Source organism: Aethalodelphis obliquidens, unplaced genomic scaffold (assembly GCF_003676395.1).
Source record: "Aethalodelphis obliquidens isolate GAN/ISIS:26980383/991018 unplaced genomic scaffold, ASM367639v1 scaffold1, whole genome shotgun sequence".
Classification (NCBI taxonomy): Eukaryota; Metazoa; Chordata; class Mammalia; order Artiodactyla; family Delphinidae; genus Aethalodelphis; species Aethalodelphis obliquidens.
Window position 1 is genome coordinate 66,147,557 of NW_020837945.1, and position 72,089 is coordinate 66,219,645.

The following is a 72,089-nucleotide window of genomic DNA, read 5'->3' on the forward strand; positions in this document are numbered from 1 at the left end:
AATGTAAAAACTCAGGGCAAGATTTCTGCTAGCCTGATCCTCTTGGGGCTGGAATTAAAAAAGGAACTAATTGTTTTGTTATTTTTTCCAACCAGACTCTGAAACGCCCCAGGTGCGGTTTGATAAGATTAATGATGAGGATGTGGCCATGTGCGTCTCCAGGGGCTGGTACCTCACGCCCAGTGTGACCTAGCTGGATCGGGCAGAGAGGGACCTGAGCAACCACAGTACCGTGGAGGTCCTGGAGGAGCAGATGAATGGCTTCTACCGGGTGTTCTCTGTCCTGAAATACCCGGTCAAGTTAAATGAGAAATATGTCTGCCACATAACAGAGACAGATGTGAACAACCAGCCCTTCAGAATCATCTGCAAGTACCCAAGTAAGTGAGTTAAAGCAGGGTGTATTCCCCCACAAAGAAGTCATTATTCAGTAATATTTACCAAATGCCAAATGTATCAGGCACTTCTGGGCACTTTGGAGATTTAAAGAAACTCAGGAAGAGAAGGTTGTAGCTTGGGGCAAGAGAAGGTGGGGAGGTGGGAGTTTCTCTGTGTTTGAAAAAAGACCACACTTCAGGAACTTACAGCTTTCATCCCAATCGATGTGTCTGTTCCTATTGGTAAGGCTTCTCTCCCTCTGCTACGGGCGTCAGCTTTATGATGTGACAGGCTGAATAAGCATAGCTGCCCTTTATCAGTCTCTTACCATGTGCCTGGCACTTTACATACGTCATATTAAGTCCTTGCCTGAACCCTGCAAGGTAGTTGTTATTGCTGTCCCCCTCCTGTGTGAGGGAAGCAAGACGGCAAAGAATTTGACCAAGGACGTGGCTAATAAGCACGTGAGTTAGAATTCAAATCCGTTCTTTCTGAATCCAAAGCTCATATACTTTATTTTCTTACACCACCCAGCATTTATGTATCTAAGATTATACACTCCATGAACAGATTTAAGTCATCTAAGTCTTGTCCCAAGACTGCGAATCCCTCACAGGCAGGAGCCATGTTCCTCTATCCCTCTTTTCTGGCTCCTGATACACAGTAGGCTCTTGGAATAGGTGGTGCTAGCTCTTAGTTTTTGAGTTTCATCGTCATGGCCCCAGAGATGCAAAATAACCTTGAATCTTGAAATGGAAACGCACAACTCTTGTTCCTTTTCTCAGGACACATCAGGAGCATCTTCCTCCCTCCTCCCCCTGCAGGCTCAGATCTAATAAGCAGACTCTGCAGTCATTCCTTGGCCTGGGATGTATTCTTTCCGGTGTATACTGGAATGCGGTGGGATCTGGTGACTGATGGTATCAGTTCCTGACATGTATCTCAGTCCCACAAACCTAACAGACACAGTAGTATAGTATATTCCGAAGCCCTGGGCCTATTTTGCTTCTGTATCTCCCCTCTCTCTGAAAGCTGGTGGGAAATATCCCATTCACTTCCCTTTTCTCTTTTTGCTTCTGTCATTGTTCCCCTAACAATAGTGTTGAATTAATGAATGAGTAAACCAGGATTTTGCCTTAAAAATGAAGGAGAGTTACTAACGGTGAATGAGTTATTTGAGGGCTACTGCTCTTAGGAGGAACAGAGAGAACTCATTTTTCACGACTGTTCCTTCCTGTGTGACTTTCAGGAATGCATTGTAGCTGAATGCAGGGTTTGCCTCTAATATAAAACTCCAGCCTTCCATGCTTGCTTTCTTTTTTACAGGGAGAAAGTATCCCCGTACATATGACTACTATTAAGAGATTTGAATAACATCTGCCCGAGGACCAAACTGTCTTGCCTTTAGCCACTGGAGCTCCTGGTTTTCTCTTGTGGACTATATTCTCTTTGTCCTAGGCACCTACCTGTCATAAACCTAAAAGATAAGGAGGTAACAGGTCCAGTGTACTGGATGTTGACTAAAACTATAGGACCGCCCCTATTTTGTCTCTCTTAGGTCTGTATATTTATAAAGTCTTGTTTCTTTATCTCTAATTCTCTTATTTATAAGATTTACTTTTATTTGACCTCATGCCTCTCATATGTTAAGTTCTCTGAATAAAATTTTAAAATCTTTACTGTGAGATGAAAGATGACCAAAAACCTGATGAACTTTCTACTCTGTGTATGTTTCATTGATGTGGTGCTGCAGTGACAGACGATTTGTTGGAGACTTCAGGGCAGAGCAGGATTTCTCTAAGCCAGATTTTTTGGGTTTTGGTATCGATATTATTACATGGGCACTTTGCTGATACGAAGTTGAGAGAGACATCTTCCTAAAACTGATTATGAATGGGAATCACTATATCTGTAAAAGCCTTCTTTTACATAGCATAACTGAGCAAAGGCTATGGAAATCTTGGAAAGTCAAAGAAGGTGAGACTCACTCTTGAACGTTTCTGATTTGCCCAACTGATTTCAGAGTCTTTATTATTCCTAAAACTCACCTTCCAAATCTCTCCTATCTCTATACTTTCTGTACAGAATCTCCTCCTTTGTTCCTTTTGGAAGGGGGTGGGGGTGATATCTGTCCCGGGCCTTGTAGGAATCAAGCTTAGGTTATGGGAGAGAGGAGAAAAAGGCATGTAAGAGAAAAGGGAATTCAGAAAATCATCCAGGAACCAGAGATTTTAATTGGGTTAAACCCCCAATTTTTTGAATTACTGGACTCAGGTGATAAAATAATTTTGATGGAGATAAGACATATATCTGCTTCTAAAACGTCCACATAGAATGTCACAAAAAGAAGGCATCTCAGAGAGGTTTACTGGGCCAAACCTCTGAGGTGTATGCTGGAGTTTGCTGGGGTCCCACACTGGCTGGCATGACTCCTGGATGCATCGTTTCTGGGGAAACCAAGTTGGATTGTGGATCACGCCTCGGGGAACTTCAGAGGCCCGGCCTGATCCGCACTCACTTAAGAGTGAGAAGACGTGCAGACAGTTATTAGAACTAAATGAAAAAACTTATTAATTGCTTATACGTGCTCAGCAGTTACATAATTAGAGAACACGAATGAGGAATTAATGGCTCATGTGGATGTAATAATTTTTAAAATAAAGGGAAAGACGGTGGCAAAGTAGAATGAGTATGAGAGGGACCCGGGTTTGAATCCTCACTCTGTTCTTTGCAAATTGTGTGGTATTACATAAATTCCTTAAACTTTACAAACTTTCTGTTCCTTATCTGTAAAATATCTTTTTCACCAAGTCATTGTGAGTTATAAGAATGTATAATAGAAAATAATTGGTGATAATTTGACATTTACACAGCACTTTCTATGTGCCAGAGACTATTTGAAAAAATTATATACATTAGCTCATTGAATCCTCGAAAGAAGAACAAAATGAGGTAGGTACTCTTGTTATGCCACTTTAAAGAGGAAACTGAGGGACTTCCCTGGTGGTCCAGTGGTAAAGAATCTGCCTTCTAATGCAGGGGAGGTGGGTTTGATCCCTGGTCAGGGAACTAAGATCCCACATGCCACGGGGCAACTAAGCCCATGCGCCACAACTACTGAGCCCACGCTCCTCAACTAGAGAGCCCGTGTGCCGCAAACTACAGAGCCCGCACACCACAACTAGAGAGAGAAAACCCGCACGCCACAACTACAGAGAGAAAACCCGCACGCCACAACTACAGAGAGAAAAGCCTCACGCCACAACTCGAAAGAGAAAAGCCACACGCCACAACTCGAGAGAGAAAAGCCGCACGCCACAACTCGAGAGAAGAGTGTGTGCCACAATGAAGAACCTGTGTGCCACAACAAAAGATCCCGCATGCCTCAACGAATATCCCACGTGCCGCAACTAAGACCCGATGAAGCCAAAAAAATTTAAAAAAAAAAAAAAGGAAACTGAGACACAGAGAGATTAAATAACTCCTGGAATATAAAGGGCAGAGGCAGAACGAGGATATAAACTCAGGAAGCCTGGTTGTTAAACATTACATGATATCGTCTCTCAGTAAGTTATCAGTCACAATAAGAACAATGTTATGATACAGATAAATTAGAAAGAAGTTGAAACATGAAACTAAGAATGGCATTTATGAAAGACAAAGAATATATAAAGTTATAAATATTACTGGCTGCCAGCTTTAACTATGGAGTCTAGTGGAAGGATTTTGGAGCAAGCATTTTGAGTTGTCACTGCTCCTTGGAAAATGACAAATTCTGCTAACTTATATAATTTAAAATGAGGCAAGGCACTAGAAGGATAAAGTCCCTTCTCTTTTGGCGGCAGAAATTTCCTTTCATCATCCTCTTGACAATTTTATACAGGTTTCCTGGTTAAATATTTTATTCTTATCCATTAACAATCTTGCCTCTTATTTTCCTGGCAATATATTATTTTTACAGACCCTAACACGGTCAAGTTTCCTAAGTTTCTTATCTGACCACATCAGGTCAGTTGAGACCTGTGCATTCCAGTGATCAGATCAGAGTGCATTTCCTGTTCCTTTCTCCTAAATTCATTTAACCCGTTTTCCAGCAAGTTGTGTTACTCCATTCCATACATTCATGGTGTTTCCTTCTCAGTTTTGACCTCTCTATAGAATCCATGGTACCATTTCCCATCTGAACTCTCTACATGCTATGTTTTCATCTATGAATCCAACCCATTGTACCATTTTTCTAACTGTGTACACTGTTTGTTAACGATGCCACAAGGAAGCAGGAGAAATACACGTACCCAGAGTTTCTCAAAAGGGTTCTGTCTTTATTATGGACCTTCCCAACTCAACATTTTCTTTTTTTTCTCACTTGATATATTCTCCATAGGCCATCTTGTCTACACAAAGGAACACTATCTCCATACTGTCTATTCCAAGATCTTTATCTCCAGCCCAGATCTCTTCCAAAACCTTCCTATCCAACTACTCATACCTCCAAACTCAGATTCAACCTGTGAAAAACTGAATTCATCATCTCCCATTCCTTCCTCCTTTCCCCAGCCAACTGGTTTCTCCTGCTCTCTTACCAACGCTAGAAAATGGCACCATTATCTACCAAGTCATCCAAGCTGGAACCTTAGGGTCATTCATGACCATTACCTCCTCCTTAACTCCCATAGCTAGTCATTAGCCAGCTCTTGACAATGTTACCTCATTAACCTTCTATTAATCCCCACTGCCATTATCTTAAAATTCAAGTCACCATTATTTCTCACCTCATTCCTGAAGTAGCCTTCTAGCTGGTCCACTACTGCCAGATCTTGCCACCCTCATGACAAAGGGCTAATAATAATACATGAAGAACTATTATAAACCAGTAAGCAAAGGCCAGCAACCAACAGAAAATGAACAAAGGTAATGGAAGAAAAGAACAAGGACCAATAATTCACGAAAAGATGCTCAATCTCACATAAGGAATAATAAAATAATTAAAAATAAGTCAATGAGTTACCATTTTTCCTCTGTTAGACACCCCAAAGTTTGAAGACACAGTGCTTGCAAAAATTTGGGAAAATAGATATGTTCAGTGTATGTATTTTTGGTGCAATTGTAGGTAAATGCATGCAATCTCTTTGAAGGACAAGTGGCAATTATAAGCAAATTTATAAGTGTACACACCCTCTAAGAGGATGAATTTTTTTCACTGTATTTTCTTTGATACAATTTGAATTTTTTCTTTTACCATGTGCATGTATTAGTTTATCAATAAGAAATGTGTTAAATAATTTTTAAAAGTGAACTCCTATTGACAGGAAGACCTCTCATTCAGACAGCAACATGATACTTCCTAGTTACTTCATGAATCAGCCTTCAGCAGCAGTAGCCCAGGGTTTACGTTCTTCATGTCTTCCACCTATGCTACATTTACTCCAGGGCTCTGAGGGCATCTGCTTAGATCTACTCGTTCAATAGACATTTTTTACTCCCTCCTCCCTCTTATTTCAGAAGTAATTTAAGAGGACTGTTGGGGACTTGACACAGGTACTCCAAAACTAAAGTTAATCACAGTAATTTGTTCTAATTTACAGAGCTCATAATGTTACATTTTGATTATAGGAAACTTACCTTCTAAATTATGTTTCTTTCAGGCTCTTTTAATTCATTTTCATTTCCTGAACACATGCATACTGTAATAGCAGGAGAAGTGCTCCCAGAGCATGGTAGAAGGTTGGGAGAGGCCAGCCAGCATTTAAAAGTGGTTGTGGACAAGGTACCCTTCAAATTGGGTTTAAGAATTCTGAGAATGAAAGTTTAAAGAATCAAACGGTGATTAATGAGATCAGTAATTTGTAGCAATAACACAACCAGAGATGACATTTTAATATCTGATTAGCATTTGAATAATACTCCAAATCCAATCAAGGTGACCTGGCTATAATTTGAGAGAAGCAAGACTTCTATACATTATGACTAAAATTAAGAAAGCTTAAACCAACTGTAATGAGTTCTCTTGGAAGACAGAATTAATTATTGCTGGTGGGGAGTACATGATATCTGTAAGAATCACTTGGACAGGGAGATGGAGAACTAGTATTGGTCATGTGTCTCCAAGATAGAGCAAAGCAGAGGGTCTTAACTAGCCAACATTCAGTCCACTTGGAAATGCTTATCCCTATGGTATACACGTGTACCTGGTAAACAGCCACTAAGATTATCCTACCAGATCTTCACATGCTCCCTGTGCCACCTTCCCAGGTTTGTTTGGCTTCTCATACAGGTTTACCTGCAGCCAGCCTCACCCGATGCCATTCAGTCTCATAAGGTCCATGGCAGTTTTTGGAGTCATTTAGTTTAACCTCTACCCAATACTGTTCCCTGACTTCTCATTACTTCCTACCCAGACCCACCATGGGTGATTCTTTTAAATAAACTTGTTCTATCAGTCCTTGAGTAAACCTTTCCCCCTGCAGCTGCAGTCCCCAGATTAGGAGAAACTTTTCAGGCCTCTTTTAAGCCTCCTGAAACTCAAATCTACTTTTATGAGGTAAATGGTTGATGTTCTTGCAACTTTATTTGGCCTTAATTTGGGGGAAAGAAAACAATACAACTATTATTTTTATTTCTTTATTTATCAATAGTATCCAAAAAAAAAAAATCAAGAGTTAACAAAAAACAAGTTAAATGCAATAAGGAAGCCTACTAAATACAAATACATTTCACAAATACACAGGCAACAGAAACCTGTCCAAATTGCTTCTTGGAATTTGACTGTTTAAAAACACAAGTATAAAGGGAAGACATTCAGACTGGTCCACATGGGCTTATTAGCAGGTGGAGGAGCCCTGCTTTCCAAAAGCAGTGATGGAGTCCAGAGTCATGGCATGTGAGAAGGTTTCCATGGACACTGAATCTTAACAGATGCTGTAATATGTTTATAAAAACCATGCACACACAGAGAAAGCCCAAGGAAGCTTGCAGTCTGAGCCCTGTGCTTTTAGAGAGCTGGAAGAACTGAACCCAATTGAATCCTGTTTATTTGCTCCATGCAAAGCTTCACGCAAGACTCCCCAGACTAGGCTATTTAGCAGCTTTCCGTGAATGATTGTCAGATCACATGATCCTGTGGTGCAGACAGTAGCTTCCCTATTTACAGAAGGAATGCAGATTTTGCTCTTGGGAATTCAATGTTGCAGGGGAGGGTCGTCTTGGATAGCAACCACTGACCTAAATGTAACTGGTGAGGAGACACTCTGCCTTCTTGCTTTAAACAGACTGGTACTCCTGCCCTCTCTTCCATAGTGTCCAAGGGCTGGCAAATCTTGATCAAGGCGTGCTGTTGGGAGTTCTCCAAGGCACTTTGACAGGGAGGTACATTTCAGACCACACAAGTTGGGTTGGAAGACAGCTTTTAAGTGGGATGATTTACAAAAGCTCAGAATTCTAAACAAAGTGGAATGTTTTCAAAGGAGAGAAAGGAAACCTGTTTAGAAGGAATTCCATTTTCAGCACAACTGTCTCAGAGTTGCCTGTGCAGTACAGTCTACATCATTTCCCTTTGGTGGTCTGTAATCTGCTTTCTGAAAATGAGATCTTATGTCAAGTTTTCAATTTTGTTATTCCAAATGCATCCTAAACATTGTATTGAGTGGAGTTAATTATCACAGAGGCCGAAAGACACAGGAATGACTGACTTCTCCCCAGTCACAGTTTTAAGATTCAATGTCCATTTTTTTCCCTCTCAAAATGTGAAACCTTCTTTCATCCTCATCTCTAAAGGGAAAGCCATTTCTGTTCCCACGAAGGTTAAAGATGACATGCAAAAGTGAAGACAAAGTGAAGTGGTTCTCTTTCCCACTCTCTTCCTGGGCAGGCTTTACCAGAAGGCTCTGCATCACAGCACAACCCGTGGGGCCATTCAGGCCGAGGTCAGATTTGGTCAGCTTGTTTTTGGCTGTCTGACTCTTATATAACGACAAGGTTTCATTTATCTTAAGCAGAAGGAGGAAAATCACATTGTCTCCTTCTGGACCAATTATCAGAACCACAGAATTTACAATTTCTCAAGTCAAAAGTTTAATGCATTCCTACCTGCTGAGGAAACTGAGGCCCAGAAATAGGAAGAGACAGGGACAGAGTCACTCTCCTAGTTAGTGGAGGATCAGTGAGCATATTGATAGGCTGGGACATCTAAGCCTTGCTTAGCTGCACTGGTCTCAATCCTTTGGAATACTGATTTGCATGGATCTATGAGAATGAATGAAAACAAATTAGCTTTTTGGATCTTAAAAGCTTTGTATGGAGACACTTCTCCTGGCTGCTGTCTGAGGTACTCCCTGCTCTGACAGACTGCTGACCCACTGGAAGCCAGGGGGCAAACTCTGGGCTGCATCTAGTATGTGGCAGGGCTGGGGGGAGTCCGGGTGATAGCAGTCCCTGCACAAGGAAGAACCCCAAACTCTCCCACCTCTGAAATGGCAGGACTAATGAAAAATAATTACAAAAGCTTAATTTCTAGTCAAGAAAATAAAATATTAAACAACAACAACAATAATATAATGATAATAACTGAAGAATGAAATCAACTTGCCAAAAAAGTTTACAGAAAAATAGCACCTTTGGTAAAAAGTATTTTAAAAATTTGGTTAGGTCTCTAAGGGGCTCAAAGTCTACAAGTATCTGCATCATTTGGGTGCACCCTCCCAGACACTGGGTAACTAGGAGGATGGCCGTGTATCTAGAGCCAGTGGCTGGGGCCATGAGGAGAAGCACAGATGCTAGAGGTCTGTTATGCTGATGGCAGCAGGAAGGGCTGGAAGCCGAATGCAGTCTTCTCCACTGAGCTTCCCAAATCCCTCCTCTGGGGACAGCCTGCTAAGCTCTTTCTCACTGCCTGCACCCCCTGCAGCATGTTCACAGCTGTGGTAGACTCAGAAGTGTTCCAGATCTGGGTACACTCTCCCAACACCGATGCAGTTTCCCTCCAGCCCCCGAGCACCATTTACAGTTTCTCTCAAAGTACTCCTAGAAATGAAGGCTATGGCCCTTCCCCTCCTAGCCAGCCACCCCCATTTCCTTTACTGCAAAACAAATAGACAAAATAAAACTCATTGCTATACAAGCAAATACTGGTGATTTGGCGATTGTAGCAGACACTTGCGTATACTGGACTCAGCGCTGAAGTGGAAGAGAAGGTGCCAGGCTCTGGACACCTTTCCCAGATGCCTCCTCATTAGATCTCTTTGGTGCTCACTCTCTTGGTCTTTTCAGCTGTTTCCTTTGAGAAGCAAGAGAAAATAAGCGTTATGGTATAAAAAAAAATATTGGCATTTATCTAGTCTTCAAGACTTTACATAGCATGACAGATACATGCTTATGCCGAGTTCTGTTTGCTTGTCTATCTCCTCTGTGGATGATGAACAACTTGAGGACAAGGATCATGTCTTACTCGTGACACGGCTGTATAGGGACTGTTGCTAAATTAAGAGCTGACCCCATTTAAACTCCTATGAAACAATAACGTCAGACATTATTATATTCACGAAGAAATGAAGAAAATGAAGAAAAGGACGCTAAATGGAGGTGCTACAAAATGTTCTGAATCCAAGTTGGGAGAAGCATTAAGAGTAACAGGCTCGGGACTTCCCTGGTGGCGCAGTGGTTAAGAATCCATCTGCCAACTCAGGGGACATGGGTTTGAGCCCTGGTCCGGCAAGATCCCACATGCTGCGGAGCAACTAAGCCCATGAGCCACTACTAAGCCCACGTGCCACAACTACTGAAGCCCATGCTCTGCAACAAGAGAATCCACTGCGATGAGAAGCCCTGAGAAGCCTGCGCACCGCAATGAAGAGTAACCCTCGCTCACTGCAACTAGAGAAAGCCCGCAGGCAGCAACGAAGACCTAATGCAGCCCAAAAAACAAACACACACACACACACAAAAAGAGCAACAGGCTCTGGAGGCAGATTGCCTGAGCTTGAATCATGGCTGTGTGACTTTCTGGGGGACTTTGGGCATATTATGAAATCCTCTGTCTCAATGTCTTCAACTACAAAATGAGTACTACCTCTTATACCAGTAGCCCATTTCTCCAAAGAAGACATTCTTACTTATAGCCAAAAAGCACATGAGAAGATGCTCAACATCTTTAGTCATTAGGGAGATGAAAATCAAAACTACAATGAGATGCCACTTCACACCCACTAGGATGGCTAATAAAAAATAACGACCATGACAAATGTTGGTGAGTTTGTGGAGGAATTGGAATAGTGCTGGTGAGGATATAAAATAGTACAGTCACTTTGGAAAACGGTCTGGAAGTTCCTCAAAAGATTAAACACAAAGTTTCCATATGATCCAGCAAATCTCACTCCTAGGTATATACCCAATAGAACTGAAAACATAAGTCCACACAGAAACCTGTAGAAGAATGTTCATAGCAGTATTGTTTATCATAGCCAAAAAGTAGAAACAACCTAAATATACATCAACTGATGAATGGATATATAAAATGTGGTATATCCACACCATGAAATGTTATTTCGCCATAAAAAGGAATGAAGTCCTGATTCATGCTACAACAAGGATAAACCTTGAAAACGTTACACTAAATGAAAAAAGTCAGACAGAAAATGCCATATATCATATGATTCCATTTATATGTGTCCATAATAGGCAAATCTATAGAAATAGAAAGTAGATTAGTGGCTGCCAGGGGCTGAGGGAGGGGAGAATGTAAGTGACTTCAAATGGGTATGGGGTTTCTTTTAGGGAAGATGAAAATGCTCTGGAATTAGACAGTGGTGATGGTTGACAATCTTGTGAATATATTAAAAACCATTGGATTGTATACTTTAAAAGGGTGAGTTTTATGGTATGTGAATTACATCTCAATAAAAAAATTAAATAGGGAATAAAAAACAAGTGTCTGGCATCTAGTACACACTGTCGGTGCCCCATCCATAGCCCGTGCCTTTAACGTTTCAGTACACTGGCCTGGCTTCTTACTGCCAGCAGCTGCATCTCTTTGCCTGAGGCTTTCTCTGGCTGCTGGAGCCTGCTCTGCCCACACATGCCGACAGGGCAGAAATGCCAGGGAATTCATGTTTGCCGGTGGCTGCTCTCAGCCATTGGCTGATGGGAGTTCATACAGGCATAGCCCAGCTCCCTGCTCTGTTGCGCACAGTAACTATTCCTGGAGTTCTGCAACAGGACTAAGCTCCACTTGCTCCCAGTGGTAACATGCCTGGATACGCACTCTTTATTGTTTCCTTCCCTTCATGGGCTCTCTTCCCAACTCCCCTTCTGGTGTTTCCTGGGACTGCCTCCCAAATAAACTATTTGTACTTGAGTCCTTGCCTTGGCGTCTGCTTCCGAGGCAACTCACATAAAACAGAGACGCTAAAAAATGTTAGCTATTATCATTCACTCCCCACTGTCTACTCTGATCATTTCTCCACCCTAGAGATGAAAGGAATTCCTATTAAGTTCTTTTTGCTTTTAAGGGTTTATACTCATCTGGAGGCTCAAGGCTGCTGAAATATGGAAAAACAAAGGGCTAGGAGCTTCTGCATTTGTTTTAAAAAATGACATGAGGTTTCTACACTATCAGTGACAATAATGACAATAATGATATTTCAGCAGTGACAAGGCTGCTGAAATATGGAAAAACAAAGGGCTAGGAGGTTCTGCATTTGTTTAAAAAAAAGACATGAGGTTTCTACACTATCAGTGACAATAATGACAATGCATATGAAAAAGCATCAATAAATATGAGAATTTATTATTAATACTAATAATTCTTGATTTTCAATTCAAATATTTCATGTCAATAGTTCTTGTGACCATTATATTCCTTAAAAACTTATATGTCAGAGAGAAGGCCCATATTACCAGACCCAGTTTACAGACAGATGATTCAAGGAGCAACATCCTCTGTTAAAACTACAGGTAAACCAGTGGAAAGACAGGCCCAGAAGTCCAGCATATCCATGTTTTCTCCCTAGGCCCTCAGAAAAATATGTCAGTGGATCACTATTCTGCTAAGAACCTTTTCCCCAAGAAGGCCTTCAACTTAATGACATAGAATACTGATTTATTATTTTCTCAAGTCTCTAGGAAGCAGAATCTCTAAGTTTCCAGGCTATGTTCTAGCTAGCTTGGCATTTAACTTAAATCCTTTCTGCTGTGGCCCAAATCCACTAATTTCATGCTCATTGAGAGCCAACTATACACCAGACCCTGTGCTAAATGCAGGGCTACAATGGTGAGCAAGTCATAGAGCCTGCCCTCAAGAGGCTCACAGTCTTTGGGTCTGGGCACTGGTGGTGAAAAGAAATAGGAGGTTTTTTAGACTATGCTCATTTGCAAACCACTTCCAACACATTTGCAAACCACCACTCAGCTGATTCTAACTTATAAAGCAATTTACCAAGTTGTAACCTACATCTGTTGGGGCATACTGGCCCCACGAGGACTCCGTCAGGGAGCTGTATGTATCATGGTTTGCGTAATACAGGTATACAGGTATATCGTTCGGGACCTAATGTATGGGACAGAGCACATCTCCTTGGTCACCTGGGGAGTTAGGCAGTGTCTGAGTGGTGGAAGGGCCTGGTGGCAACAGGGATACCTGAACCAGCGTGGAGGCTGCAACTCACCTGGTGCTTTTGGAGCTCCTCCACATATCTGGTCATTTCCTCCTCTGTATGGGTCTGGGCCCCCTTCTGATTCTTTCCTGTAAGAAGAACCAAGGCTCAGAGCAGTGGTGGCTGAGGGAGGCCAGTTAGGGATCCCCACTAATATCTACCTTTTAGGCTCTCAATTTCATTTCCCATTTACCATATGGAAGGCGAGGTGAATTACCCACATTTCTCTAACTATAAAGTGTCCCAGTGCAATGGACACCTCCAAAGTAATGTGCGTGGGTAGTAAGTGACTGGGCCAGGGCCCAAATCCAGGCCAAGGGGAGACGGATGGAGCTGGGGTTCTAGAAAACTTTTCTGAAACATCTCTTTGTAGAAGGGTGATAGTGGTGATGCTGGCTTGTGCACGGTCCCCTCCTCCCCAAACTCTCCCTGACATCTCTATCTCCCAACCCACCCTGTCCATGTCTCAACTATCTCAACTTTCTCTTTTTTGGGGGACCCAATGCTGTTAATTCAAACATGTGTATGAACATGCCTCCTTTTCCTGCTTGGCATGGATGGCAAGCAAGAGTCATTTTGTCTTCCAACCACCTAAGTCTTTGACATATAGGATTTCCTAAGCTGTCATAAGGATTAAGTGGGTTAATATGTAAAGTGCTTAGAAGAAATGCATGTAGTTCTCACTCTTATGCATTTGCTTTCTTTATTATTATTACCATTCTAATCTCTTATCAACATTTGATCTTGTCCTGGGTCTCGAACCTCTCTTGTTCCAAACCTCTGGAGTGACTTTCCAACATAATGCATCTGGCATAAGTGCTTTGCCCTCAATGCTGCCCCCTGAGAGCTCTGACATTACAAGTATGAGCCAGTCTCTTGCTCCCCAGTTTCCTTGCTGGGACCCAGCCACTGCACTCTTCCCCACCATCCCCACCCTGACTTCTCTCATGGTGATTTCACGACGGAAGTTGTCTCCGTGCCGTCCCTTCTTTCTGCGTGAGGTGCACAGCTCACCGTCACAGGTCATGGCTGTGCAGACCCAGTTTCCACAGGCACACACACAGCGGTTACAGTCCACCTCGGTCTCAGCTCCATCAGCATATGTTTCGTCCTCCAGAGCACACTCTGTGGGACCAGAAATAAGAGGCAAGAGTTTAGGGCGAGGGTGGAACAGGACGTCTTGGCTATAGTCTGTGCATGTTACCCCTTTCCCAGACAAGACCTGCTTGTCCCTCAGAGGCACCATATCTGAGCAAACGCCACCAACAACCTGAAGATTTTTGGACCTGAATCTCAGCTCGGAGATGCTGGGCTGGCGCCCAGTCTAGAATCGTGGAAGGGAATTTTCTTAGTAAGCTCTGCAGAGTTCCACGATCCCCTCTATCTTGGCCCCCTCTAAATGTCCCCACTCCCTACAACCCCCTCCCTATTTCTTAGGTTAGGCATACTCTTCTCTGGAGGGTTGAAGGCTGGATTGAGACACTTGAGGAACTCTTGGAAGCTGAGTTTCCAGTCAGCATTTTCATCAGACAGTTCAATGAGAGCATCGATACAGAGTCCTCTGAAATGAAACACAGGAGAAACGTGTCAGCAAGACCTCAGCTTCAGTCCCAAAGAAAGGAATTAAGAATCAGGATCACACACACCTAGGCCTCCGCAGGCGGCCAAGGGGACTATTTAAAGAGAACATTTCTACACTGACCTCCTACAACCATTATGCGACCCGACTCCTGTAAGCATCCAACCTTTAGTTTATTATATGGGATGTCAGATCACTCAAGCTGTTCAAATATGCCCAAGATGACTAAAGTCTCCTGGATGGTTTTGTCCACTTGGATTGGCAAATGTTTCACCACCTGCATACCTTCCACTAGCAGTTGCCTTTCCCCATGCTATGCATGTCAAGTCAACCCAACTAGAAAAATCAAACAGAAGTGTAGGAACAGATGATATGAAAGGCATGTGTGATTTGAAAGAACATGAGTTGAAGCCAGCATCACCACTATCACCCTTCTGCAAAGAGATCTTTCAGAAAAGTTTTCTAGAACTCCAGCTCCCTCCGTCTCCCCTTGGCCTGGATTTGAGTCCTGGCTCAACCACTTACAACCCAAATGGCCTTGGGCTAGTTATTCAACCTTCCCGCACCTGTTTTCTCATCTGTAAAATGGGAACGAGGAGCCCTCCTTCACTGGGATATTATGGGGATCAGATGTTGAACTTGTAAAATATTACCTCATTTCAGGTTATCAAAATATGAAGGATTTACAGATATTATACTTTAAGGTCATGGGCTATTATTAGGAAAGAAGCCTAGAATCTGGGTTTCATGCTTTGAAATCTTTTGAACAAATAGGTGCTTTTCCTATTTTTAATTCTTACCAGTATACTGGAACCACACCAGAAGTTTCTTAGGGGTTAATTTTTATTAATATTTACTCTGGAATAATACCAGAAAAGGAGAGGAACGTGCTTACATTTGTAACAATTAGAGTTCTCTACATGAAATAGCACTGGTTATCTTAAAATCAGAACTAAAGCTATTTTAGACCTATCGTTAAATAGAACATTAAAGTAATTTCTTAAGAAAATTAAACATTAAAACATCACCCATGACACTGAGAAACAACTTTGGTCTGATGTGATCATTTATTTTAAAATTACATTCTTCCATTCCTTGCAATTTCTGGCCAAAAACAGTAACTACTTGATCCGATATCATAACGTTCACAGAAGAGACCAGGACAGAATCCCTATTTTGCTTTTTACTTCACATCGACTTTGACACTGGTGGCTCCTTTGCAGGTAGGAAGGGGTTCAAAGCTCTTCTCTTATCCAGCTTTCCCTCGTGGACCTCTCCCTTACCTGCTCACTCCACTCACCTAAGCAGCTTGTTGTTCCCCTGGTCTGCATAGGTAGTGATGTTGATGGCGGTTTCATTTTGCTCCACAAATTTCAAAAATTCGCTGGAGTCCAAGCGAGAGTCACCATTATCAAAGTTCTAGAAGGGGGACAGTGATCTTTCAGGAATGTTTTGTAAATCCCCAGCTCTATCATTCCCCCATTCAGCTTGACCCATCTCTGGTTCATCTTGTTCTTGACACTGTCCAACCCTGCTCTGCCCTTTGAGCAAAAAAGGTTCAAAGCCCTGGGGCACCCAGAGAAGGAAGGCACCTGTGCCCCAAGATGAGAGAGTCAAAGTGTCTGGGCAGAGGTCACTGAGGGCCTTTCAATCCTAGACCCTGCTCAGGATGGCAGCCTGAACCTAGGCCTGCACTGTCCAAGGAGCCTGGGGGTGCTTAAGAGGTCTCTGTAGCCGCATCCCTGACCCTGTTCCAGACATTCTTGACTTCACTCCACCATTCCAGGTTCTCAAACCCTAATGATCATGGAACAAACTTGTGAATCAGAATCTGTGTCGGAGCCCAGGATGTGTATTTCTAACAAGCTGCTTGGGAACAATGGTGCAGGTGACCCTCAGAGCTCACTTTGGGAATCACAGGACCATTTCTTGCTGCTTGAATTCCAGCCTCCCTGGCCTGCTCTCAGTGCTTACTTCTCACACTGGTACACCTAGCTGAACTCATCAGTGAGAAGTCAAAGGCAAAGGCCCCTGCATGTTATCTGCATTGATAACCTGCCCGTGGAGGTGGTGCAAGCCCCCTACCCCTCCACCCTATGCTGCAGGCTACACTGTAGATGGTGCAGCCTGTCCTCATGACCCAGCTCACACCCCATGAGCACAAGGCAAGGGTGTAGTGAGCTCAGTACTGTCCTCCCTTTGGCAAGATGCTAAACTGAGACCTTAGCCATCTGGGACAATTCAGGATGCCCAGGCCCCAGCTGCAGGAGGAGGGTGGCAATTTCAAGGCTCTGATCAAAGTCCAAGTTGGATAACTGCTGCTCTCCTAAATAGTTCTAGTGGAAAACTTTTTTTTTCAAAATTCTTTCCCTAGGCTGCCTCATATTGCTACCCTGGGAAATAGTCTGCACCCCCATGTTACTTTCAAAGTGGCTCCCAGGCAGTGGAAGGGATTCTGGAAGAAAAGTCTGACCAGGTGGAAGGGAAAGATACAACTACTGACTCTCCTTGCATGACTCATGTGTCATGTGCATTCTACACTAAGGTTGTAAATCTTTCCGTGGTATGTATGACTGGTACGTATAAAACAACCCTGTAGGCCTTTGCTTAATCCCTAGTTATCATTCTCATCCTAATTCCTAGGAAAAGGTCTCAGATCTCTGGTCACTATACTTATACCCTGGCTCCAATTTCAGCCCTGACCACCAGGAATTCAGGGTGTGTGTGTGTGTGACACGGTCATAAAAGGCTCTTTCTACCTGGTCTTCCCCTCTTCACTCTGTTATGCTTTTGTCTAAAAATTGTGACTGAAACACCAGTTGAGATGAGAGTCTGATTCTGGTCTTATCCAAATTCCGATTAGATTTGTTTTGCAACTGATTTTGATGTAAGGAATGCCGACTAGGCTAGAGGGCAATTCACTGGTTCAGAAACAGTCTCTTGTGAGATACTGATCTCTCAGCAACAGGCAGCTGTCTGCCTAGTGGGAAGAAGCCTCCCTTTGAAGATTGCACCATATGGTTCTTTGATAATCATCAACAAGTAGATAGTGAAAACCCTGTTTTCTCGGAAGACACTGGGAAGAGTGAGCATTTGTTTGTCAGTCAGGAGTAAGCTTTCTTGGTTAGCATGAGAATGCCCTACAGAAAAGCTACTTTCTCAAGTGGCCTTGCAGTGTTTAGATGGGAGTCTATTAGAGAGAGTTACTGCCAGAGGAGGTGGAGATGTGTGGAGGGGGTGTGTGGCCCTGGTCCTTGAGAATCAAATTAACAGCACCTGCCAGTGATGCCCACGGCAGGGTACTATCAAGGGGCCACCAGAACAGTTACAAGGTCCCAGGAGGTCTCCTGGAAAGAGCGTCCTGGGCCCCACGGCTCCTGGGCTGTAATGACCACGGCAAAGTCACTGCTCACGACCGACCCAGCAGGTGCTGTTCACTTGGCTTTGGAAAAATCATTTTCTTTTAAGTAACCTTCTGCTCCTGTCTGACTCTCCTGGCTCCTTTCTGTAGACAAGGAAACACCCCTGCCCCCAGGGCTCTCTAATGTGGGAGTAGTTGAGAGAGAAGACAGAGTGAGAGGCTGTGCTTTCTCTTCTCAAACACTTGGAATCCAGAGAGATTTACTTTCTGTCACAGAGAGAAACTTCTACCTAAGGACGGTAATGCAAATGAAGTCCTAAATGACCAATATCCTACTTCAACCCAACCTGGTATGTTTCCATCTGTGGGGTCCATGATGCCAGTTAGAAAGAGGAAGCCACAGACTAGGCAGGTGTTGACCACATTCAGTGGCCACAGAGGTGCCAAGAAGTCCCTTGTGTGTGTGTGCGTTGCCCCCGAGTCCGGGCTGGCTAGGCCTGCGACACACCCTGGGGGCATGTGAGGGCGTCCGTCTGGGGATGAGCCTCCAAGGGCATCTACCCAGAAATGTGTGTGTCTGTAAGTGAGGGGGTCTTTTGTGCAGGTGTGGGAATGCAGGCACCTGAACGTGTGTGTAGGATGTGTCTCTGTGTGGCATGCACATCTCTGTATGTGGTGTGTGTACGTCTGTGTTTCTGTGTGTGGTATGTTTATGAGTGTGATGTACCTATGTGTGCGACTATGTCCTTATCAGTCAGCAGGAAGAGTGCCATTAACTGCTTCTTCCAACAACTGTCTCAAGCTCTCTGAAAGATCTCCACATCATGGCAGCCTTACTCATTGCTAAATACTATTCCCTCCCTCGTTTTCCTCTTTGAAAGCAGCATCTTTCCTCCCTCCAACTGGAACGATCTGTTTCTTCAGCTAAACACAATGGGAACAGCAATATCTAGGTTCATGAAGAATTCTGGACCCATGAAACACCAGTCTATTGACTCTCCTCAGATGAAGAGAAACTCTGCAGGCCATGGATGATCAAGTTAAAGACTTAGAGAAGGGCTTCCCTGGTGGCGCAGTGGTTGAGAGTCCGCCTGCCGATGCAGGGGATGTGGGTTTGTGTCCCGGTCCGGGAAGATCCCACATGCCTCGGAGCGGCTGGGCCCGTGGGCCATGGCCGCTGGGGCTGCGCGTCCGGGGCCTGTGCTCCGCAACAGGAGGGGCCACGGCAGTGAGAGGCCCACGTACCGCAAAAAAAAAAAAAAAGACTTAGAGAAAAGCCAAACTGGGTGGGAAAGAGGCTGAAGTGGCCTGGGTCTGGGTATTGGCAGGCAGCTCTACAAGGTGTCATATGGAGGATGGGGATACAGCCTGGCCATATTTTTCATGGACAGGCTCTCCAAGACCTTTGTGGCTTTAATTGCCCAAAGGGAGCAGCCCATGTGTGTTAGATCCCAAAGGCTGGACTCCTAGAGTCCCACTGTCTGTCACAGCTTCATGGAATGATCTGTGAAGAAACTCAGGGACTCTAGGCAGGTTTATGTTTCCTTGTGGTCTGGGAAGATGTGATCAGGTAATGGGAGAGGAAGACTCCCTTTCTCCGGGCTGAACGGTCTTTGACTCCAACTCTGGTTTACCTTAAAGTACTTGTCTAGGATTTCACTGTAGTTGCTGCCTTTAGAGAACCAGCCATCTGGGATGATCTCCGCTTCCAGCCACTGGATGATGCGACGTCGGAGTTCATCGCGGTTGGACTGATAGCAAACGACTGCAGGAAAGGGGAGGGAGGTCAGCCGAGCAGTGAGGACCCCAATGTCACCCAGCACCGCGTACGTGGGGACTCAGTGCCCAGGAGTCTGCATGTGTCATCTCACTGAATTCTCACAGCAATCCAGGGAAACAGGATCATCACACACATGTACAGAGGAGTCAGCCCAGGGTACACACTAGAAAGTATCTAACCCAGGATTCAAGCTCATGTCTAAAAATATAAAGTTTGAGAATGTTGAAACAGAGATTATGTTGCTAAGGCGAGAAAAAAGAAAGAAAAATAAAGGACATTTTCATTAACTTTAGGAAACTGAGGGGAAAAAAATCGATCAATCAATAGAACAGCTCTCTTGGCTCAAAAATGAGCTGAAATAATAAACGAATACGTGAGAACATTACAATTCTTTATGCACTGGATTTCTGATTCTTTCTATATAGCTTTTCGTCTCTCTCATTAAAAACTTCTCCCACTTAAAATTTTATACTTTATTATGAACAACAGAAAATGAGGCCAAGGAAGGGCATGTTGAAGCCCTGCTCTGGACAGCTGTTCATTGTAAGCCACATGGCAACAACAGGTGGGGCTGAGAGTCCAGTGGATGGGGAAGCAGAGAAGGGAAAGCCTTGGCAAAAGGGAATTCCTGGAGGCAACACATGTTGGGATGTGAAAAGGGCACTGAGCCAGGGAAATGAAACTATGGGCACTTTCCCCCACTCTGCCACTTCCTAGCTGTGTGACTCAGGGAAATTCACTTAACTTCTCTGAGCCTAGATTTCCTCATCTATAAGGTAATTATAGTAAAAGCTACTTCACAAGGTTATTGTGAGGATCTAAGGAAAAGTGTATGCTAAAGGAGTCTGGTAACTATAAATCATGAGGAAATTTTAAATTTGTATTCATAGAAAACCATGGAAAGAGTCTCACTGTCGTTTCCAATCACCCCTTTCAAAACGAGTTGTCCAATCTGATTCTCCTTGTTCTGTGACACCCGCAGGTCTCACAGAGCACTAAAGGAGGGACTTGATGGCTTTCCCATCCTTGCAGTTCAATCATTACTCAGCAAAAATGGAAAATACAGCCAACATTCTGATCCAACCAGCTGCTTCCCGTGACAAGCACAAAAAAATGCAGTTTTGCAGCTTTTGTGAGCTATGTTGAGGAGTGACTAGTTCTGGGTCACAAGTTCTGACACACTGAAGATCCTGTGAGCTTTGGCAGGGATTGTGGAACATGGAATTTCCTCCCTAAGATGCACACCGTAGAAAAAACAGGCACTCACCTGGGCTGGCAGATGGACTTACAGATTTCTTCTCTGCAAGACAAAAGGAGAAAATGCATAATGCAAAGTGAAGAAAAAAGAAATTTCTGTGTATTGCTAGGATTAAAACTGCCCACATTAAGGGGGCCACTTATATCTTTCCATCACTTCGTCTTGAGTCCTTATATCCTCTCCTTCCAGGTCCCACGTTTGGGGATCTTTGCTTCCCTGCTTTGTTTGACATTTTGAGGTCACTGAGTTACCCTCCTGATCTCACACCTCCTACTGTTAGCTTGCGGGGGGCGCGGTGCTGCTGGGGGTTTGAGAATTCATACAGAATCATTATGGACAAAGAAATGGATACCAACATGTGGGAAACAGCTTCTTATTTCTCCAAGGAAGTTCAAGGCTGGCCAGGCGGCTGGTATCTGGGTAGCAACAAGCTTGGGACCCCTTCCCTCTTACCATAATAGCAATGGTTTGAGTGTGAATTAGAGGAAATATAATATTATCAGGGCTGAGAGGTGCCCAAATTTAAAAAGCATAGGATATGTGAAATTTATCTGCTTTCTAAAAAGGTACAGAATTCAGTTAAATGCTACCATATTATTGACTGTTGATGTGGTTCCCCACCCACTATCCATCTCCAGACAGCACTGAAAGCCACATTGGGAATCTGATGCAGGAAGCACAGGGCAGAGGCCTGGGCCACCCAGGGCAAACCCAACAGGCTCATGAGCACCAAGGGGATGCCTCTCCAAGCAACTGGGTGGTCTCCACAGCTTTGGGCACTGTGCTCAGGGTGGAAAGGACTCCAGGAAGCCAGGCCACACTGCTCCGTTCCATGGCTCCCCAGCTGGAGCTGTGATGTGGTGATGAGAGCACTCTTTACCTTTGCAGTGTCCATCGTAATCGACCTGGATTTTGGATCCAGTGAGGCAGGCATCTCTATGCAGCTCGCAGTGGTTGAGGTAGGTCTTGCTGTTGCTGCCACACACAGGCCTCTTGTGAGGTTTGCATTGCTGAAACAGACCGTGGAGGACGTTGGTGCAGTTAGGGCTGAGTTTGTGTGTGTGCACGTGCACACACACACACACACACGCACACGCACACAGAGCCATCTTGTGAGGGGAGTCCCCACCAGCAGAGATGCCTTCTATCCTGCCAGGGCAACAGGGAGCCTCAGCTCTGGCATCAGTGACCTTACCCCACTCATTGTTAGAGGGACCACATCACCTTGCAGCCCCTCGTGGTGCTCTGTGCTGATCCTGGCCCAGGGTCATCTCTTCTACTCAATGAAAAGAAATAAATCCCCCCTACTCCAACCCTATCAAATTAGCAGGAAGGGCATTTTATTCGAAGTCAGGAATCTGGATTATCTATCACTTTATCACTTTGTAGAAAGTCAATCAATGTCTCTGGATGATCTAAGATCCCTTAAAATTCCAACATTCTTTTTTTTTTTTTTTGCGGCATGCGGGCCTCTCACTGTTGTGGTTTCTCCCGTTGCGGAGCACAGGCTCCGGACGCGCAGGCTCAGTGACCATGGCTCACGGGCCCAGCCGCTCCGCGGCATGTGGGATCTTCCCGGACCGGAGCACGAACCCGTGTCTCCTGCATCGGCAGGCGGACTCTCAACCACTGCGCCACCAGGGAAGCCCTAAATTCCAACATTCTACGACACAAAACAGCCAGAGCTGGGAATGTGGAGAGACTGAAAGACAGGCACATACAGCTCCCTACCCCCCATCACCCCAATTCTTCACTTATTCCAGGGTCTAGCTACAAGAATCTTTGCTCTCTGGCTTTATTTAGTATTTTGTTTTTCTCCTAATCTCACAACAGTTGCTGTGAGGCAGGGGCAGGGGGTGCCTGGGTCTTTGTGAAGTACTACACAGTAAATGAACTAAGGTTCACTTGGCAACCTGATTCTACTTTGGCTATACTATATAAAGTGCCATTGTGACAGGCAAGCTCAGTTTCTTTAGACTTCATGATTTTTTTTTAGTTTCTTTTAAATTTATTTAATTAAATTAATTTATTTATTATTTTTGGCTGTGCACGGGCTTTCTCTAGTTGCAGCAAGCGGGGGCTACTCTTTGTTGCGGTGCGTGGGCGGTGGCTTCTCCTGTTGCGGAGCACGGGCTCTAGGCGGGCGGGCTTCAGTAGTTGTGGCACGTGAGCCCAGTAGTTGTGATTCGTGGGCTCTAGAGTGCAGGCTCAGTAGCTGTCGTACACGAGCTTAGTTGCTCCGTGGCATGTGGGAGTTTCCCGGACCAGGGCTCAAACCCGTGTCCCCTGCATTGGCAGGAGGGAAGCCTGAGACTTCCATGGTTTTTGAAAGGGGTAAGGGGGGAGCAAGTTCTGCTCAGACCTAACAAAGGCACTAAAGTAAAAATGAGCAGCTGTGGTAAAAGAACACAGAACCCTGGAACTGGAAAGTAGCCCAACCTTTCCAACTTATAGACCAGAAAACCAAAGCCCAGAAAGACAAACTTCTTTTAACTAATACTTACCACTGGGTTCTTACCATGTGCTGGCCCTGAGCAAAGCCAAACATGGTCTGTCTTTATGGCATCCAGTGGCAACTAATTTGTTTAAAATCACACAATGATATATGGCCGAGCTGAGGCTAGACATCAGGTTTCTGGACCCTAAATGGCCACGTAGTGGCCAGGAACACCACTAGTGAGGACATCCCAGAGTCCCCAGCAGATTTGGTTTGCAGGTTTCTGAGTTGGGGACTTCCTTTCTGGGACAATGGGTCAGGATCTTTCAACAGGGCACTAAGGTGGGTGTATTTACGTGTAGAATTACAGATGAATTTCCAGTCTTGGGTTCATTTGACAGAAAGGGGAAAAAAGGGCACACATCCAGGTTATTTATGTTTGCCAAGAGCAAGAATCCTGCCTACAAAAGAAGTATTTCTTAAAAGGTCACTTTGTTTTTTAAACTTCATTAAAAACAAAACCAAACCTGAGAAATCTGCATTCCATCTAGTATTTTAAAATATGCATATCCTTTGACCTAGCATGCCCCAGTGGGACTCTTTATCCTACAGAGATAAAGCCAGCAGCATGTAAGAACATTTGTAGAAAGATGTCATTGTTTGTAGTGGCAAACAATCCATGAAACAACCTCAATGTCCATCTTCTATAGGAAAATGATTACATAAATCTGGTTCCTGTACATCACTAAATATTGAGCTATTAAAAAATGAGTTAGAACTATATATGCTGACCTAGAGGGTTGTTGTTATATATTAATGAGTATAAGATACAAGTTGCATATATCTAGATCTGTCTATATTACGATCCCATTTTTGTATAAAATAGGGGGAAACCCTATATGTTTATAGCTGCATAGAAAAAAAACCCGTGTGGAACACCTAACTGTTTATACTGGTTATTTCAGACTAATGGGATTTGAGGGTTATGGGGAAGATTATTATATTTATGTTTGCATAAATGTCTGTACTACTTGACTTATAAAAAGCAATTGTTAATTTTGTAATTTAAAACTCTTCTAAAGCTAAACATTTTTTAAAAGGAAAAATATCCCTACATTCACATCTGATTTTTAACTTCTGAGATAAAAATTTCACTTCTCTCAGATAGACAAGGTGTGCTTTTATAAAGATGATGAAATCGTTGGCACTGCTCTGCAGACTGGTAGCTCCAGCGAGATAACCACACTCTGGCTCCCACCCTCGGGACTTACCTCGATGCAGAGGCAGGTGGGCTCTCCCTTCTCTGTGACTGCACATTCCCGGCCGGCTCCACAAAACACATTGGCACAGATCTTGGATTTGCTCCTTGGTTCCTCCTAAAACACAAAATCATCAAGGAAACCCTTGTGTCAGTGAGATGAGCCCATCTCCGGATGAGCCAATGGTGGTGATTATGTCTCAGCCTCGGGCCGTGGCCTAGAGTCGAGGCTCATGGTGCTGAAGGGTCCTAAACAGCCAGAAGTTCTCCCCAACAGCCAGCATCAGTCTTGCTGGCACTGCTCCCTCTCAGGCCCAGCTCCCTATGAATCTCTAAGATTGTTTCTCAAAGAGCAAGAGCTTCTTTCTTGCAGGCTTCCTTTCTTCTAAGACGTTTATTGAGCACCCATTAAATGCCAATACTAGGCTAAGGACTGGAGATAAAAAGGCATAGTCCCTGTCCTCAAGAAGCTCCATGGCTATCCAAGGAAACAGACTAAAGAGACCTCTAGAAAGCAATGAGGAAGTGTTAACAACAGGAAGGTGAGACTCAAACAAGACTTTCTGAAGATAAGATGCCTTAACTGACTCCTACAGGATGAGAAGAGCAAGCTAGGCAGAAGTGGAAATGCTTGAGAGAAGTACAGATATCTGAAGGACCAAAATCTCACTGAGCAGTGTTCAAGGCACTGCCATCTCAAAAGGCAAAGGAAGGATGGTTAAACCATTGGAAACATGGATCTGCTATTATTCGACATGGTCTTAGGCAGCCCCTGCCCATATCTGCCTCTGGCTTCAAGACCAAGAGGGCCAAAGAATCACGTGACAGACAGACCTGTTCTCAAACCACTTGTGGTCAGACATTCGTGTTCAGACATGTGCAGCAAAACTGACAAGGCAGGGAATGGTCCCAGTCTGTGCCACTGCCAATGTGGGTGTTCACAGGCACTAATCTGTCAGTGACACAGTCCTTCCCTCCTATCAATTGGTGGCAGAAAGCTAGCCCCACCTCATCTGCCACTCAGGTCAGCAGTAGTGGAGGCTGAACGAAGGAGAATGTGATTTCTTGAGCCCTTTTCTTGACTGCATGGGTAGGCAGTCACCATTGCCTCCAGGCTTCTGCCCACTGGGGTAGCATTGGCCGTGGAAGAACCAACAAAGATGGCAGAGGCTGGGATGGGGTCGTGGGACTGGCTATAGTAAAGCTGGGGGATGGAACCTAAGATTCCATCCTTCAGGCCATGTCTGCCGTGTCATGCAGAAAACTCACACCTGCAAAGCTTGTAACTGTAAAATTCTTATAGTCGGTAAATGTTTTACATCCAAGAAAAGGTCAAAGAAAGCAATAAACAAAGTGGATGTTGAGGGCTGAGAGGGTATGTCCAATACAAGTTGGTCTGCTGCCACCCGGAGGCTGCTTTGCAAACTCTAGGTTATTTTCTCTCTGAGCCAGCTTGCCCGTCATGCAGGGCTCCCATTGGTCTAGAAACCCTTGCCATGCTCGCATTTCATTGGTTCACAAGCTGTTGCTAAACCCATTCTCTTTTGGATGTTGCTAAGGCGAATTCAATAAAGCTGGCAGGGAGCAAAGAAAGAGGAAGTAATTCCCAGCAGGCTGGGGGTACTGGAGAGCTGTTGTTTCCTAAACCAGGAGTGGAGATAAAATCTAGTATATTCTCCAGGCAGGGCCCTCTTGGAAACTCCCTGGGAATGGCAAGCAGCTCTAAAAATGAAGAGGAAAAGGCTATTGCTGACCAGTGCAAAAAAAAATCTCACATAAGACTACCTTCTCCTCTCCCCCTTCATGAAACAACATGCTGAGGGCTACAGACAAATATATACCCCCAGTGAGTGTGTCACGTGAGTTAAAGACACACTACTGCATAAAAAAGCATGCTCAGACATATGCCTACACTCAAAGACACACCAGCAGACAGTCCCACAAGCCTTTACCACTTACTAGCTGTATGTCCATAATTAGTCACTTCAATTCTCTGAGCCTTGCTTTCTTCATCTGTAAAATAGGGGTAAATACCTGCCCTACCTTGTGAAGATGAAATGAGATAATATATTTGGAACTGCATCATAAACTGTAAAGCAAGCTGCTTGCTAAGTATTATTCATTTTAATGATTATAGAGTTTCCTGAAGAATAACCTGTGGCATTTACAGAGCCTATTTTCATCTTATGTTTGTTTTTAGTGAGTATTAAAAATAAAAGCTTTTACTGATAGGTCGAACTCAACCCAAGTCATTTTTCAGAAATAATTCTCAAAAACCCATTTAAAGAAACAGATACCCTTTACATAAAATATAATGACTAATAATTGAATAGTACTACTAAAATTTACAAAGCGTTTTCATACATACAATTTCATCTTACTGTGGACAGCCCTGCAAAAACATGCGTATTATTAACCACATTTTATAGATGAGGAAACAAAATGGGAAGGTCGAGTAACTTGCCCAAGGTCCCACAGCTAAAAATGAGGAGCTAGGATTCCAACCCAGATCTTCAGACAATAGATGACTAAGCTCCTATTTATAAATGCCTGGCGCCCTGCTAAGTGAATTTCATTTTACAGGATCTTATTTAAGCTCTACGACAACACCATAAATCAGACATCATAACTATCCCCATTTTATAGATGAGGGAACTAAGCCTTAAGAGCTTAAATAAGTAGAAAGTGGCAGAGCTAGGGTTCTACCCAACCAAAGGGAAAACTATTCTTTTATATTTGATTTATTTTCATATCTATAAGATTGAAAATTAAAGAAATTATGATGGGGATTTGATTTGCATAATTAGCAAATGTCAGGAGAAAGTGCTTAAGGCTATGACAGAGTTAGATTTGATGTCCACCTCCCACCTCTGCTCCTTACTTGCCATGGTTGTGGGCAAGGTACTCTCTTTAAACCTCAGTTTCTAGTGTGTAAAATGGGAACACTAATCCCTATGAGGACTGTGGGAGGGTTATATGAGATGTACTGCACGCAGCACAGTGCCTGCCACACAACAGGAAGCGGCCGTTATTACAGAGGGCAACTGATTTTCATACAATTTTCCCACCGTGATGCTGTCATCACCTTGGGCTGTCAAGTCCCCAACCATCCTTCCTTACACTGAATGATAATACTGAGAGCAGCACTGACCGAATGGAAAAAACCAAGGGCCTAACAACCCTGTTATCGTGTCTGAAGACCACAGAGAAATGCTAGCTAAACAGCATTCCTCTTTGCAGGTGGCACATCTGTCAATAGGGGGCAATCTCTCTCTTTGTCTTATGGAGCTTGGAGCTGCAATGCAGAAGCGCAGCTTTGGCTTCAGCAGCTCCTCCCAGCTCCGTCCTCCCAATCGAGATGTGACAAAGCGGGGTGGGAGAATGGGCGGGTGCCCTGAGGGCATCAGGACACCGAGAACCAGGGATTTGCTGACTTGGGAAAAAACATCTAACCTGAAGCCCTCACAGCACACCAGCCCCCTATTCTGCCCATTCACAGGCATGCTGTCATGTAGAAATCAATAAGGCAGAAAATTTTCTTTGTGTCATTGAAAGCCCTTCTCCAAGCCCTATGTTTTCTGGGAGCAGGGATGTCAGGAGCATCCCTGAGGCTCCTGAGAAGTTCCTCAGAGGGGTAGGTGCTCTTACCCGTCTGCTGAGTGACTGATTCTGAGTGAGGGAGAACATCTTGAGAGGGGATAAACATGGCAGGAACATGCTCAAGGTACAGGACAATGGCTGCCTGGTGTGTGAATGCAGGAAGAGAGAGATGAGGTGGGGCTCGCAGGTGGCAGGGGGCGGGTCAGGCCAGGTGATCCAAGGGGCTCTCCATGGATCTGATGCACAGTGAAGACCCTGGGAAGTTTGGGACGGGGCAGGTGACATGATGAAGGTGGTGCTTTCGAATATTGCGTCTTGTCCCTTCCAGCTTGGAAATACCGACTCAAAGTGCAGGGCAGCCTGGAGAGAGGCTGGAGACAAAAACCTGCCAGGTGTAAGGCCGCAATCTTGTGGGGGGTGACCAGGGCCTAGGTCTAGTATTAATCAGGGCACCTACAACTGAGTGAGGCTCTTCACAGATCTCTTTGTCCTCACAACGTCTGTGTAGGTTTCCATATTTTTAGTTCCATGTAACAGATAGGGAGGAATTATAAGATTCAGAAAAGCTCCGTGATGTGCAGAGTCCACATAACTAGCGAGAGCTGAGTCAGAACTGGAACACAGATCAGCCTGACCCCAGAGTCTTGATAATCCCTTACGGGGAACAGTCAAATGAGCTGCAGGGAGAGGGTACAGCTACAAGGGCTGGTACAGGGAGGAGTCACAGGCGCAGTGCAGTTCTCACAATGGAAAGAAAATTGTCTGCTTTACTACCGTAACAATTTTAGGAATTAGGTCCCAAAGCTGTATGAGAATTTCATCTACGTAGAGATAACGACGTTGGCATCTGAATATTCTCTGGGAGCGTGAGGTCGCAGGTATATGAACCGGTTGTCTGAATATACCTGTGTGACTGAGTGGAGAGAGGGAATGTGTTCTGGAAGTGAGGCCACCATGATATATTGAGAAAAATCAACAAAATACTTGCTCCCTATGGAGAAACATCAAGTTTCTAGCTTTATCCTTCTACATCCTCTCCTTGACTTGCTTTTATGTTGTTTTCATTATGTGTTGCAAGCCATGCTCTGGGGGTTTGGTCTCATGTTAATCTGCACACTTCAAATTCCCCTGGGTAAAAGATGACCAGGAACATTGCTGACTTTTACCAGGGAAAAACGTCCTCTCTGAGCCACTGCATGGTGATAATGATACTTTCTGTTTGAATAGCAATTTTGACGAGTCTGTAATTTTTACTGTTACTTTTATTTTCAAAACCTTTTAGGATAGGCAGGCAGGGGTTACTTCTAAGGCCCCTCCAGATGTAACATCCTATGATAAAGAAGAAATGGAGGCTCACAGCTGTATTGACTGGTCCAAGACTTCATGGGTACAGACCTGGGTCCTGCCCCACGGTCTCCAGACTTTATTTCCAGTCCTCTTTCCACTAAACCACTTTGCCTCTCTACAAATCAGAGCTAGAAAAGGTATTGTCTTGGATCCAAGGTCTAAAAAAAAAAAACAAAACAGAAATTATCTTTGCACTTGAAAAAGATCCTTTGCAAGCCATGGGAAAACCAGTTATTTGCAAAACCACCAGCAGAGGTGACAGGGTGTCTGAGTCTCTGGGCTGACCAGCACTAAGCCTGAACATAAAATATGCTTTGAATGTTTAAAAGAAGTCTTCTGAAGTAAAACAATTTCTGGAAGAACAGTGTGCTTTGGCAGGGGAGGAAGCTTATAAGCAAAGCCATAAAACTGTCAGCTTAATATACCATCATCATTTCACTAATGTGAACTGGGTTGGCTCTGTCCCCTCCATCCCTTTTCTCCTACCCAACTTTCTTTTTGAAAAAAACAGCCCTACGTATGCCAAGGTGGAATTTTGGCTCCCCTTGCCACTATTCTGTGACAGAGCGGCTTTGCTGACATGAGAAAGGCTCTCCTTGCTTTGCCAGAATTAGTCATGGAAACTTCACAGGAACACCTGGGCCCCTCAGATATGCTGAGCACCAGAGCTGGGGACAAAGGAATTCACAGAACTGGGGAGAGCAGGAGACCTGGGTGGGGCACAGGCTGGGACGGCCGTTCTGGAATGGAACCCAGTAGCACAGGCTTGAGAAAGCCAGGAAGAAAGCAAGGACCCTGAAATATGGCTGGAGCATCATGTGACCTTACTCAATTCTCTGATTCTTTTTCTCTGAAGAGTGTGTTGCTGCGTCCTACATATTCCAGGAAAGAGGAGGAAGGAGTGACTTCTAGCAGTTGCTCTGATGCACTTGGCAACAGGCACTGTGTTTGTCCCTCCCTCGTGGGTGCTCACAGCCAATCCCTCATCTTGAGGTTTAGGCACCAGGGCCAGACCCAGGTTTTGTGGGGCCTGAAGCTTAAACAAGTTGAGGGGCCCCCCCTTAATAAAAAGAATACACCACTATGACTGCAAAATTGGGCACAGGGCTTTGGAAGTGGGCCTTACAAGTAAAAGGACCGAAAATGAAGCTTAATTAGCTTCTCAGTCAATCTGACTCACCATAAACAAGAAGGCTTTGAGGCCTTTAGTCTGTTAGTCAGAGCCCTATTTAATATTTTATGCACACAAAGTGTATCTCAAGTAGACTAAACGCCTGCACATTTTGGCTTCCCACAGACTCACCACATTGTCTTGCCAGAGAAAAATGCTCAGTAAACGTTTTTTACATTAAATGTCATTTGGGGCTCTTCAGGTTGGTGTCAGTGTCAGTGGCCAGCGACAATGCACTCAGGATGTTTGGGGTAAGGCATGGCTAAGCTTCATGATATCAAAATAAGGGCTGCAACACCCCCAAGAGGATTAGCCTTAAGATTAAAAAAAAAAACAAAAACCTCTATTATGGATCTGTCATTCAAGAATTATCTATTTTTTCATTGTATTAATTTCTATGTCCAGCCTCTATCATAGCTTACAGGATAGCACATTTTCTACTCATTATGTGATAATGTATTGTGTGCCTGGAAATGTCTACTTTCAAATTTCAAATGGGACAAAGCTGTTTACCTTAACCACTGTCTTTGTTATTTTACAAATTCTGTCACATTCTCCTAAGTGCTGGCCCTGTCACACAAGGATCTACACTGCCATCTTCATATGGAAGCCCTTTCACCTTCCCAGCTGCTCATCTGCCGTCTCTGGAATGCCTCCCCCTCCATATGTTAGGACTTTTTTGAGGTGGCCCAGATACAGCATGGCAGACTGGATGTTTGGTTTCTATATAATGGTAAGTTCAGTTTTCTGCAATGGTCTTGTCCAGTCACAGCATAAACAAATAGTGGCATTTAGTAAGCACAGAGTTAGCAATATGTTAGGCCCTTTCACATGGACTGAAAATAATCTCACAAGGGTCTATGAGGGTAGAGTATTCATCCCTGTTGGCAGTGAGGAGGCTGTAACTCTGAGCTGTGTGTGAGGTAAGTAGGCATTTCTGCTCCCATGCCTTCAGGTCATGGTCCACAGCAATGAGCTGGGTGTCTTCCTGTGGAGTGCCATGCTATCTCCCCAACTCAGGCACATGCAATGACGCCACTCTGACAGGGGCTATTGGGCTCCCCACTATCTGTCAATAGTCTTCAGAGTGACCCCTGGGAATTCCCAAGATAGCGTGGCAGTCTTCCTAAAGGGTGCTTTTTGTAAGTTCCCTTGTTTCACAATTTCACCCTTCAGTTTCATCAGAACCCTGAATGGAAACTTTTAAGCCAGACGACTCTCCACCCTGAATTAGTCTGTTGGGTGTGAGCATGGTATTCATTTTCTGTTTTCCAACCATCTGCCTGAGACTTGTCCATTTTAAAGGACAAAGTAGAGGGTATGGATAGTCCTCTAGGCTTCTTCAGTGAAAGCCAAAGCAAGGAGTTTAAACTTCTCAGAAAGCGTATTTGATAATGCCTATAACAACAAACAAGAAGGATAACAGGGGCTTCCCTGGTGGCGCAGTGGTTGAGAGTCTGCCTGCCAATGCAGGGGACACGGGTTCGAGCCCTGGTCTGGGAAGATCCCACATGCCGTGGAGCAACTAAGCCCGTGCACCGTAACTACTGAGCCTGCACTCTAGAGCCCGTGAGCCACGACTACTGAGCCCGCGTGCTACAACTACTGAGCCCGCGTGCTACAACTACTGAAGCCTGCGTGCCTAGAGCCCATGCTGTGCAATAAGAGAAGCCACCGCAATAAGAAGCCCGTGCACCGCAACGAAGAGTAGCCCCTGCCCGCCGCACCTAGAGAAAGCCTGCGCACAGCAACGAAGACCCAACACAGCCAAAAATAAATAAATAAAATAAATAAATTTATTTTAAAAAAAAAGAAAAAGGATAACAGCCTGTGACTAGCATGGTACAAGTCCTGTGGCATATACTCTAAAAGAGTACAGGATGTGGCCTCTGCCTTCACAGAAGTTTCTAACGTAGTCCGGGAGATGAAACTAACACACACAGACCAATGCAGTCCTGAAGTCAATGGGGCTGACCTTAGGAGATGGGTTTCATGGACGAGGTGGGACTCGTCCTGAAGAATGGTAGGATCTGGACAGAAAATCTGTAAGTTTCTGAGCAGGAGGGTTTTTTTTTTTTTTTGCGGTACGCAGGCCTCTCACTCTTGTGGCCTCTCCCGTTGCGGAGCACAGGCTCCGGACGCACAGGCTCAGCGGCCATGGCTCACAGGCCCAGCCACTCCACGGCATGTGGATCTTCCCGGACCAGGGCTCGAACCCGTGTCCCCTACATCAGCAGGCGGACTCTCAACCACTGCGCCACGAGGGAAGCCCTAGCAGGAGGGTTTTAAGAACAGTTGGGTGGTGGTATGTGGGAAGAAATAGGTCAGGAGGAATTGGGGGCACAAGGAAACCAGCTAGAAAGAGTCTGGGGTGATAAGTCTCATGGAAGGTAGTGACATGGATTCAGAGAAAGGAAGAAATCCAAGAGCAATCTCTAAAGAACAAGGGGATCTGGCAACATACCAGACAGAAGAGAGGAAGGAGAAAATCCAGGGAGCTGCCAAGATCTTTGGCTTTGAAGGCCTGGAAGGCTGCTGGTGTGTCTGTCAGAGTGGAGCCCTGGGAAGGGGCTGAATGAAAGAGGGGCAGGCAATGATGAGTCAGTTATGGACATTAGTCTAAAGGGACAGTAAAACATCCCACTAAGTTGAAAATAAAGGATTGGAGGTGCACATCTGGACATCATCTGTGTAGATGATGAGAACAAATGAGCTCAGGAGGAAAGGGTGGGAATGGAGGGCTGAGGGCAACTGAGACAAAGGGACAAGATGAGCACAGAGAGCAGCAGAAAGGAAGGCAGGTTACCCATGGGGTCCTTGTGCAAATCAGAAAAAGTGTCTTCCCCTTTGGGCAGATGCAACACCGGGCCAGGTTACAGGGCTTGGCAAGCAGAGTGCAGGTTGGATTTCAGCCCCGCTCACCTCCTTGTGCAGTAAAAAGCCTGCACAACTGTACGAGGGCTGTGAAGGCGGACCAGCCAAGAAACCAGAGTAGGCACATTCAGAAAACTGGGAGCAAACCCAGGAAGTCTAGAGAGCTCCTAGAAATGGAAGATGAATGGCACTGCATGAGAAATGCTTTGGCAAACATTGGGAAGTAGGCAAAAAAAAAAACCCACAAAAAAACTTTTAAACCTCTGCTAAAACCTGAATCAGTAACCCAGGCGTCAGACCAGGCAGAGGCAGTGAGGTCCTATGTAAAGAGAATTGGTGCAAGAGCCTGGAGAGAGGCCTTGGACATGTCTCTGCTTCTAACACACTGTGTGACTTAGGGCAAGGTGCTTGACCTCTCTGGGCCTCAGATTTCCCATCTATAAAATGTAAGTGTTGTTGATGATGCCAAAGTCCCTTAAACTGTTAGAATTCTCTTACCTAGGAAGCACAGGAATTTACCATTTCAGATGTTCCTGAATATCAAACTTTAACCTCCCAAGGAAACTAACCTAAACTAAACTAAAGATGTTGGTTATGTATAGACCCTCTTGAGGGTGTTTCACGGTTTTTGCTGGGCTTTGGTGGGGGAATTAAAGTTGGATTTCATAGTCAAAGGATTTTCATAAGCAATGCTTTTTCATTCCCTCCTGGATCATGGCAGAGGAAATCAGGGGAGCAGTAATGGGACCCCAACTGAGTGGCCTGATTTCACTCTTAACTGGTTGGAACCCTCTACTCCCCTAGAATGCCATTAATAACATTTTTATTCTATTTGTGTTTGCCTTGCAAGAAAAAAAAAGGAAGAAAAGAAGGGAGAGAATGGCTAAAGGAAATTCACATGAGATTCACAATTCTTCATTCCTGCCAAGAACCTGTCACTGAAGTATGTCTGGGACTGCCAGGACTTACATTTACTCAGCATTCATGCTCTAATTATTTCCACATGTAGTTCAAGGAAAATGGTTGATTAAAGGTTAAAAAAAAAAAACCCACACACCTAAGTCCCAATTCCCTCAACTAAAGAAGGGAGACAGCTCTAGGGCAGCTGTGGAAGAGTTCTGAGAGCCAGTTTTAGAAGTGTCCCCTGCAGTGCTGGCCACATCTGGACCAACATCCCCACACATTCCCGGCACTCCTTCCCGAGCAAGCCAACCCTCCACCTCCCCAGGCTTCCCAAGCCCTGAACAAAAGAGAATTCACATTCTTTGGACTTCTGAGTGGAATATAGGATTTATTCCCCTGCTTTGGTGGAAGGCAGAAGAGACATGAATACAGGCTAAGAGCTACAAGTTCTCCTCACCAGCCCTTTTGGCCTGGGCTCTTCTCAATTTAGGTAGCTCCTGATATCACATAACTCCTAAGGAAGGAATCCAATGTGGCAGAGAACTTGGGTACCTTCCCTGAACTGGGGGATAACCATTTGTGGCTCCTTTCCACCATCCCAGTTTGCACATGGCTCTCCCTAAAACTGAAAGGCAATCCACTACTCTCCAAGGTGGTTCACGTGATCTGGCACCAGTGCCAACACTGTCACCTACTTGGCCACATTTAACCAGGTCTTTGGCACGTGGCTCAGTCTTCTTCCTCTCTTCTGGGTGACTTCATTGTTTACTTGGCCTTCTCACCTCCAGGAATCCTCATTTCTCAGGTCCTCTGGCTATAGGCACTTCAGGAGGTGTCTGTGAGTAGAGCAGGTGGCCAAAGCAGACTAAAATAAAGGGTATGGGGCACCTGAGGTACTACGTTTGAAAAGAAAACTCATTACCCTTTGAAAATGTCAGCACCATGAGGTATTGTTATCTGCTTCTTTAACCTTCAGATGGGCAAAGAATGTCCCACAGGACCAGCTAAAAAAATAATGTCACCGGGCTTCCCTGGTGGCGCAGTGGTTGAGAGTCCGCCTGCCGATGTAGGGGACACGGGTTCATGCCCCGGTCCGGGAAGATCCCACATGCCGCAGAGCGGCTGGGCCCGTGAGCCATGGCCACTGAGCCTGTGCGTCCGGAGCCTGTGCTCCGCAACGGGAGAGGCCACAACAGTGAGAGGGGAAGTCTGATTTATCGTCTGGATTGCCCCAATTCTTCCTGTCCTTCAAATCTTAGCTCAAGTTACACCACTCCATCCTCAGTGGCTTTTTCCTTTTGATTGGTATGAATTCCTCCTTCCTTCTCTGAACGTTCATTCCTCTCTGTATGAACTCCTTTTGATCACTTTTAAAAACTTTTAATTGTGCAGATTTTGTCTTCCCAGCTGAACTGTAACTTCCTAAAGGACAAGGATTATGATTTAGAGTTCTGTCACAGGTCCTGGCATAGCACCCTGTGACACTCAGTCAACCTTCGTTGAAAGTATGAAAGGGGGACTGAACCCCACTGCCCTAAGGACTTGGAGCAGGGGCAGAAAGCCAGCCCCTGTGCCAGCTTCCCTCCTGGGGCTGCCCCCTTCCAGGACCAGTCTTTTTGGGGAAATAGGATCAAGACCCAACTCTTCCACCAGGCCATAAATATTTAGCTTGGAATTTCACTAATTAGAGATTGCCTTAGACCCACAGAAAGACATTGGGGTGCGTGTGTATGTGTGTTTTGATAAAGTGGACAGGAGAACAATGGGGGACTGAAATGACTTTCAGACATGTCCTTGTTCACAATTAATGTATAACCTAGCTGATAAGCTGAGGGAATGAGAATTTGGTGGAGGGAGGGAGGGTGGAAGATGAGGTGATGTGGGAATATGAGGTCCCTCAGGGAGGGCAAAATTGGGTGGGACTTCAGAGTGTAGCGTACAGGCCACCCAAGAGCAGCCCAACAAGGTGGCCTATAAAAGGGAGAAGTGGACATGAAGAGAAGCACGTGAGAAGAGGCCAAGAGAAATTGTGCAAATGGGCTTATTATCAAGGCAGCTGTTTTGTGTTACCTCTTCTCAGGAACCCCACCCGACACTGCCCTATGAGGTAGAAGGAAGGCAAGATGGTCAGTCTTCCTACATGAGAAAAAGAGGCTTCTTGCCTTCTTCTACCCCTCCTCCAGTCTGAGAATCTCTCTAGCCACTCCCCTCTGGCTCATCCACTAGGCTGACCTTGCAGTGGGCTGGAATACACTGAAATGAGTTGCCAGGGCAGGGCAAAGACTTAGCTGTGACCGAGTGATTTATTTCCCCTGGTGCTTGGGGAAAAGGAATTGTGATGTCCAACCAAGAGCTGAGACCATTTGACAGAATGGAGCGGGCAAGAGGGTGGGGGGAAAGCCAAGAAGGCAGGGTTGACTGGAACAAAATAGAACAGAGAGACCCAGAGACCCAGCATAGCAGAGCAGCCTAAGTCTCCTCTTTAAAGACATAGACAAAGCCCTGGGAATCTTTTGGGGTAGTGTAGCTGAAAAGCATCTGTCAAGTTTGCAGCATCCTGGCAATTATTCTCCAGCCCAGGGAATGCAGAAGGGGTTAAAACCCAGCAAGAAACTCTGGACTAAATGAAGTCTCCATATGTGTGGCTCGGTATGGTTCTAGGAGAAATAGACAGATGTAATTAGAAGTGCTCAGACATTGTGTTGTCATGGCAACTGCCAGACAGGGGCAGGAGGAGGGGGGCACTGGGGGGGAAGTAGGGGGAAAACCTGGAGTCTGAGGAATACAATCTTCCAACGAAATGCCAGAGGCAGGTGGCGGTCATCACCCTCAGGCTCCACAAGCAGGGTCTATTTCTCTAGCCTACCCACTCCCAGACTCTTGAGGACTCTCCCTACCCAGTTCCTCCTCACTTCCCAGCGGCCGGTACATACCCAGAGCAATTCCACATGCAAATGAAGGGCTACATTCAGATGGCATCCAAAGGAAGTTGATTCTTGGGGAAGAGTTTGTGCAGGTGATATTGTTCTCTGGGTGGTCTCTGGCCCTAGGAGCTTTCTGGATCTGAGTCTGAGGACCAGTGAAGGAAGCTGCAGGCTTAATTTATATATCACTATGGAGCCTAGCTCCTCTATGAGGGGGATGCTGGATGAGTGCTGAGGGCAAGTAAGGGTATGTGAGCTTGAGTGGGGGAACACGTGCTCATAGTAGGACTATGATACATTTTATCAGCCAAACTGGGACATTTTTGAGAGTAAAAGGGGGAACTTTCAAATAGATTACTTGGACAACAGGCATAAACTGTGACACGTGGTCACCTTAATTATTAGGCTGCCCAAGTGGAAAATGCTTATTTTCATTTTATAATGTGGGAATTCTTACCTGGTGTCTATGAGACCCTAGAAACCCAGCTATAGATTTTGGTATTCGGTTTTCCTAGGGCATAACCTAGGAAAGACGAAAAACCCAAAGAAAGTACTCTTTTGGGCCTGAGCTGCCTCTTGTAGCTTTAATCTCCCTTGATTCAACTGCCACATGAGGATATTCATGGGGTTCTGCTGCTGCAAAGCTGGGGAACCTGGGCAGATGAGACCATTCTTACTTCAAAATCTTTGTCATTACAAATCCTTCTAACTACTTCTCTAAAGAGACAATCATTAATTTCACGCATCGTTGCCAAAGGGAGACGGTCCTAATGAATTTACGGCAATAATGTGGTCAATGGAGTGGGATCATTCCACAGCAGTGAGACCTAATAAATCTCCCCCTGAAGAGGGGAGGTTTCCAAAGGTGCATTCTTAAATATTCCTTAACAACAGAACCAAAAGCAGTGGCTCAGGGATCCTCTGGTCACAAAACCCAGCAAAAGGTCAGACTCTCCCAGGCAACCAGCAGAAATGACTGTATTTTAGGTATAATACAGCCAGCCTAGAAATTATGAGCATGTGGTCCAGCCACAACCTCAGTTACAAAATTGTAGGATGTTTAAACGGTAAGGCCACCCAGGGTGCATCCCCTAGTATTTTCTCAGGGACTCTGGAAATCACAGCCATCTGGTCAGAGTTCCTGGCAGTTACTTAGCAATCATGGCTGGTCGCAGCCCTCTCCTCTCAACCCTGGTTCAAGGTTGGCAGCCACTGGGGCCAATGTGCCTTATTTACCTGGACCTATACCCCGACAGGTTCTGGAAAATGGGGCTCAAAAATCTCTGAGCTTAATGTAGAGCTTCCCCAAGATTTTTGGGTGGCAATTATGACCCTTAATCATCAATTAACACTGCTGCTCTCTGCTGGGCAGGAGTGTCAGGAAATTCCAGCACCCACTGCATGTTTCCTGGGTTTTAATAGTCCAGTTTAGAGGAATGTTAATCTTTCTGGAATGAATTAAGAATTACATAAAATCAATCCTTTTGAAAAAAGCTACACTCCAAACACAATTTAATCTGCACTTCCTTATCATTGCCCAGAGTGGAACTGGACAAAACCTATTTTGGAGAAAGTCAGCAAAATATGGAATAATCAAGCAACAAAATACCAAACATCCTGCTAGATGCTAGGGACTCAAGGAACAATAAAGCATAGTCCACGTCCCTAAGCTGGTGACAGTTCAGATGAGAAGATGGAATTTTAAATAACAGAAAAACACAATCTAATAAGAGCTAAGTCAAGACAATGTGTGGCTAAATGCAACATATGGTTAGGTGACAACTGTCTAGAACAGTGCTGTCCAACAGAAATATAACACCAGGCTCATAAATGAGTTAAAATTTTCTAGTAGCCATATTTTAAAAAGCCAAATGAAACAGATAAAATTATTTTAATAATTTGTTTTATTAAGCCAATATAGCCAAAAGATTACCATTTCAGCATGTAATAATTACTAATGAGACATTTTACACTCCTTTTTTTCATACTAAATCTTTGAAATCCGGCATGTATTTTATACTTACAGCACATCTCAATGGGACTGGCCACATTTCAAGTGCTCAAGAGCCAACCTGTGGCTACTGCTTTTCCTACTGAACAGCACAGTTCTAAACAGTAAGTTCTGAGTTCTGACATTGCTGAGAGCTGAATCGAGGAGGAGAGTTTAGATAGAGAGATTAAGACTTTAACTGGGAATGTTTTAGAAGTGGTGTGTATTACAGAAGTCAACAGATATTATCTGATCCCGCGGGGAAGGCAGCATGCTGGGCTGCGTCTGATACCAGGAAACTGAAAGAGTACCTAGTCCTTTGAAAATGGACAGGCATCCTGGGCGCTTAAGCCTAACTCTGACTCAGCTTTCAATGCCTGTGGACAAGGCACTTCACCCTTCTGGTCTCCTCTATAAGGAAGATAAAATGTTTGCTACCTCCTATTTTAGGACTGTATGGCTTATCTCATGAAACAGTGTTAAAGGGCTAATTAAACTACATATTTTGAGCCTTCTCTTAACTACTTAAATACGCTTTTTTTTTTTTTTTTTTGCATAGAAGTCCATGGACAACTTTCACAATGAGGTGGATATTTCTCAAAACTCTTTTTTTCATTTTTCTGCTCTACTGATATATTTACTCTGTTGCCGTCAGCTTTCAATAATATCACACACACACACACACACACACACTTTTAGTGCCTTGAGATTAAAGTCAATGAAAACATGCGCATTCTATTCTTCTTGAGATACTCCTGCCTTGCATTCTTTCCTTGGAGCAGTTGGGAAGCCACAGCTTGGGGGGGGAAGGAGCTGCAAAACCTACTTGTGCTGGCCAATCAGGCCTTAGCTGACAGGAGGCCCACTAGTGGGAATGTGCCAGGTATCCTGCTCCATTGTAGCAAACTCCCTATTTTTGCAGAGATTAAAATCCTGTGAGACCCTTAAGCTATACCAACAATGCACAAAGACCTCCTTTTCTGTTCATTTTGTTTTCCCTAAGGGCTGCATTAGAAACCCTACCCCAAACCCACTAGCTCAGTAACTACACACAGATTATCATTTGTGGTAAAAACATTCCCAAGTATTATGTGGCGGTATAGTTCTTAAAGCTCTGTTCTCCTTCATTTTTAACTGACTGAACACGAGAGAAATGCCACACACTGAACTGACTTCACTGAAAAGTGGAGCAAGATGCAGCGGAAGTCGGGAACGTGGTCTGTGGGTCAATGGCAGGAGAGTTTAGAGAGTAAAACTGCAGTTAAGGGGCTGGTCTGTTCCCTGGGACTCCACTCACTACTGGTCACTGTGCCTCAGGAGAGAAGACTTCTCTGAGATCTAATGTGGAAATCCAGAGACATTGTTTTACCCATACTGGGGACATCACAGGCGCCATTCAAATGAAACAGAAGAAAGAACAAAAGCAGGAAGCCTCCCGAAAAGTAAAGGTCTCAGCAAATGGTGAGGTCAGAAGACAAACCGACCAGAGGCCTTGGGGCAAAGAATCACTGATAACAGAATTTAATGCTTTATTTTACATTCCTTGGGACATTTGCTTACTCTGGGAATGAGGCCCAGTTAAATCAGAATTGCTGATCATGGAAAGAAAGAATAAAAATATTTACTATTCAGCTAGTGTCTGCGTAAATTCCAACTTTACCTGGACCTGAGAGAATCAGAATCCAGGTTTCAGACTAAGCAAGCCCAGCATTACTACCACGTCCAAGGTTAAGCAAAGTGTTGATGGACACGTGCTATCAACCACCTTCCCAGGTGCACAATATACTTGCAGAATCTGGCACAGAAATGATTGAGGTGGGCAGGATACTATGCATCTTCTCATACTGCAGATGAGATATTTGAGTGCATTGATCAATACATTTGGCCAGTGGATTAATTCCACAGATTACTTACTGAGCACCTACTATATGCTAAGCTCAGTTCTAGGTGCTGGGGATTCATTGGTAAAGGAGAAAGAAGGGCTCTGTCCTGAAGGAGTACATATTCTAGAGCGAGGACAGTGAGTAAACCCAAATAACAAGATCATTTCAGATTGTGATGAATGTTTAGAAGAATATAGAGTATGTTTGACAGAGAAATCTGGGAGAGAGGTCACCACTTAGATCGAGTGGTTAGGAAACACTCTTTCGAGCTGAGACCTGAGGGATGAATGGAGCAATTCAGACAGAAGGAAAGTGTGAAGGTTCTGAAGCAGGGTGGAATTTGTCATGTTCCTGGACCAGAAGAAAGGTCACTGTGGCTGTGACACAGGGCCCAACAGGGAGAGCAGTGAGAGGTGAGCTAGAAAAAGCAAGCAAGGGCTTGAGCATGTAGGGCCCTGTAGGCACGGGTAAGAAGTTTATATTTTATTCTTAATGAGATGAGGGCTAGTGGAGGGTTTTACATAGAAGAGTGACGTGATTATATAAGTGCTTTATGAAGATCGCTCAGGTTGCTGTGCAGAGAAGTAGATGGAGAAAGCTAGAGGGCAAAGGGGTAGAGCAGCTAGGATGCTACTGCAATAGCCCAAGTACAAAATGATGGCGGCATGGACTAAGGTGGTAGTGATGGAGACAGAACAGTCAATAGAGAGGTGATATACTCTGACAGCAGAACCGACAGAATTTGCTGATGGACTGACTGGGTACGGATGGGGCAAGTGAAAAATCAAAAAGAAGATTCCTGGATACTTCAAGCTGATAATAAAAAACCCCAGCCAGTTCTAGGTAGGTATAGACGTGGACATGCCAATGGTCCAGTCTAGAGTCAGGCTCAGAAGAATCTTCTGTCAGACTGGCCCTGGGATCCCGATGAGTCCCATGCCTTCTTCATGAAATTGAATTATAATTTAGGAAGTGAGTTCACCAAGCTCACTAAGACCTGGGGTAAACAGACTCTGCTTATGGAAATCTGTCTAGAATTGACCCATACTTCCAAACTGTTCCACTAGCCTTTAAATATTTATGGTATTTTTCGAAATGGTTTTCTGTGGTGAAACGTCTGGAAAACGTTGCTTATAGTACTTTCTTTTAGAGAGGAAGATAAATAATGCACATGAACATTATAAGGGTCTGAAGTCTTGCAACTAAAAGACCATTTAACCAAGCACATATATTAACATCACTCAGTACTCAGTTTGAGAAACATGGGTTTAGGCTCTGTATGTCTCTCCCTGTAGTTCTACTCTCCCCTGGAATTCAAGCAACAACAAGAGAACAGCAGCTATTTATTGAGCACTTACCTTATGTAAGGTACTTTGTACCATTATCTCCCTTGCTATACACACTATATACAGGTGCTGTTTTAATTTACACCTTGTGCGTTATCATTTGCTGTTGTGAGTTTTGCTTATGGTCCACACATTCATTTAGTAAAAAGTCACCTTTCTTTTCTGATCGTATGTGTCAGCAGAGTTCACTCACAGTATTTCCTCACAAAGCATTTAAGATAAAAGCCAGATATTCTTCACTTTATCACCCCTTCTTCCTTTACGTACCCAACTATAGCTAACGGTGAGCATCTCCCACCCCCACCACCGCCTCTCTCCTCTCCCTGCAGTCTTCCCCAACACTACTTTCCTTCTTCCTATTTACTCCACGCATTTCTAAACAAGAAACTGTTTTAGGACAGTTCCATGGCTTGAACACCCTTGGCCTTAGAATCCTTTGTCTCTCCCCCAAAGAGAATGTCATGACTTTCCACAGACTGGTAATGTAGACACACACAGACACACACAGACACACACAGACACACACAGACACACACAGACACACACACACACACACACACACACACACACACACACACACACACACACACACACACACACACGCTCGCTTCACCAAGCTGGTTAGAGAGAAGACTTTCCTGGAGTTAAACAGATCATTGGGGAATGAGGAGGTCTTTGCACTCCAGGCCACTGTAATGTGAGTAATTATGGTCACTAAATGACAATGCTATTTACCCTAGGCCAAATAATGATAGCATTACTTAGAAAAATAACCCAATCACCAACTCAAATATAGCCCCCGGGGAGGAACCCAGCTTGCTCTCTAATTCACCCAGCAATTCAATGAAACAACTTAGGCAAGAAATGAAGAGCCTTCTGTTTGATCAGATGTGTAAAGGGAATCTAGAGGGAAAATGCAATTACCTAAGCTGTCAAATGACCAACATAGCAGGGTTAATAATCCTCAAGCGTTGGTTGTTCTTACAGGATTTCATATCCCCTTCATGGTTTCTTTATTTTTATGTAAAAAAAGAGAAAGCCTAGATAGGACATATAACAAACAAAAAAGTACAGTTTCTTATTATCATCCAGGTTATATTATACCCGTTCTTTTACAGAAAACAAAGAAATACACAAAGACTCTTTTCCAGTTGTATTTCTCAGAGAGAAAACCGTTAACTTTTTAACTGCCCTTTAAACGATACGGCCCACAGACAGCTTAGAAAATTTTATTAAGAAATAAGTCTGCAGTGAGTACTGAATTTATTTTACCCAACATTTAGCAAAGACTTCAATGTCTGGCCTCTGCTCAAAACACTTCCCAATCCCATTCTCCCTTCTAGTCCCATCCCCCAGGAAAGGAAATTGAGAAATCCCAAACAAACTCATACCTGAAGTGGATATCCTTGTGCTGGGGTTTTCTTTGATCATTAGCCAGCCCTTGATGCCACGCAGAAAATTACTCTTTTGTTCAACATGATACAGACACCAATTAATGCATAAAGTGAAAGGCTTTACCCTTAAAATAAAGAGCTAAACTAGGAAGTCTGCTTCTCTGCATGTGGCTGCTGGCAAGGCCAAGGCCACACAGGCTAAGAAATGAAAGAAAATGCCAAGGACAGAAGACTAGAGGAGGGGTAGGGGGGACAAAGCACAAATGAACAGATTCCTGAAAGATCCTAAGGACTCTGAGGAGAAGCCAGGTGAATTTCCAGCTTCTGATGTAGACCTCCGTCTGCTCCAATTAATTGTAGCATTGTAATCACAGCATATGGTGAAGACCCAAGGATGGGAACGCCCTTGGAAAAGTGAAGCTGACCGTTCTGAGCATTTGTGAATTCTGCCACCATTCCCAAGAAGGTTTTGTGAGCTGGGTTGGGCCCCCCAGAAGCCACACCTGGGTCCTCCTGATAGGGACCCTGACAATGACGGGAACTCTGGTATGTCTGAGTCTGGGCTCAGTGCAGGCATCTGGAATTCTGCTTCAAAGGTTGTAGCTGCTCTAATAGGAATTCCACACTAGTGTGTCAATTTCACATTAAAATCTAGATGAGCCAGGTATCGTGGTGAGTCATCAGGAATTTTAAGTTCTCCATCCATTTTATTTTTCTCTGTTGCAACTGTTATGCCATAAACTTGAGTCCTTTACCAAAATGGAAAATATGTCTATTTAGCATGACCCTAACAAAAACTAGTAGGACATGCTAGCCATAGAATTTGAGAAGAAAAACATACTTCTTATTTTTGGAATGAGGTAGGGAATGAATGAATGAATGAATGACACATTAAGTTAACAAGCAAACTTCACAACCACAAAAATAAGCACTGATCTATATCACTATGCTCAGAAAGAAATCAGGACATTATAACAGAAGTTAAGTACCAAACTAGATTAAACACAACAATCAAATTAAGGGAAATTTAATAACATATATGCTTCTCTTCTTTAGTTTCCACAGGAATTTGTTTTTGTGAGGGGAGTGTATTTGTGAGGGGAGTGTATTGTAGTCTATAAGTAGATGGTCACATTCTCCAAGTAGTGAAACTTAAGTCAGTTAAGTAGTAAAATTTATGGGTGTCTCTGTGTATATAGTCTACCCTGGAGCACAGCCAATTTGAATTCAATTCTGACACTGTACAAGTGGCCTTATTAGGAAAGCCACAGACAGCACTGGGCTGGCCTCCCAATTCAGAACCAAAGGTCAGCAGAGTTTAGCATACTGGGATTGTCTAGTGGGATTCAGGAACTAGAGTGCAGTTGAGGTACCAAGCATTAAACAGGACTAAAACATCTGCACTGGCCTCTGCTTCCTTACTGCATTCACCCTCTCAAGTCACTTGATTTAACCACTGAGGTCAAGGCCAAAGAGTAGTGCCTTCTGCTGTAACAAGAGCCCTGAACTGATTTAGAGAGAAGGCATGGGGACCAGGGCAGGAACTTCATCAATTCCTGTTGAGGAAACCCAGGATCCTGGTCACGGGCCAGGCAACATGGTGAGAAGGCAAGAAGAGTTCTGGAAAACAAAATAGGGTCCATGCAACGTTTTCAGACAATGATTTTTGTAAGCTGTTTCAATATTGCATCATTATTTTGAAAAGAAAACGTGAACATTTACAAAGGTCAGAAGAAAGTTTTGTTTTTGTTTTTTTGTAAGTTCAGTAAAAGCTCAAGTTGCACGTTTTGGAATCTTGGGTTGTCTTCTTTTTTAAAAAAAGATTCCTTGCTCAATCCCAAGAAGACCCAGCATCCTTCATCTCTTGCTCAGTGTTGTGGATTAGCTGCTTTCTAAAGTGGAAAAATCAAGTGATTCCTTTCTGTAGAATAGACAGCAACTGGGATTTCTGGGCATGAAGACTGTTCGGGTGCCACGTGATGTACCGTTTATATTTCATTCAATGCACACAGGAGAGAGCAAGGGACACAAAATGCCTCCTGCTTTTACTCGTTCTCTGTTCCCATTCCTGGGCCAGCTTCTCTTTCAAACTGCTCCTCCTTGGGCCGTCAATTAAGACAAGAGCTAATCAAATATCTTAACTCCATTAAGTAGAATACTTTGACAATCCAACCTAAAATGTCTGCCTCCTTTTATATGGATAGGATTTCAGAGCTGGGTTTGAGAGCTCCCCTACTCTAACTCCCATATTTTGCAGATGAGGGGCCCAGTGACTTGCCCAAGTTCACTCCACCAAGGACCGCACAAGGCTCATTACCTGGGTGCCACTGTCTGTCCTGGGTTCCCTCCAGCCCATCTCTGGCCAATAAATGGAGGCTTGTTGGAAGCTGGCTCACATCACGGAATCTCTGTAAACTCAGCCACAGCTGCAGCCAGCACTGCTGATATTTTCTCAACTCTGAACCTCTCAAGACAGCTGAATCCTGACGGTCTCATAAATTCAGTCACCTGCTTCTTACATGTGAGGCTCATGCCAGTCCCCTGAGACAGTTTAAGGCTAACTAAGAAAACGGGGGCGAGGGGGCAGGGGATGAGTGAAGAGAGGCAACCCAAGTCAGAGCTGCAGAACTGTGCAGACTGTGCTGAAAAGGCTCACTGCCAAGCAGACACTGTCTAGACTTTAACCGGCCTCTCCAGAGCAGGGTGTGGGGAGGAGGGGGAGTAAGGCCAGAAAGCTTGCTTGCTTTTTATTCAGCTAATGCAAACACATGACACAACCTCTGACAGGCTCCAGGCTGGGAGTTCACTCTGTCTAAGACGTTTCTTCCTCGGCGCTGGAATTCAGCTGTGGGCTGAGGGAAGTTGTGCTAATCCAGCAATCCGGGGGAAGCTAGGAATGCTTTTCTCAATTCCTGGGGAATCATAGTTCCCAAACTAAATTGAGTTGGGCAAGAGCCAAAAGTAGCACATTTTTGGTTGTAAAAGGACAGATTTTTTAAAATTTCCATTTGTATCATCTTAGGTAATCCATGAGGAAAATCCACAAACATGCAGAACTGGCTTTTGGTGGAAGCCTGTTGTGAAAGCTTTCTAAGACTCTGAATGATATCAATTTACAAAATGTACAGAGGAGAAATGGCCACCATAGTCAAATAAGCATCTTATATCTGAGAGAAAATGTTGGGTCTGGGAAGCTCTGCACATCAGTTAGAAAAAAGGTGGTTCTCCCCCTGGGTGGGCAGACAAGGCCCAGGATAGGGCACAGAGACTGGTAAGCAGAGTGCAGGATGGAGTCAGCCCAGTTGGCTCCCTTCGCCAGCCACTTTTGTGCAGTCGACAGTCTGAACAACCATACCCAGACACTTAGCTGGAGTCTTAGAGCTGTCTTGAAGTTTGGTCTTATTCAATGTGGAATCGCTGTGAATACATCTGAAGGACAAATAAATTGTTTTAAAGCAGCTCCTGAGTCACTGACCATTATGAGGCAAGTGCTCTGGTGGAACAACTATACTGTACTTCAATGTGGGTCAAAGAAGCACTTGGACCCGAACCAAGTTGAGGCCATGCCCATGTCGATGTGGCCAGAATGACCATTACCAGGCCTCAAGTATTGATCCAGGCACTTGCAGTTGATAGAGCATGAAGAGTTAAATGACAGAGCCTGTGCAGTTGTTTTTGAGTCCACATAACCTAGAGAGAAAAGGTCTTTGCTTTGTTTTCAAAGTCACTTTCAGAAATAAGACTCAGTGGACCTTAAGCACACTTGAACACAGAGTATTTGCCTTCCTTGAGAGTTGGAAGTCCTGGGTTTGTATCCTGGCTTTACGATTTACTAGGTGACTGATTTAGGGTAACTAACAATCTTCTGAGCCATGGTTTCTTCACTGATAAATGAAGATTATAGTAACAGCATCATCATGTTGTGAGAGTTAGATAAGGCTCTTTCCCTCTCCCTGCTGTTGTCTGGCTAACACCACTCATATTTGGGGCTCAGCTTGGGGGCACACCCTCTGTGAGGCCTTCCCGCAACCCCCAGTGCTGGGTTACGTTGTCAGCCCTGTCCTAGCACTTACCATGCTGGGTCACTCCGCCCTGTGTGCCTCCCCCAGTGGACTGCAAGCTCCTTGGGGACAGGTCTGTGTCTTAGTCACCCGCATTAACTCAGTGCCTGACAGAGAACAGGAAACCTTTCCTTCCTTGAGTTTACTTGGAGAACTGTTACTTTGGCCCAGATGGTGAAGCAAAATAATGCATCAAGATTTTGTGCAGCTTTCTCTCTGCATGAAATGTGAACCTGGTGCTCTGTGTATGTTTTGGCAGCTCCGAAAATGCAGCCCAAACACTCCACGATGACCTCTTTGTTATGGTGGAGGAAGGAGATGAGAAAGAAAAGGAAAGACAAGAAGGCAGGGGAAAAGATGAAGAGAGCAACGCAGGGAGCAATAAAGAGACCAGGCTCCGGGGCCTGGGAATTGGTGGCCACGTGAGGCTGCAGTCAGGGCTGGCTGCCAGACACAGCAGCAGAGGACTCAAGTTTGTGTGCAAAACACCCGAAGCACTGCCTTGGTTCCCAAACGGACAAATCAGCCTGCTCCAGGGATACTTCCTACCCTGTCTTTGAGAGAAGGTATTTCTTTTTCTTTTTATTATTATTTTTTTTTGCGGTACGCGGGCCTCTCACTGTTGTGGCCTCTCCCATTGCGGAGCACAGGCTCCGGACGCGCAGGCTCAGCGGCCATCCGCGGCACGTGGGATCCTCCTGGACCGGGGCACAAACCCGCATCCCCTGCATTGGCAGGCGGACTCTCAACCACTGCGCCACCAGGGAAGCCCGGTATTTATTTTTCAAACAGTGAAAGCAAAGGGTTCTATTCCTTTGCCTGATCATTATTTTCTAAACCCCAAATTGAGTATTTGTGGCACGGGGACAGGCTGTGCTACGGGGACTACAGCAAGAATATGCAAATGACAAATCCCACAAAAAATCCAAGATATCTGGTGGCCACCTCCATGTGTAAGAAGGGTGGACACAGGAGAAAAGCTGAATCTGGAAAAATTCCAGAGGAGTTTTATCACCTCTCTTTTCTGCCTTTTCTCACTCTTCTTCCCTTTCCAGTTCTCTGCCTTGTTCACTCAGTCTTCAGGGAAAACCTATGCTGGCTTACAACATGCACTGCCTGTGCAAGGAAGGTGCTCAATGAGTCCTTAACTCTTTTCCCCGAGGAATGACAGAGCTGTGGCTTCACAGAGGAAATGCTGGAAGTTTGAAGGCAAGATTGGCTAAGTAGAGGCAAGGGTTCTGATATGAATTCTGGGCGTCAAAGCATCCACTGAAATAAATATTCTAGTTGTCTTTTAAAAGGTGATCCTTAATCGCTGGAGAGAATAAAGGAAGCAAGGGGAGTTCTGCCAGCCATGAGCACATGCGAGTGTGCAAACACACACACACATACACACACACCATAGCTTTTGGAGCTCTTCCAATAAGTAGAGATGCCACAAGCTTGATAATAATAGCTAACATTTACTGTACTCTGTGTGCCAAACCACTCTTCTAATTGCTTTACATGGAATAGCTTACTTGATTCTCACAACTAACTTATGGGGTAAATACTCCATATTAAGCCCATTTTATAGATGAGGAAACAGACCCAGAGAGGTTAAGTAGCTTCCCCAAGTTCACAGGGCTAATAAGGGCTACGCTAGGATTTAAACTCAGGTAATGTAGCTTCAAGGCCTGAGTGCTAAACCATTACGCTATACTTCCTCTCAACGATAAATCAGTGAACAGAACAATCTGAGCCAGTGCACAGGTTGTACAAATACAGACAATGCCTAGTGAATGTTAATGTGTAAACTGAGAATTCTCTTGTTGAAATCATTAGAGTTAAAAACAGTCTTTATCAGTGCCCAGTAGGGACTCTTAAGATGCACTTTTTTTTTGCAAGTGTTTGGTGTTGACTGTGTGCTATGAGGAGAAGAGGCTTTTTTATTATCTAATTGGATTGACAGGCAAGAGAGATGTCTAGCCATTATTCATTTTACAAATGAAGAAAGTAAGCTCAGGGAGGTAAAGTAATTTGCTCATGGTTTCACAGCTCGACAAGGCCAGAATTCAAACCTATTCATTACCCCAAAGCCCTTGCTCTTAACTGAGGCTGCAAGTCAGAGATATTAATTAGGTGGCTTTAAAAAGGTAACATTAGCAAGAAAGGGAAAGAGCAGAACTTCTAAATCAAGGACTCTTTCACTATGTTCTTCTTAATAATAAGAAAGTTCTGTAACAGGGTCCATGTAAAAGGTAAGACTTGGAAACACCCAGATATGAGAACAAGAGAAGAGAATGAAGAAAGGAACTCAGTAGAAGGCTTGAGTGACATGAAAACAAGAAATAAGAGAAAAGCGCTAGCACTCCAGTAACAGACACAATTTCAGATGAAGTTCCACACAAAAAGCTGCCACCTACTGGACAGACTGGTCAAGTGGTCGAGGTGAACAGCCTGAAAATGGCCCCAGCAGCTCCCTTGGAGCCTCTCAAATTCTGAGAAGGCATCCATCCCACAGCTGCATTTCAGGGATTTCTGCACCAGCAGCAAGAGGTGAGGAAGGGGGTGGTAATTTCTGTGAATGCCAAAGATTTGGCCCCCTAACGGCCAGGTCCATTTGAGCTGTACAGTAGCTATGGTGGTAGCAGCTACTTCAGAATAGGGACCAATATGGTACTGCTTTTAGTTCCACACTATTCTTAATAGCAGTATATGTGCAGAGTGATTGGTATAACTGGCACTGCTGTTGATAAATAAATTACATTCATTTACTATCACTGAGGGACAGAATGACAGACTGTGGAATAAGACAAATTTTGCCTCAGACACAGGATTTTAAATCTTGAATACGATAAAAAGTAGTAAAAGACATTTTCCCTACCTCAAGCCAATATCCCATGCCACACATATGTATAAACCGGGCCTGCAACATATCATGCTTTTGCCATGTGTCACATGACTTGTTTTGGCAACAGCTTAGTTGGTCACAAATAGTGTCTGGGATTATACAGGAAACATTTTAAAGGTCATAAATTCAGACAATCCTGGGAATAGCTTACTAGTGATGGCTTCCAAATGAGCATATAAAAAGTCTGCAAAGAGATTACATGGAAATCCTCCAACCACAGCAGAAAATGCAGATTTACAGGATATATTTTGTACTCCAACTACCCAGAGAGCTTTCCATTTAGCAGTTTCTTGCCAGGCGGCTGCTAATGCAGAAGCTGTTATCTATGACAGCAGCAGCTCTTAGAGCCTTAGCAAGAACAACTATTCACTCCAGCAGAAGAGCCAAGAAAATTCTCATATTTTTGTTGATGGCCAGTATTAGAGTTTGGCTTACAGGTTTAAGGTGTTCGAACTCATCTAGAGAACTTAGAAGCTTGAGCCAGGAACAAACTGCTGTTTTCTCGACATTTTCATCCATTTGCTACCCTAGTTCCATCACCTATTACCCCATGTTGTTGTTGTTTCACATAGTCCCAAACTCTGCCTTCTAATCATCTTAATTCTGGCTAAAGATATACCAATGTTTGTCAAATTGGATTGACTTTTCCAGCAGAAAAGGCAAATGTCTTTTATCTCACACACAGAGTAACTGCTAGTGGCTGTCTACAGCATTGCTGAGAAGGATTTTCTAACCTCCTCCAGGCTCAGAAGGAAGAATTCTGATTGATTAGTAAGGTCTGCCATGGGTAAGGGAGAGGGTAGTGGTGACATGCACACCATGTTTGTTCCATCTCTGCAGGCGATTTATCATAGTGTTGGGAGGCACTAATTTTCATTGCTTACAGTGTCTAGTAGGCCTATCACATACATCTGTTAATTGACTTTGATAATTTCTCTGAAAGGAGGGATGAAGGGCTAGTTTATCTTTAGGTGGTAGAATTATGGGCAACTTTATTCGTTGCTCTAGTTTTTTCTATATTCTCTGAGCTTTTTATGAACATATTTAATTTCCGTATTTTATCAGAAAATAACACTTTCTTATTTAAATAAAATAGCATATATTAGAAGGATAAATTCCTCTCGAAAAAGGTGAGATGTCACAAGAATCCTCATGATGGATTTTAAGACATTTTGTCATACTTCTCTATAAATTGTTACATAGTTGTGAGGATAGGCATTGGAGTGGGGGGGTGTTCTGCTTTTTTATTTAAATGATCATCATTTGCCGGAGCCTTAAATTTTTTGTAAACATAACTTTTAGTGGCATATATTGCTGTTAACTCTTAACTCTTTTCCTCTTGTTAGGTAGGTAGTAGGCTTTAAGTTTTTAGCTTTCCTAATGTGACAGGCGTCTTATGTAGAGTCCCTTTAAAAGTAATAATGAATGACCAGGGCAAAGCGGTCAAACAGAATTAACTGAGTTTCTTTCCTTGATTTGGTTTCTCAGCGTAGGTTATATGGAGCCCTGAAATATCCATCAGCAAAACAGTCAAGTCAGCTACACAAAGTCTGCTAAAATGAATTCATGTCAATAAAGACTGTATTTAACTGTGTTTGCTATGTTTTTGTAGCTAACAAGGAAAACAATTGTCTACTGCAAGCACTGTTAACTACAAGTTAAAAATGCTTAAAATAATATCCAAAGTGCAAGTCTCATATGGAGAGGGTTCATTTACCTTTTCATGAATTATTAAAGGTTCATTATTGTTAAATCATGAATTAAAAGCTCGCCAAATGTTAGTAGGGACAGACATCAAGGGACTGGACTAATTAAATGATAATTAATGATCATCAGGTGATGAAACGTAACCTCGATCATATCTATACCTCACTTTTTTTCATGTTAACTGTTTCCACACACCCTGAGTTCATAGCCTCCTTACTGTACCAACTCCCTCAGTCTTGATTGGGTGGTGGCTACATGGGTATATTCACATGTGAAAGTTCATCAAACTATACATTAAAGATTTGTGCATTGTACTAATGTAAAATAACTTTAAAAGTCAGGGGAAGTCCTTGTTAATGTAAAAAAAAGCAATAATAATAATGAAGATAGTTGTTCATCATGCAGTTATAATATTATACAGTATAGCTGCCACAGTTTAAATCTAATGGCCCACCATTAGATTGTAAGCAACCTGAGGGCAGAGACCATGTCTTGCTATGACTCTGACATAGCTATGCTTGCTATGACATCCATGACTCTGCCCTGTGTAGGGCATGCTCAGCCTACATCAGGGAATACTGACTGATGGGCACCATGAAGTGAAGGCCTGTGCTGTTAATGACTCACTCCTGGAGAAAGCACCCCATGCCAAAGTCACAAGTGACAGAAGATGGAACCTTAGAGAAAAGTATGCATTTGACTTACAGGACATCAGTCACATAGCTTACAAAATGAACCCATCTAAGTGTAAGTTGTTTTTCAGTCCTATAATATCTGGTGTCCTTAAGCTAGTACTATTTGTGGCTACTAGAAATTTCTGTCTGGATGTCCATTTATTTGAAAAGGAGCAGGAAAAAGACACCATGATGTTTTCAATCCTCCATGTGTGACCACTGGCATTTACAGCTCATCCTTTCCCTGTTCTGGAAACATGTGTCTTCCTGCCTCACTGACTTTGAAGACTTTATTTTCTTCTTTGTGACATTACATTCATAGCAGCCCATGCCCCCACCTCACAGCTCTTCCCAAACTCATTCTTCTGAGCCTGAGAATGGACTCCTGCTTTCCATTACCCAATCCAGAGATGTCTATGGGAATTGTGACATGTCCTTTCTAAAGACATTTTCAACATCCAGGGCCTCAATTTGCAGGGTGCTTGTCCATCTGTTCTGGCTATTCAGCAGAGTCACTGCCATGTTTTAACATCCCAATTTCTAACAATGGTCTCCAGAATCACAGCCAGGAGTTTATTTGCCAAAGGATAAACAAACAAGAGATAGTGGTTAATGTACAAGATGGATATTAAAATCCTAGTTTTTTCTGTAGCTTCAAGAAGCAGTCAGAGGATGTGCGGAAAATCAAGGCAAAATGGGAAAATCACACTCTAGGCCTTCCTGAATCCACTATTAGAATAATTCTGAAGAATAAAGAGGAGACCCCACATCTGCCAATAATACCCCTGGTGGTTGCTTAACTGTATGTTGATAATAGGGTATAAATTAGGTTATGAAACCTGGCTTCAGAGGGACAATGCCCTAAGAATCTTCTTGCCTATCTGTATAATTGTTATTGTTCTTGCTGCTATTATCTTAAATGATGCGCTCACAGTTCATAGGTTAAGTATTCCCCTACTGGAATGAGTGTTCTGATTTGCGAATCAGTCTCCTGTACTTGTGACTTATCATGATGAATTTATAGACCTGGAATGTTGGAAATCAGAGTGCCAGCAGAGATAACCACCAACGGAGAGTGGAGTGTGCTTGGGCACTTGCCAACGCTGCCTTTTGGTGTTAAAGTAGACTCATACCCACCACCTCCTGAGACTCAAGGGCACATGTCAACCTTTCCCAGCCTCCACTATCCACACCTCGCAGTGAACTGCAGTAATTCTCAATGGGAGGGGGATGGGTGAAGGAAGAGTGAGCAGGCCCACCTAGCCCCCTCCCAAAAGATTCTGAAACAAGGTAGCTTGCTCTGCCGCTGCAACCCCCCATTCCTTGTCCATTGCAGATACTAATATATGCTCATCAAGAGATATGTGCCAACACCCCGTTTCAAGCAGACTCTAAAGAGTACATGGCTGTGAGCTCAGGTGGATGGGATGGAATTTTGATGGAGGCTGCCTGAAGTATTAAGACAAAAAGAAAGAAAAAGAGGAAGCAGTCAAAAAATCAACCCTGAGGTGCCAAGAGACCATGAAAAACATTAAAAATATAACACTTTCCTTAATGAGATTTGTTAATAGTTTCTTGAATCTAACCAAACAGGATTTACAGACTGGCACTAATAATGACGACAACCACCTTTTCTCAAGCTAGGGACACCTGATTCTAGAGGTCTACGACTATTCCAAAGACTTGGCTTCTTCAACTATCAGCATAATTTGTTGTGCAATCACATACTTTAAAAATATGCTGAATTGAATCCTTGTGCTTGTATTAAATCAAAAAGCACCAAGAAAACTAAGTTTGTTTTTTAAATTTCATTTTAAAAGTTCAACAATATTTGTACGATTTCAGCCCTAAAGTCTACTAAAGTGGATTCATGTCAATAAAAACAGTAAATACCATTACTTGGCTTTGTTTGCTATATGTTGTTGCAGCTAACAAGGAAAAAAATTCCACTGCAAAAGCACCATTAACTACATGATAAAATGCTGAAAGTAATATCCAAATTGCTAGGGCTAATCTACCTTTTCATTTATTATTATTAAAACACTGATTAAAAACTTGCCAAATGTTACCAGGGTCAGATACCAAGAGATTGTATTGATAAAAAAAAATAATCCTTAATAATCTGGAGTCATGAAATGAAAGCTACATCATACCTACTCCTCACATACCCTGAGTTCACAACCTTCTTTCTGCACCACTTCCTCCGTTTTCATGCCTCAGCACTTCTTGATTTTGCCTCTTTCCCCACGATTTTGCCTTGAATTCTGTGAGAGTACTTTCTGCTCTTCCACCTCAAGCAGGAAATTGCTGCTGGGGGAACTTCCTATGAGGGCTAAGCTTTTCCCTGCAATGCACTGGGGGTGGGGGGTGGGGGGGTGTATAGTACAAACAGCTTGGGAGAATAGATCCCAGACCTTGGGCTACAGAGCCTTGTGGTGAGTGAACCTATGGCATCCTCACTCCTCAAATGTGCATTCCAGTTCACAGAGCGATTTCACACACTAGCTGGCAATTCCTAAACCTGCAGTAAAACAAACCAGGGATTCACCTCGTCCATCAGTGGACTACAGCAGCCTTTTGAGGGCAACAGCAGGGATGGAAGGCTGTTTCTCAGCCAGGACTAAATCAGCCAGTGAAGGATCCTCCCTCAAACTCAAACCCTGGAGAACAAAATGCATTAGAAGCAGATCTGGAGTTCAAGATGAGCTCCACCAGTGGAAGGAGCTGGGTTCAGATCCTTCCTAAGAACTAGCTGTGAGACCTTGGGCAGGTTACCTAGTCTCCGGAACCTGTTTCTTCCTCTGTAAATTGTGGATAACAAAACTGACCCTACAAGGTTCTGGGAAGCTTTAAAAGAAATGAGGCATGCAGCCCAACCAATGTCTGCTATATGAGAAGTACATAGCAAATATGAAGTCCTTGTGTGAGACAGTGGTTAAGAGCCTGGGGTGCGATGCCTGACTGTGTTCAAATCCCACTCCTACCATTTAACAACTTAGGACACTAGGTAAATTACATGACCTTTCTGACTTAGTGTCCCCATCACTCAAATGGAGTTTTATTACAACACAAAGTAGATATCCAAAAAATATTAGCTATTTTTATTTCATTGTGAGTAAAAACAGCACGTGTTTCCAGATCAACCAAAAGTGTGGTAGTGAATTAAATGAGAGTTCAGTATAACGTGTATTTTTTTTTTTTTTAATCGTGAAGACCTTGCAGGCTTTTATGACTTTTCTGGGCAGTCAAGCTGTGATGCTAAGGGTGGGGCTAAACTGTAATATGAAGAAAAAAAATTCAAAGAGGGAGAATAACCACCCACCAGGGAGCTATTTCTTTTGTAATGTACATTCCATTTCTTCTCCCTCATGCTTTTTAATTCCTTCCACATTTCCTGCCATAATTATCAAATGTTTGGTTTCTGACCTCACTTTTCTGGAGACTAGAGCCCAGGGAATTTAGAATTGTTTATTTTCTGTCCATAAACCTTTGAGTTAGTGGAGGGGCTTGTGAGCGAAGGGTTTGTTGGTTTGTTTGTAGTGTCTCAGGAAGGTCACTGGAGTTGAAAAGAAAACATTACCCAAAAGGCGCTGAAATACTTTGACTGGAAACGCAGAGCCCTCAAAGAGCAGAGCAATGGATCACTCATACTTGCGCAACGCCAGTTTAAGAAAAAAATTGAGATTTTAAAAGGCCGTTATTTGGCTCTGATAATAACGCAAAATCCGAGGGGACTTTACAAAAAAAGAAAAAAAAAAAACCCCAGAGAATCATCATTTTACTTTATAAAAGAAAAAAAAATATCCCGCCCTAAAGGAAGAGTCTCTTGAGATCCCCCGACCCCCCTCCCCCAGGAGACAGACTCGGAAGGGAAAAGTCTCCAATTATTCTCAATTTCCTCTTAAGTGAAGGAAAGAACTCAGGCGCCTTTTTGAACTCGGCTCCTGCTCTTGTGGCCGCCTGCATCCCAATCGGCCCTGCTCGTCCTCTCTCCCCCTCCCCACTCTCCCTCCATATTAGCCGCGGGGGGGTTCCCGCTGACGGCCCAAACTACTTTTCCTGATTTTTAGGTTTAAGTTTCGTAAGCAGCATTTCTGCTCCGAGCGCCCCCCTCACCCGGCAGATGGAAACTCCCAGTCCTACCCGGGGAGAGCATCCCCTGGACGCACGCACCGCCCGCGCGACGCGCAGACCCCAGTGGCCCCGGCGCCTGAGTTCGGACCTCCTCAGAGGCTCACCTACCTCGGCGTGGACCCAGGCGACCGCCACCAGCGCGAGCGCGAGCCAGCGTGTCCACATCTGCGGAAAAGACAAGAGCGAGAGTGAAGGCACCGGGCCCCGTGTCGACCCCGGAAACTTCCTCGTGCCTCGGCGGCTCGCTCCCTCCGCCCGGCCACCCTCGGCCGCCCAGAGGGGTCGGGCCAGTGCGCTCGGCTCCGCGCAGCGAACCCCGCTCTCACCATGGTCCCGTTCCGGTCTCCGGAGGGCGCGGGGGCAGGCGGCTGCAGCGAGCTCTAAGGGAAGGTGGGAGCTTCGCCGATCGCCAGCCTCAGAGGAAATCCGACCTGGCCTCGCCGCCCCTTAAGACCCCTCCTTCCCCGACAGCCTGCCCCCCAGCTCCTCCCCATTCTCCTCCCCCTTCTGCAGCAGCGGCCCCCGCGGCTCAGGGTTCCGCTCCCTCCTCCCAGCCCCTCGCTACGTCCTGGAGCCCGCGAGCGTCCTGGCGCCGCCGAACCCCTTCCCCGAAACCCAGGCCCCTACTTTAGCCCCCAGGACGTGGAAGCCGAGGCACAGAGGGGGTGGTCCTGGGGGACACTGCAACAAAGGCAGAGGGGGTGTGGGTGTGGGAGCCGAAACCCCACCCCCGGGAGGGGCCGCTGGCTTGCTGCAGCTCCGGCAGGCTGCGAGTGCGGGCTGCGGCAGTGGCCAGGTGGGGCGGTAATGCTGGGGGCCCTGGCTCGCCCTGGGGCGGGAACCTGGGGGGAAAGGCCCTGCGGCGTGGGGAGCTGAAGTCGCCCCCTACGGCTGATAGAGGGCCAGAGGTGCAGAGGGACCCCCGCAGCTCCGGGTCCAGGGCATCACTGTCGCCAGAGCGCGAGGAAGGGGGCGCGGGGCCCAGAAGACCAGCCAGCCTGAGGAAAGCTGCTTTGGGTTCAACTGTGGATTTCCTGGGGAGGGGGGTGGGAGGCGGAGGCCATCCTCCTCTGCTGAGAAGATCCTGATTCCAGCGTTTGCCTGCAGCCTCATCCTGTCCTTCCCTCAAGCCCAGGAGCGACCGGGGTCCCCCTGCTCTCCTCCTCCCAGCTTCACCTGTGTCCCTACTCCCACCTCGGTCATCCCGGGCACCCTCTATGTTCATACTTCACATCTCCACCAACTTCTTCCCAGAGGTCCTCAAATGCGTGATGCGTCTTTGACAGCGTTGACTCCGCAAACTGCTCCCACTGTAGCTTTTTTCCTACTGTGCGCCCGGTGTCCCTGGTGCGGAGAGCAAACCAACTTGACACCTCAGATTTAATGTGCCCAAGACTGAGACCCGCTTCCCACCAGTTCCGGGCCTGCTCATCTACCTCCCTCAAAAACGTTCTCTCTACTTCTCAGACCCCAGTTGTGACCGTATCCTGACAGTTTTTCCTTCGAGATCTCCTGTTCATCCTTTCACCCCCATCACATTTCCACTTCCCTAGGCCAGACCTTCATCCTCTTTCACTTAGGAATTATAGAAACCACCTCTGGTTCCCTCCAGCTCCAAGTTCTCCCCCGCCAGTCTCCACTGCGGCGCACTGCCGTATTATCTCTACATAAACACGGTCTTCCTCGTGCTCTTCCCCTGCTCAGAAACTTAAGCACTCTTCCCACGTCAAATCCAAAAGCCTTTCTTGTAAGTCATCCATCTAACCTTACTTAAGCTACTTATATGTCCTCTGCTCACATCAGGCCATCTTCTCATTGTCCTCTGAATTTGTCACATTCACTCTTTTACCATGGTTTATTGAGTGCCGACGGTTGTGGTCTTAGGGGGCTTCAAATAACACCCATATCGCCCATACAAGTTCAGAATCCATTGAGATAGCTGCAGGAGTCAGACTGGTGGAAAGCAAAATGTCAGCCTGGCCCTGGTAAAAACTGGAATGGTGGCAGTGGCTTTAGATCTGCAGGGACAAGGACCTGCTTGTACTTCACCCCAGAATTGAACATACCCCACCAGCCACAAACAGAGTTGGAAAGTCTGCTTGTATAAAACTGACTGCAGTTTTACAGTTTCTGGAAAAGCACAAAACACATGCTTCCTGGGGCAGGCCTGCTTCCCAAAATTGAGGGGTCAGAGGGACACATCCCTAGTTCCTCCTTCAAGCTTCCCAGTCAGAAAATGCACTCCTGCTTCCTCGTTATGGAAGTAAGAGAAGTAGGGAATAGGCATTCCCCCACCAGCTACCCGTCCCAATCTCTGTGCTGGGACTGAAGGGCACTATGTTGTACAAGTTTTGCTTCTGCCCTGTAAGAACTCACAATACTTTTCATCCCTGGCCCATGCACTGCACCCTCTCAGAATCTGGCATGGTCTCCTCTCTTCCTTCTTCCTTTTGTCTATTCAAATTCTGTCTTTTTAAAAAAATTTTCAGGATCCAAGCAAAGTTTCATTGCTTTTCTGGTACCTTTTCTGGCAATAACTTGGCATAGTGGAAAGCACATGAGGTTTGAGGTCAAACGAACCTGGCTTTCAATCTTGTTGCCACCTTTTACTGGCTGTGTGACTTTGTCAGATTACTGAAGCTCTCTGAACCTAGGTTTCTGCATCTGACAGTAATGCCTTGCAGGGGGTTGTGAAATTTAAATATGGTATCGTATAGAAAGTGCCAGGCACGTAGCAGCCCTCCATAAATGGTAGCCATTATTATTTCATTAATCTGCTTTGCATCTGAATTGCAGTTGGTATTATATGCCAGGTACTAACCACAAGAGCCAGGTCTTTTTTATTTAATTATCACAACAAACTGAAAAGTATTTTTTTATTGTGTCCACTTTCCAAGTAAGGAAACTGAAGCTCAGAAAAATTGGGGTACCTTTCCGAGGTTAATAGTTGATTACATAGACTTACAACTTGGCATCTTATTGCATATTGTTATATGGTGTCTGACACTTGTTCATAATAGTTGTTAGTCTTGATTCTTCAGCCAGATTTTAAGTTGCTGAGGGCATAAACATTGTTTTTCATGTCTTCATTCTCTCCACATCTGGAGCACAATTGATCAATTTGATTATATCAAAATTAAAGATTCCTGTTAAACAAGGGCACCACAGAAAAGTGATAGATTAGAAGGAGATGTGTAATATCTAAAATGGACATAACTGCAATATATATGTGACCCCTGCAAATCAATAAGAAAAAGACAGGAAACTCAGTAGAAAAATGGTCAAAGGGCATGAACAGGCAGTTTCTCAAAAAAAGGAATCCTGAATGGCCAGCAAGTAGAGAAAAGATGTTCACAGTCACTGGCATTATTTAAACTACACAACAACCCTATAAAGTCAGTATTATTTTATTACCTCCATTTTACAGGTAAGGAAACTTAGACACAGAGAGTTTAAGTAACTTGTCCAAAGTTACATACGAAATGGTAAATATTACTTTACACTTATTACAGTGGCAAAAATTAGAGAGTTGGACAATGCCAAATGTTAGTATGTGCATAGTGTAGTCTTTCTGGTGTACTGTAGTGATTAAGAGCATGGGTTTAGGAGCCAGGTTACCTTGGTTCAAATTTGCCTTGGTAGTAAATCTTGGCTTTATTACTTACTGAGTAACCTTGGGCAAGTTACTTACCTCTGGTCTCAGTTTCCTCATTTGTAAAATGGGGATAATAATAATAGTAACTCCATAGGATTGTTCTGCAGATTATATGTGTTAATATATGTAAATTACTTAGAACAGTGCCTGGTACATAAGCTTATAATTAATGTGTGCTGCTAGGGGAATAATTCAATGAAAGGACCTTGCAGATACTGATGATAATTCTGTGCTACAGAGTATGGTTAACTTGACTCTCTATAATAAACACAAAACAAAACAAAATGAACCGACAACAATAACAACAAAACAAAGGAGTTGACAGCTGTATCAGTGATGAATTTTTTGGTTGCAGATAACAAAGAGGCCAACTTAAATTGCTTATGCAATTAAACAGAATTTATTCACCTAGTAGCTGAGAGATCCAGGGGTAAGTCTGGCTTCAGGAAAGCCTTCATCCGACCACAAATAAGGTCAGCAAGGATCCTGTTTCTTGCCGTCTCTCCTCTTTACCTTCAGCAATCTTATTTCATCCCTGGGTTCCATATGGTGGCTTCTGAGAGTTCCAGTTTATGCTCTCAGGGTGGTAAACTGGTTTCAGTGCCAGCCTCATCACGCCCTTGGACTACCCCATCTGGGTGAGGGAGAGAGCCTCTTTTGGGAGCTGCTACAAAATCTTAGGGTTCACTTTTTAAAAAAGAAAGCATAAATTGAATTTCTTGACATCTCCATACCAGTCACTTTGATTGGAGGCTGGGCTGGGCTAATTTGAGCCAATGAAGACCCACCCAAAAGAAAATAAGGGTAATGTTGACAGGAAAAGCAGGAATGAATGCTGGGACCAAGCCAAGAATGTCCGCTGCAGCAACGAATCACCAACCTACACTGTGAAACCAGTACCCTCCAAAGTTGGGGCGCAGGGTCCCCCGAGGGCATGGGAAAAAATATTAGAATGTCTATTTTTACTTATTTCCAATCTAAAAATAGAAATTAACTTTGCAAATATGTAGATAGACTCTGTTGCCCATATTTAGTCCCTATGTCAGACAGTCACGAGTTATGTCCTGTTGCCAAACACCATGAGGAAAGAGTGGGCCTTCTCCCCACAAAGGGATGACGGCATCATTTCCTTTAACATACTGTGTTATACTGCAGTGTGCCCACTTAAATGGATTTACATATTATATGATCTAGTTTTAACTAAACTAGATTAAAAACATTTTAGGGGGCTTCCCTGGTGGCACAGTGGTTGAGAGTCTGTCTGCCGATGCAGGGGACACGGGTTCGTGCCCCGGTCCAGGAAGATCCCACATGCCGCAGAGCGGCTGGGCCGGTGAGCCATGGCCGCTGAGCCTGCGCGTATGGGAGAGGCCACAACAGTGAGAGGCCCGCGTACCGCAAAACAAAAAAACATTTTAGGAACAGAACCATAAATTGAGGATAAACCTTCTTCCTATTAATAAGAAAAGGTCAGAGCTGACATGTTTCCTACTTCTGAAAAGAGCTTGCTGACTGACACATTAACAAGATAAAAACAAACGACTTAATTAGATCTGACAATGAGTCAAACACAAAAGTAACAATAAGACTATGTGAAATATGGATTCACATTCATTATTATTAGTGATATCCTCATGCCTAGTATGCTTTGAGTTATTTGTTAGGAATGTTGTACTTAGGATTACCAAGAACTTTAGAAACCAGGTATCTGGAACATAAAGACATTGAGACAGATACCTATCATTTTTTTTGGGGGGGTGGGGTGATGTTCGAAGATATGCAGTACTCAATTCAGTACTTTAGAAAATTTCACTCAATTTGATATTAAATATTTAGAGACACTCTTTTAGGTTTCTTACATAATAGCAAAAGACATACCTTGAGGGGGAACAATTATCTTCCTGATCTAATCAGGAATAGTAGAAATAGTACATGGAAAACAATATAATAACAAGTTAAAATGCATATTTTGGTCAGCACACACCACTGGAATTGGCAAAAAAAATTCAAAAAGCCACACATACACACACACACACACACACACTCCTGAAGATCAGCAGGAAAAACAAGTATTAGAGCAAATTACACCATCCATAGTTGCTATATAGTGATGAAAATACGGATGCCTCAAATGTTTCAGTGCTTATTAAAGATTGGCTAAATTCTGTTTCAATAATGAAATCAACAAAGAACTGCTTTTTGTGTGTGAGCAACTACAGAAAGCTATAGTGCTGGAAAAGATACATTCTTAATATTAAATGACTTCTTTAATGAAAGCAACATCTTCTGGAAGAACTGTGTATGTGAAGCCACAGAAGAGTGGCTGCTTTGAACAGAGTGGAAGAAGGATTCAGGGTAAGGTTCCACGGCTACCCTCACAGGTGGAACCCTGTGCTGCACAATTCACAGATGAGATACTGCAGCAAAGAGACTGAGGCCAGCGCTGCATAGCATGCTGTAGAAAGTCACTGATGTGGTTTATTTTATAAATTAACATAGAGCAGAATATTTTAATATTTAGTAATGATATGGGAAATGACTATGAAAGCATTTTATACTACATTGAGGCTCACAGATTACCTTGGGGCAGAGGCCATAAATGTTGTCGAACTTGAAAACTCAAACCTTTGTCTGATATAAAGACGGCTGTTCTAGGATAGAAAGCCCAGAGATAAACCAACACACATATGGTCACCTTATCTTTGATAAAGGAGGCAGGAATGTACAGTGGAGAAAGGACAGCCTCTTCAATAAGTGGTGCTGGGAAAACTGGACAGCTACATGTAAAAGTATGAGATTAGATCACTCCCTAACACCATACACAAAAATAAGCTCAAAATGGATTAACGACCTAAATGTAAGGCCAGAAACTATCAAACTCTTAGAGGAAAACATAGGCAGAACACTCTATGACATAAATCACAGCAAGATCCTTTCTGACCCACCTCCTAGAGAAATGGAAATAAAAACAAAAATAAACAAATGGGACCTAATGAAACTTCAAAGCTTTTGCACAGCAAAGGAAACCATAAACAAGACCAAAAGACAACCCTCAGAATGGGAGAAAATATTTGCAAATGAAGCAACTGACAAAGGATTCATCTCCAAAATTCACAAGCAGCTCATGCAGCTCAATAACAAAAAAACAAACAACCCAATCCAAAAATGGGCAGAAGACCTAAACAGACATTTCTCCAAAGAAGATATACAGACTGCCAACAAACACATGAAAGAATGCTCAACATCATTAATCATTAGAGAAATGCAAATCAAAACTACAATGAGATACCATCTCACACCAGTCAGAATGGCCATCATCAAAAAATCTACAAACAGTAAATGCTGGAGAGGGTGTGGAGAAAAGGGAACCCTCTTGCACTGCTGGTGGGAATGTGAATTGGTACAGCCACTGTGGAGAACAGTATGGAGGTTCCTTAAAAAAGTATAAATAGAACTACCATATGACCCAGCAATCCCACTACTGGGCATATACCCTGAGAAAACCATAATTCAAAAAGAGTCATGTACCAAAATGTTCATTGCATCTCTATTTACAATAGCCCAGAGATGGAAACAACCTAAGTGCCCATCAACATATGAATGGATAAAGAAGATGTGGCACATATATACAATGGAATATTACTCAGCCATAAAAAGAAACGAAATTGAGCTATTTGTAATGAGGTGGATAGACCTAGAGTCTGTCATACAGAGTGAAGTAAGTCAGAAAGAGAAAGACAAATACCGTATGCTAACACATATATATGGAATTTAAGAAAAAAAAATGCCATGAAGAACCTAGGGGTAAGACAGGAATAAAGACACAGACCTACTAGAGAACGAACTTGAGGACATGGGGAGGGGGAAGGGTGAGCTGTGACAAAGCGAGAGAGAGGCATGGACATATATACACTACCAAACGTAAGGTAGATAGCTAGTGGGAAGCAGCCGCATAGCAGAGGGAGATCAGCTCGGTGCTTTGTGACCGCCTGGAGGGGTGGGATAAGGAAGGTGGGAGGGAGGGAGACGCAAGAGGGAAGAGATATAGGAACATATGCATATGTATAACTGATTCACTTTGTTATAAAGCAGAAACTAACACACCATTGTAAAGCAATTATACCCCAATAAAGATGTTAAAAAAAAGACAGCTGTTCTAAATTTGTTGTCTTATTATGTGATAACAAGGCTACCTATCATGTAAATCATGTTAAAAGAAGAATCCACACACAATCTACCATTTCGTGGAAAATTTGTGATGCTAATAATGAGTGAGAAAGTAATTGCTCTTAAAAACAAACTTGTGGGCTTTCCTGGTGGCGCAGTGGTTGAGAGTCCGCCTGCCGATGCAGGGGACACGGGTTCGTGCCCCGGTCCGGGAAGATCCCACGTGCCGCGCAGCGGCTGGGCCGGTGAGCCATGGCCGCTGAGCCTGTGCGTCCGGAGCCTGTGCTCCGCAACGGGAGAGGCCACAACAGTGAGAGGCCCGCGTACCACAAAAAAACAAAAACAAAAACAAACTTGTGCTATGGAGAAAATACTTTGAAATCGGATATTTGGAAACGTTTCATTGTTAGGTGATTTTGTTGTCCCAAACAAAAAAGGTGTGGCACCATAAAAAACTCTCATGTATGCACATTTAAAAAACTTTAAGCATTGACATACATACACTACCAAATGTAAAACAGATAGATAGTGGGAAGCAGCCGCATAGCACAGGGAGATCAGCTCAGTGCTTTGTGACCACCTAGAGGGGTGGGTTAGGGAGGGTGGGAGGGAGATCCAAGAGGGAAGGGATATGGGAATATATGTATACATATAGCTGATTCACTTTGTTATACAGCAGAAACTAACACAACATTGTAAAGCAATTATATTCCAATAAAGATGTTTAAAAATAAATAAATAAATTTAACAAAATTTTCTAACCTGTTTAAAAAATCTCCCAGCAAAGAGTTTTAATAGTTTATCTACTCACTTGTGAAAAGTTTAAATATGTAAAAACTTTCAGTTAATTTGAAGAACAAATGATTTCTGGAGCAGATGGAAATTTACTAGCCAAATTTAGACAAAACTTTTGCATGATTGATTTATAACACTGTCATAATTTTGCGAGTGGGCCACTGATGCACATCTCCCATTTGATCTATGAACATTTGGAGTGTATGAGTCTGCTAGGGCTGCTGTAACAGAATACCACAAAGTGGGTGGCTTACTGAACAAAAATTTATTTTCTCACAGTTCTGGAGGCTAGAAGTGCAAGATCAAGGCACTGACAGGGTTGGTTTCCGGTGAGGTCTCTCTCCTTGGCTTGCAGATGGGCACCTCCTTGATGTGTCCTCACATGACACATCCTATTGGGACACCAGTCCTATTGGATTTGGACTCCACCCTTCTCACCTCTTTTAACCTTAATTACCTCCTTAAAGGCTCTATTTCCAAATACAGCCACATTGGGGGTTCAACATATAAGTTTTGGGTAAACACAATTTTGTCTATAAAAATGAGTTATCTTTTTCACCTCTCACAGTCATCAAACCAAATATCAAAATAAACTGGACTTAGGATCAGACCTTCAACTGTCTCTGTCACAAAACATTAAGCAAATATTTTCTAAATAAAATAAAAACACCACTCTCACTAAATTTATTATTATTCCAATGAGAGCATAAAGGTTTTTCAACCATTAATAAGTAAAATGATGTGTTTTTTAAATGTTGATTATTTTGTCTTTAACTCATCTTCTTATTTTATATTTTGTGTATGTTTTATAATGTATATATTTAGTCCATTGTTATTGCTGGAGGTATGTCACCATAAAGTTCGAAGACCGCTGCTACAGAAAACTAAATCTCACTCTCAAGCCAAAAGAACATTTCTAGAATTGAATGCAATATTTATTATTGTTAATCACGTTCATTGTGACATTAATCAAATCATTGTGACATTTTGTTTAATCATTGAGAGCACCTGTGACAAGACGCTTTCATCACCAACTTAGGGAAATATTACATATTTATGTGTTTATTTACATACACAGAACAATGTGTAATTTATATGTATGCCTATTCTACCCTGTCTAGAGGTGCTAGATTCACACAATCTTCTCCAAGTTAATTTCTGAAAATTCTGTGAATTGGTAGTATAAATTATCATATTGTGTTCACAAAACTATGATTTATGATAATCTATTTATCATGAGCTTGACAGGCCTATTCATTTGAAAAAATAAAGGAATTTATATCATGAAATCTCTGATATTAAGTACACATCTATTCCTTTTGCAGCCAGCATGCTTTCACCCCACTTCAGGTAACCATATTGCATGTCCCTCTAGAATACCATTCCTCTTCCACTCTTCATCCTTGTGTTCTAGTCCACTCTAGAGCTAAAGCAATGATCTCTAGGGTAAGCTAATGCTTTTCATTCCCTTGGCCACAGTTCAGCAGTAGACATCTGACAGAAGTCAGACCAATAGGGCCAATGAGATCCAATTTCAAGATTTCTGTTCTACCCATCAGGGAAGGCTACTTTCTCTTCCACTGGCCAGGGTACAAGATGATGTGAGTTTGAAGCTGCAAGGGGCCGCTTCCTGGGACCTGAGATACCACCAATCGTAAAGAGACAGAGCTAAGAGATGGAGCCCAATAATATCATCAGAGCCTCAAACTGAGCTGTACCTGATTAGCCCCAGATTTTTTAGCTTTGTTGTCTGCTTGGTTTTGCTCAAGCCTCTTAGGTTGAGTTTTCTGATCATAATTGAAAAAAGTCCCAACTGATCATCAGCCCATAAATATAAGTACAGAGTGTTTAAAACAAAATAGTTAGCATATGCAAATGCAACAGTCCTTTAAACCTAATCTTTGTAAGAGGTGTGAAGTATCAAAGCTGGGAAAAGGAAATGGTTTTCGCAAACACTTGCAGAAGAGCAGATGTTCTGTCCACTGCACTGGGCTGCTTCCTCCGTGTTTTTCCCAGCTTGCTGCAGACATGGGGATGTGTATCATTTAAGATACCTTTAACACAAGTGATTAAACTCAACTTATACTAGCCTAAGACAAGAAGGAACTTATTGGCAAGAAATAAGGTCTCAGAGACTTGAATGGGACTTGTGGTAGGCTAAAAAAATGCTCCCCCCCGACTCCCACAAAGATTTATTTACTTCCTAATCTCTGGAACCTGCAAATGTTACCTTTTAGGCAAAAAAGTGAATATTACTTATAAGGCAAAGATGTGATTAAGTTGAAGATCTTGGGAGGAGGATCTTATCCTTGATTTTCCAGGTGGGCCCTAAATGCAATCGCATGCATTCTTGTAAGAGATAGGCAGAGGGATAGTCAACACAGACAAAGGAGAAGAGACACACAGAGAAGGCCATGGGAAGTGGAGATGGGAGATGGTACAGTCACAGGGCAAGGAACACCAGGGAATGCTGGCAGCTACCAGAAGCTGGAAGAGGCAAGGAACAGATTTTCCCCCCAGAGCCTGCAGAGGGAGCACTGCCCTGCCCACACCTTGATTTCAGACTTCTGGTCTCCAGAACTGGGAGAGAAGAAATTTCTGTTGTTTTGAGCCACCAAGGTTGTGGTAATTTTTTATGGTAGCCCCAGGAAATGAATACAGTATTCAATGCTATAAGTACTTGCTCGCTCTCTCTCTTTCTCTCATCAGACTCTCAGCTTATTCTGCAGTTTTAGTTTCTCCATATGGCTGACAAGATGGCTAGTGCAAGTCCCCAAATTGCATCCTCCCAGCTTTGGTACCACAGCAAGAAGAGAATGTGTATTTTCCCAAGGTTGTGTACATCCAACCCAGGGAAGGATTCTCATTGGTCCTGTTTGTGTCATGTTCCCCCCACCGCTACCATGTGCTTGGACAAAGCATATTGTCAAGGGGGTGGTCCTGTGCTAGGCTGTATTTGGGTCATGATACCATCCCTATAGCAGGCAGCACATTCTGATTAACAGCTTCCCAAAACACATGGTATGGGGCAGGAGTTTCTTCCCAAGAAAGGACACTGGGCGGACTAAAACAACAAATATCCAGCACAAGGTAGTCAGTCAGATTCCTGGGCTCTTTCCCAGCTTGGGACACCATGAGGATGTGTAGGGTTATGGGCAGAGGAACAACAGACTTGTCTCTGGGACATGGGACATTGGATATTCCCTCCCCTAATCCAGATGAAGGAGTAAACAACTGCCTTTGGAATTTATGTGGAGACTGGAAAAGCTGCGTGTTTGATCAAAATGATGGGCCCACCCTCCTACGTGTTCCAGTCAGAGTGGGCCTGGTCTAGGCTGGATGAGAGGGTGGCCTCAGTGGTGCTGTGAAGTTAATTGGCAGTTGCCGGTTATGGACAGGTTGGGACTCTCCTGAGAGGACCCCTAGGGATAGGACATTTTCATGGCCAGAGCTCAAGGCTGAAGAGAGCCCTGCCTCATCCTCTGGCAATTTCACTTCCCTCTCTTTTCCCCCTTTTAATCTCCCTCCCTCTACTACCCTCCCTCCCTCTTTTTTCTCTCTTCTTCTCTCCTCACTGCCACCCTTGGGATAAGAAGCAGGATGTTAACACACCAGCCATGGGCTTTGTAGAAAGCAGTTTATGATTTTTTTTCCCCACTGAAAAGCAATGCCTTCCCCTGCCTAGTTTTGGTGGAACAGTCTATTATCAGCATAATCACTGACATTTATCATAAAACCTCACAGACTGAGATTCTTCCAGGGTCTGGGCTACTCCCTGGGAGTAAATCAGGTATTTTGAGCAATGACAGGGCTTCTTTCAGATCCTTAGGTTAAAGGAACTGACCTGCACGTGAAGATCATGCAGTAGAAGAACTTGGTTCATTTAGGATGTGTGAACGTGGCAAAAAATGTTCATTTTTACTGGCTTTTCATGGTAAATAGAAATGCTGCCATTAACCTGCTGAATACGACTCAGAGTGAACCTACCAGAGATGCTGCCTGGAAGCCCCCTCCAGCTGGGTCTGCCCCCTTGATGTTTCTTCTTTGCCCTCATTAAATTTTTAGGCACTTATGGCTTCTTTCAAAGAAAGCTGACTCTTTCAAGTTACTGACTTAAATAGCTGTAATTGGTGTATGGGGGAGGGGAAGGAGGCAAATGTAATATCTCTTCCTTGCAGATAGACGTACAGTTTATTTTTTAATGTGAGGAAATGGTGCTACTTCAGTATGAATGGAAATCTGTGGACCAGATTGACGTGTGTTGGGGGATCCCCAAGATTACTCCCAGTTCCATGATTTGCTAGGAGGACTAACAGGACTGGCCACATAGTTGTGTTCACAGCTATGACTTATTATAGTGAAAGGATACAAAGCAAAATCAGCAAAAGGAAAAAGCATATGGGACAAAGACCAGAAGAAACCAGGTGCAGCCTTCCAAGAGTCTATTGCCAGTGGAGTCACTCAGAATGCACGGAATTCTTCCAGACCCAAATTGGCGCACGTGTGAAATATTGTCTACCAGGGAAGCTTATTAAGACTCGTAACCAGGGCTTTTATTGGGAGCTGGTCATATAGGCACACGCTGCTTGGTCCTACCAGAATTCCAGAGTTTTAAAAGGAAAGCAAGTGTTCAGCATAAGCCATACTGTTTGCACAGATTAGGCACAATGAACCACTCTCATCGTTTCTGGGAATGGTGGGAACCCTCCTGAAATCCAAGTTTCCTGATGCCAGCCATGGACCAAACTTGCAATCAGGACTTTCTAAGGATAGCAGTCTCAGGCCTGCTATGTTAACTCTTTAATCTCCACAATTTGCCAGTGTCTGTAGCTTTTCCTGCTTTAAGGAAAACTTGAAGTTATAAAACAGAATTTATTAAACATAAATTGGGAGATACACCATGAAGCCTCAAATGTCTGTCATGCTCCCACCTTTCTTTCAAATTGGATTTATTTATCATGTGTTTATCCTGCTGTCCTGGCCATAAGTGATGAAACAAGAGATTTCTCCTTGAGCCAAAAGCTGCGAAGCGCAGTTGGACAGGATCTAGACCAAGAGTCACAGAGTGTGACCAATAAGGGGAGCAGTAGGGTGGGGCATGACAAACTGATCCCATCCACGGTCTTTGGAAGAATAAATGCTAGATGGAGAAAGGGAAAGTGGGTGACTAGAGCTCAGACTGAATGCGAGCAATGTTGAGTTGTTGTTCCAGGTCTTCGTGAAGCCTGGTGTGCTCCTCAGTTTTGGAAGTCTACGGTCAAGATGGAGAGGATGCCTCCTGGCTCACATTCTCATGTATCCTTGCAATGAATTCCTTTACTAGTAAGGGTGTGTTTTTCCCAAGCAGCCTGAAAGAGTTTAGCAGACAAGGGGGTAAATTTTCCCTTTACAAAGAGATTTGGCAACTAAAATTAAAAGAGTTGTACTAGAGAGCATCCAAGGAAAACCTGAAAGAGTACAATTTAGGTCAATAACAGGAAGTAGTAACTTACACTGCAAAAAGGAAGTTTCAGAACACATTCCACTCCCTCAATTAGAAAACATAAGTGGGCTTAAGAAAACCTTTAAAACTTATCTGTGTGGTTGAGTCATAAGGAATTATTGGGAAAAGCTCAATATGTTGGGACTATTTCCTCTTCTATGAGATGGATGTCAGTGATGATCTCCTATGGCATAACTGTGGTGTCCCGGGCAGGACCCACCCAGGACGGCCTGAAGCAAGGGTTCCTTTTGATAAGGCTGCCAGCAGGGGCTGTGAAGTTGAGAATGGCCTCTGAGGACATGAGCCCCAGAAGCCCTAAACCAGACGTGAGCAGTGAGCTGAACCATTGTGATGGGCTCAGTGGGAGGCAACATTCACCCCCCTGCATCCAAAG

At 44.0% G+C, this 72,089-nt stretch overlaps 1 protein-coding gene across 2 annotated transcripts; it reads right to left on the reverse strand.

Moving 5' to 3' along the window:
• Nucleotides 1-6,983: 6,983 nt before the first annotated feature.
• Nucleotides 6,984-58,042, reverse strand: FSTL1 (follistatin like 1). Of its 2 annotated transcripts, none has more exons than XM_027105882.1 (11): nucleotides 57,923-58,042; nucleotides 57,705-57,761; nucleotides 24,709-24,813; nucleotides 21,881-22,010; nucleotides 21,010-21,042; nucleotides 19,597-19,727; nucleotides 15,902-16,020; nucleotides 14,471-14,583; nucleotides 13,963-14,147; nucleotides 13,035-13,111; nucleotides 6,984-9,649 (listed from the first exon to the last, which is right to left on the reverse strand). In XM_027105882.1, exons 1-10 carry the CDS (start codon nucleotides 57,923-57,925, stop codon nucleotides 13,067-13,069), a joined length of 921 nt encoding a protein of 306 aa, XP_026961683.1. In that variant the 5' UTR covers nucleotides 57,926-58,042; the 3' UTR covers nucleotides 6,984-9,649; nucleotides 13,035-13,066. The 2 variants fall into 2 exon arrangements, with proteins under 2 accessions (XP_026961683.1, XP_026961674.1); XM_027105873.1 differs by having other exon boundaries at nucleotides 14,037-14,147; nucleotides 57,923-58,039.
• Between the last annotated feature and the right edge of the window lie 14,047 nt (nucleotides 58,043-72,089).

What these genes read in the sequence shown, in the direction of transcription:
- FSTL1 (XM_027105873.1), bottom strand. An exon ending in TCCTAGACAAGTACTTTAAG is followed by an intron (nt 16,021 to 19,596) that starts GTAAACCAGAGT and finishes TCCCCCTTCTAG; the next exon opens with AACTTTGATAATGGTGACTC. An exon ending in AGGAGCTCCAAAAGCACCAG is followed by an intron (nt 9,650 to 13,034) that starts GTGAGTTGCAGC and finishes TGCTTCTCAAAG; the next exon opens with GAAACAGCTGAAAAGACCAA.